Source organism: Phaeoacremonium minimum (genome assembly GCF_000392275.1).
Source record: "Phaeoacremonium minimum UCRPA7 unplaced genomic scaffold PA7_03_scaffold_480, whole genome shotgun sequence".
NCBI lineage: Eukaryota > Fungi > Ascomycota > Sordariomycetes > Togniniales > Togniniaceae > Phaeoacremonium > Phaeoacremonium minimum.
The window spans coordinates 56,344-127,771 of record NW_006921382.1 but is presented as its reverse complement, the minus strand read 5'-3'; the positions used below and the strand labels follow the sequence as shown (position 1 = coordinate 127,771).

Below are 71,428 nucleotides of genomic sequence, written 5' to 3'. Positions count from 1 at the left end.
CTGGCAGCCCGTGTTGGAGTATACTGGACCGGACTTTGGCTTTGATGCCACTCAAGTAGCAAGTGGCGATTGGCAGCCATCTCTGGACTCAAACATGCCTACCGAACCAGCCGGAATTTTGTTTAGCAATCCCGGCTTCGATGCGTATGTGCAATATTTTGGGAACAACCTGAACTTCTAGCTATGGTCGTACGTCATTCTCTGCACATTATAGGGTGATGTACATCTAGTATTGTCTATGGCTTCAATGCTCACGAGGATGTTCTACTTGAGAATTTGAGGAGTGATTATCTTCAGCAGTCCGCTTGGTTATTCGACTTAAAAAAAATCTGTCGTTCTATAACGACTCAAATGAAATGGGACATGATAGCACAATCTCTTGCAGCTTCGGACACTCGGCTATCACTGTTACAGCTTGGACTGAGCGATTGAGACACTGCAAAATGCATTGGCCGGTTGTTACGTGTTCAGCAGCATGGAAGACACCCGCCAAGCCTCCCCCGCAAATGCTAACCCCGGACCATGGCATGACCCCAATTCTCCGCATCATCCCCCAACCCCTATCGGCTCATCTTTTAACCTGGAGCCAAAGTTATCGTTGAACAAATTTGGATAACTAGGGCAGGGTCAGCCTCGTACAAGCTGTATTTCAGGCATTGGTCCCTCGTGTTTTGACGAGTTCTTATGTTCCAGACCCCCCAATAACACCAACGTCATGGCTCAAACTTCTTCATTGCATCCTGGTTCCGAACATGTCGAAATCAACGGAGCTGGCGACTCTGAGTTGGTTTACAGAGATCCAGAAAAAGATGTCGGAAAGCCTGTTGCTCAAGGCGACTATTCGGGAGCTGTGGCAAAGACCGATCCCGCCGAAATTGCCTTGGTCAGAAAGCTTGATCGCAGAATACTTCCAATGCTCTGCGTTATGTATTTCCTGAACTACGTAAGTGTAACCACGAACGATGGAGTGAGAACAATTATGAACACTTCCATAACGAAATATTTGCGAATAAGTTCGCTAATGCCAAGTAGCTCGATCGCAATGCCATCGCATCTGCAAGGCTGGATAACTTGGAGGAGGACCTGGGGTTGCATGGTAGCCAATATAATACCTGTATCTCGATCTTATTTGTCGGGTTAGTATTTCCAAATATATATGTTCCGCCAGATAGTGACTCTAACTTTTGCCAGATATCTCTTGATGCAATTGCCTTCTAACATGCTCATGGCATCAAATCGAGTCCGTCCATCAGTATATATGGGTATTTGCATGGCTCTGTGGGGAGTGGTCTCTGGCCTCACAGCAACAACCCATAATTATATTGGTCTCTTGCTTGTTAGGTTCTTCCTTGGCGTGGCTGAAGCCCCCTGTACGACACCCGACTTCTTAATAATACCGCTGAGTGAAACTAATGCCGTGTTGCTGCAGTCTATCCTGGGGCAATCTTTCTTCTCTCTATCTTTTACACTCGTAAAGAGGTGGCCACGCGTCTAGCAATACTATATTCGGCAAACATTTTGTCCACAGCATTCTCTGGACTGATAGCTGCTGCTACATTTGCTACGATTGATGGTGCTCATGGCATTGAAGGTTGGCGATGGTAAGTCACGCCTTTAGATACCGCATATCATTGTGGCTCTGTTAATAGTGTATTGCTAGGCTGTTCATTATCGAGGGCATCGTCACAGTCATTACTGCTCTTGTCGCAATCCCCATTCTACCGGACCACCCTCTCACAACGTCCTGGTTGACTGAGGAAGAACGCCGGCTGGCACACGCGCGTATTAGCCGCGATACAGTCGAGCAGTCAACCCGAACAAGTAGCATTGACAGCTTAAAAGCAGCTTTCGGAGATCCTCGGTTGTATCTCTTGGCTCTCATGCAGAACTTGCATCTCTCCGCAAATGGCTTCACGAATTTCTTCCCTACAGTGGTTGGCACACTTGGCTTCAACCATACTATGACTCTAGTTCTCACATGCCCGCCTTTCGTCGTATCAGCCATTGTTGGTCCACTTTACGGTATTAGCTCAGGCCGCTTCAACGAGAGGACCTGGCATATCACTTTCGGCATGGGGCTAGCCTTGACTGGTTTTGTGATCGCTGCGTCAACGCTCAACATTGCTGCTCGATACGTGGCGTGCTTTCTTTTTGCCGTTGGCGTATACGCGGTTAACTCGTGCATTCTTGGATGGGTGTCGGCCACTCTGGGTCAAACAATGCAGAAGAAGGCCATCTCGCTTAGCTTTGTTAACATGGTTGCCAATGCGTCGTACATCTATACGCCATACTTGTATCCCAAGGCCGACGGCCCCCGTTATTTGATGGCGATGGGAGCAGAGGCCGGGTTCGCGGGTGCATGTATTATGTGTGCGTGGGCACTTCGCTTGTGGTTGATGGCAACCAATCGCAAACTTCGCAGGGACTCGTCTGAAGGTGGCCTTGCATATGCATACTAAAATTGGTATCGAACCACGAGGGCTGGGGGCCCAACCATTTGATGGTCGGCACTGTCTCCCAACGTCAAAGAGATATCTTCAGGAGCAGCCTTTTTCGCCACAAGTTGGCTCTTTGTGGATTCCTGACCCTCGTTTTCCAAGGTGTTACGGATATAAAGGATTGAAAGCCATTTTTCGAGACGGTCATTACCAAATATACTGCTTCTTGAAGTCATCTGATAACGTGAACGTGTTCTTTTTATTGTCATCCAACTGGTCAGAGCTGATCCGGGAAGACATGTGCTGGGTGTTCGAAGATGGCTCTTCCATTTGATGAGGAAACAACAATGCTTCCCATTCAGGCATGGAAGCGCTGGTATCCTCTATCAATGTCCCTTCCGTTGACGCTTCGTCGTGGGATGTGACATGTGTTGGCAGGGCAGCAGCATTTTGATTTGATGGCCGTGATACTATGGGCGGCACTGGAAACGTGTCTTGCTCTCGGTTGGTACTGATCTCTGCTGATGAGGCTGATTGATCTCGCATGACTTCTTCAGCCCACTGCCGGACCTCGTTTGCGGTCTCCAAGGGAAAGTCTCTCCAATGTGCGACCAGGCTTGCCTTTGACGCTTCTACAGGACCGGCAGACATATCTGAAAATATGGTTGATAGCCTTGGAGTATATCGGACAGACCTATCGTTGTTCTGAAATGCTGACTCGATAATGTTCTCATCTACTACAGAGAGAAGTCGCAGAAGAGCATTCTCCGTCACCGCAAGGCGCGATTCCAAAGTTTCTACGTAACCCTTTATGGGGCCGCTTCTTTGGTTAGCCAGACTCAATCTTTTCAATCCCAAGCTACTGAATTTGATACCGTTTCTGGGACTTTGGCCATATACACGGCCGATTGAGTCCTCGACACCGGGAGCACACTGGCCTGCCACGATGGGTTAGTGAATAGTATCATGCTATCAAATAGACGCAATCCTACTTCTTCTCATCGCACTGTAACAAATGTTAGATAAGCATTGGACAAAAAGTGGTGGAACAATATAGGACCAGTACCTTTTGCTTCCTCGAACGACAGCCGTCACACGCGGCTTTGCCACGCACAGATGCCATCAGTGGGAAGTCGGGAGACGTTTACCCGATTTTCAAAGCCTCGACAAAGTCAACAAGTGACGAACAACATAAGCATCAGGGCCTCCACCATATGAGGGCGTGTGACAATCTACCGATCGGACCAAGAGGTGTCGGATGTTTTATTTTGTAGGATCTAAGCTCAAGTGGTGTTGAAGAAAGCAATATCGGGTGATCTTTTAGGCGACACTAATCCAGGGCTAACCGCATCGAGGTATGGCCGAGGGCGGCCAAATCCGACAGAGGTAACCAATCAAAGCTTCCTAAGCTGCGAGGGAGGCACTTCCCGAGTTGACCTATCACCATCACCCTGCTTCCCCTCTGATCAGAAATCTCTCGACTGACGTTCGGGCTTGGCAAGACACCTACTGAATGAGACATTGTAATTATTCAAAGCCAGGTTTCGAAAATCGGCACACATTACTCTAGACACGATAAATTCATTATCGAAACAACTCCTTCGGGTTTCCACGATGTTCGAAGGATTCGAGCCTTTCACCTTCGAAACCCAACAAGAGCCGAAGGTTTCCATATATGGTTTATCGAGCGGCTCTTCCTCGTCGTCTCTTCCACCTCTTCTTCTGCTCCATGGCTTTCCACAGAGTCGCCACATCTGGCATCGCGTAGCACCTCAGCTAACGGACAAGTACACAGTCGTGGTATTTGATCTTCGAGGATATGGGGATTCTTCCAAGCCAGGAGATGTTTCTGCGTACGTAAAAAGCGCCATGGCCAGAGACTGCGTGTCGGTCATGGATCAACTCGGCTTCAAATCATTTTTCGTCTGTGCCCATGACCGCGGGGCGCGGGTTGCGCATAAATTGTGCGTCGACCATCCAGATCGTGTCCGGAAAGCCATTCTCCTGGACATATGTCCAACGCTGGCCATGTACTCGGCTACAAACTTTGATTTCGCAAAAGCCTACTTTCACTGGTTCTTCTTGATTCAGCAGGAACCTTTACCCGAAACAGTTCTCTCTTCAAATCCTCGAAAATTCGCACAGATGTTTATGGGTGGTCGCCAAAAGAATGGCGTACAAATATTCGAGCCAGAGTGCTTCGAATTCTACGTCAAGGGTCTCGAGGACCCTGTTACTGTACATGCGATGTGTCAAGATTATCGAGCTGCCGCAAGTCTAGACTTAGACGAAGCTAAAGATGACTTGGCTAATGGAAGATTAGTAAGAAGCCCACTGAGAATACTGTGGGGAGAGCATGGGGTCATCGAGAAGTGTTTCGACGCAATCAAAGAGTGGCGTGCTGTAACAGAAGAAGGAACTCTAGTTGAAGGCCACAGCCTAGATTCGGGCCATTATATTCCTGAACAGGTGCCAGATGAAGTAGTATCTAACATACTAGAATTTTTCGTGTAAATTCAAATCAATTCTATATCCATAAAGCTACACCTGGACTCGGCAACACTGGTTTGTCCATATATATGCTGTGACAACGCGAATACACAACCTCCTATCCTAATAATACAACATGACTATTCCTGAAATATTTGCATGACGTGTTTTAAGCGTCTTCTAGACAAACTCAGCGGATCATTATCGAAATTGAGCTATTGCCATTCACGTACTCCTATTGGGAAACGGCCCTCCACCTCCCAGTTTCCTCGTGAAACCCTTCCCCAATGTTTTCAACCACCCACGCATACCAACCACATTAGCTTGAAAACCACTATCGAGTTCAAAAATGTAGTCGCCATTTGCTGCCTGCAGAACAGCGCCTTCTCTCCTCTCCATTGCTAACCGCATTGCTCTGGCCGAGTCCTCTTGCTCTTCCATGACTGACAACATGAGCGGGTCAGGCCCTTGCGTTGTCACTCTCCACAGCTCTTCTAGCGACCCAACAATCCTGCTAGTGGTCTTCTGCATACTTGAAAGAGAATGGTGATAACCAGCCCCATTGAACATTCCTGGACTTGATAGCCCCGGCAAAGTTGACGTATTCTTTTGTGGAAGCCACTGAACGCCGCTTTCTCCCGCTCTTAAATCTGAAGGGCGCGTTATATACGGTGTCTGTTGCTCGGGTAAAGCACTTCTAGCTAACGGTTGAGTGGCGGAGCCGGCGGGATCGATTGCTGGCGCTGGGGCATATTCGTCGCTCCCACCAGGCATGTTGCTGGACGGCCCGCTCTGTGGTTGTTGGACCAAAGGAACAGTGCCGTTTGGAGGCATAAATACGAAAGGTAGATACCCAGATCTGTATGATACTGTTGTTGTCGCCTGATAGAAATTTGCTTGGAGATTCAAAGCTCGCTGTGCGTCCGATCTACGGGCAATCTCATTTGACATCCAGTCTTGTATGCTGGGTTGCGCTGACGCGCCAATACCCTTGATTTTTGGTGTCTGTGGTTGCTTAAGAGACTAAACAAATTCGAGCGTTTCATGATCGTTACCAAGTAGAGCAATGTCAAGCAGGGTTCCTGCAGGTCTCACGAGGCGTGTCGATGTGTGGCCTGTGTCTGGCTGAAGGATAAAGTCGGCGGACACCGTTGTATCTGCGCCGGCCGACACGAGCATCTGAGCACACTGAAGCTCCCCAGCAGCAACTGCGAGATGGAGTGGTCTCACCTCAGAGCCTACGTTAACATTCGCGCCAGAGGAGATCAAAATCTCGAGACAATTGGAGTGGCCGAAGAAGGCAGCGTAGTGACAGGGACTGAGACCGAGCAGCGGTATCTCAAGGTGAGGAATTGCACCTGCTTTAAATAGATAGTGGCAAGCTTCTGCCTGGCCTTCGCGACACGCTGCAGGGAGGGCGGTGAGGCCCAGGTCGTCGGTCAGGTTGATTTGAGCTCCGAGACTTGAAAGGAGTGAGATCGTGCTGGAAGAACCCGCGGCGGCAGCATGCCAAAGCGGAGTCCTGCCATACATATCTACATAGTCAACCTGCTGCACAAAATCGGATCTGAAAGTGTCGATGACCTCGTGAAACGCCACGTTACGATTATAAGTCTTATTTCGCTCGTCGGCGAGCTTGAAGAAAAGGGTAATAAGTTGATCAGCGCCACTGGCTGCAGCCCGGTGCAGAATGGTCTCTTCGATTGCGTTTCGTGAGAATAAGCAGGTGAATCCCTCGTCCGGTGAGAGATGAGAGCAAAAGACTTCGAGTCCGGAACTCTGAGCATTGAACGGAGCATATGCGGCCAGCAGGTGCAGTGGTGTCTCCAAGAGGCCCATTGTTCTGCGATCTATGAGTGTGCTTACAGTTGATCGCGATGTCGGGTGATCAAGGGTGCAGTGAATCATTGCAGACGGCTGGCTAAGGCCATAGCGCGATTCCTTTGCTCCACCATCGACCTGCGCCCTCGTTCTACGGAGGGTGAATATCCAAATGGGGAATAAGATGAATTGGGAAAGCCTCTTAATCGTGACCTAGCACATGTGCACTACCGGCCACCTGCGAATGACTTAAATGCTGTGACACTAAAGCTCGAGATCGATTGGTCCTAGACGCAGTAGGTCGTCTGTACCTGACTCACCACACCAGGCAAAGCGTGGCGTTCAGGGTCATTACCGGCGGCTCGGTTCATGCGAGACGATCCTCCGCTTTTCCGCATACATGTATTATGTATGTACTATCGCGTTAACCTTATTCTGTTTAGCGATCGGCTTGTTTGGATTGGATCTTCTCATATGTTAGAAGTTTGGAGAGTTCCTCTTCCCCATAACTGTTGAACTTGATGCCTTAATGTCCCTCCTGGCTTGAGCGTGAACGGAGCACCAGTAACCCACTCATGGCAGGGACTTTCCCCCGCAGCCCGGTTTACTAGGGACTTCCGTTATAGGGGTGGCGGTCTAAGCGAGCGCGGATTCTTAGTGGGGAGAAGGTCACATTATTCCCTAACGAGCGCTATTTGGCTTGTCGGCCACGCAATAACCATTTCCCTCAATGCATCCAAAGGATTTGTAGTCCCCGTACTAGTACCTACTGTACCTAACATTTACAACCTCATTGTTTCGATGGCCGTCGTTCACAGTAGAGGAAAGAGGATACAATGTTTACCACATTTGCCATCTCGTCATCCGCGCCAAAGCAGACTCGAGCTTGTGATGCTTGCCGCAGTCTCAAAATAAAGGCAAGGATGACTTCAGGCCAGGCAGCCACCCATGCTGACTAGGTCTTGGTCAGTGTCGAAATTCGCGACCGGCAACCGATTGCTCTTCCTGTGATCAGTGCCGCCGTGATCGTGTGAGATGCACATACGTGGATCAGCCTGCAAAACGCGGTCGACGGCGGAAGCAGTAAGGGAATGATGAAATGCCTTCTATTTCATGAGCATCGCTAATAATGGACTCTGCCACTATGTAGAAATCGCGACAGATCAGAGCCCGGGATGTTCGGGAATGTCCTTGATCTGCGATCCAAAACCAAGGCTAGCAGACCACGGCCTTCAGAAATCAGCGCTCCAAGACCGGCCACTGTATCAGGACAGCCAGACGAGCCGTCCTCTCATAGTCCACCTGCAACTACAATTGACAGTCAGGCTTTGCCAATGTTTCAGGGGGTGTCAGTTCTGAGCAATGTCCAAGTTCCCTCGGATCACGATTATGATTGTCACGATAGTACCATGTCTCGAGTCTTCCTAGGGGATACCTTTCTGGGCCCAGAGACACAAAGACCTCTCGATGTATGGGCTACTGTTCACGAATTTTTCGACACAATGTATCTCGTCTTCCCCGTCATTTCTTACGTCGAACTTTTGTCGAGCCTGATCATGGAGCCAAATTGGGTCACGTCGCCTCATTTACGCACACTGCTCTATGCAATGCGATTAGGAATTGTGGCTGCCAATTATCGCTTGAATTCGCAGAACGAGACGGAAGTCCAAGGCCTGGTATTCGAGGTCGAAGCCTCACGGTGTTCTTATGACTTTGCCGATCCTCCCACACTCGATGCTGTCGTCTGCTCTTTGATCTTGTTCGCAGCCTGCAACGTGTTGAGAACCCAAAACCGCGCCTTCTTGTACTTGAGCGAGGCTTCATTTCTGTTGGAGGCTTTCATTCCTGCCTCGGAAGCGGAAGAACAGAGAAGACTTCGACTCGAGAAAGTTCTATTCAATACAGAATCGGCTTCGTTCCCAATTTACGCAACAAAGGAGTTCAAACGCAGGGCACGCAGACCGACGACGAAATGGGAGAGTTATCCACCGCAACAGACCGTGCTTGGCAATAATGCCGTGTCCGACAAGCTTGCCGCACACTTACTGCGGCGCCTCACACAAGTACATCTAGCAGAGGATGTCAAACAGCTTAAAGATATCAGCATCGAATCAGAAGCTTTATTGAAGACGACTTTTGGCGCGGAAATCTTCGACCAGCATCGCTATGCTCGTATACAGTCCGTTGATGTAGTTGTGACTCGTCAATGGCGCCTCTCTTGCCAATTAGTTGCATGTCGTGGCAATAATCCCATGACAAGGGAGGCGGCGGGTCCGGATGTAGTATCATTGGGAGCGGTGGCCATGTCGTGGCTCTGTCTACTAAAAGAAGGTGACCTTCGCATAGTGGGCTTGGGCAAGCTAGTCGGGCTAGCTCTCAACATCTGTATGCTCGGAGGGAGGACGCGATTCCAAGATCATGTGCACGCCTTGGTTGGTCTCGTGATGGGGGAAGATCATGAAGGCGAGTATTCCTTGGCTATGGCTGACTTAGCACCTACCATGTGCTACCCTATCTCGCCACAACTTGGTTCGCAAGATGATCGTATCGCCAACAATGCCACCCAAGGCTTATACACAAATCTAGAAGCTAGGAATACAACATTCGAGTGCAGTCAATACATACTCGAGGGCGACAAGGCGACACAACCTACTAGTCCTGAATATACGGATCCGGATCACATAGCTGGTTGGGACGCTGATTGGGCAGGCAGCATGCCCTGGAGTTGGTCTATAGAGGGGCTCGACAGCACGGATGTGCAGAACGAAGTGTGACAATTGTAATACACTATGAATCAAGACCACCTACACGTGATTTTATCTGCCATTGAATTCTACGTTGAAATAGTGTTGATTTGCAGGATCGTACACATCCCTCACAAAATGGTTGAGATTCCAAACGCTTCTGCGAACATATTAATCTGACCAACAAGCCAGGTTTTGTGCACCTCTGAGTTTGTTGGCAAGTTGAACATGTGCGGAACCCCTGGGAGTATCTCTTCCACAACCTGCACCCCTGACTGACGCAAAAGTTCCGCGTAAGCCTGCCCCTGGGATCTCAAGAAGTCACACGCAGCAACTGTTATAGACGTCGTTGGATGATTCGAAAAGTCGGTTGCTAATAACGGCGAGAGAAGCGGTTCGTGAGAAGGGTCGATTTTCCCGCCTGTATACAGGTCTAGATGCACTCCCCATCAGTATATTCTCTTTAACCATGCGATGGTCCTGGATCTGTAACTCACCGTAGAGTGCGTTGAACTCTTGAAGATTTGCGTCTGTTGGCTCCGGTGCTCCTTCGAACAAGAGTTCAGTGCGGCTCGGGGGAAATGACCTAGTTTTCTTGAAGATTTCGAACGCCTTTGGAGATGCAGTGACAGGCACAATCAAGCTGGCAAAACAGAGGTTTGAACGATCATACGTTGGCTGTTGTTGGGAATACCTGAGAGCAAGAGCTGCTGCAATATTTGCTCCGGCAGAAGCGCCCCATAAAGCAATACGGCCACTATCAATGTTGTATCTCGCTGCGTTCTCGAGGACCTAACCGTACGTGTCAGACTACAACACATTTAGGTGAGCAACCGAGATGTTACCCAATCTATCGCGCTGCTGCCGTCATCCAGAGCTGCCGGGAATGGGTATTCGGGCGCGAGCCTGTAGTCGACACCGAATACAACCGCGTCTAGTTCTGATGCGAACATACTGCTCATAACTTTCTTTGATTAGTCAAAGGAAAGGGGGCAATAACTACGTGAACGATTCACCATCATCAGCAGATGGATCTCCATGAATCCACCCTCCTCCATGGAACATCAGGATAACAGGTCGTGTAGCTATTGGTTTGGCTGTTGGCTCGTATAGCCAGAGGTTAAAGTCACCACTGCCGTTTGAACAGTGGATGGGAAATATTTCCTTTCGAACATCTTGCTTCGGCCGCCGACGCTGAATCTCAAAGTTGTTCCTATACTCAGGTAGAGGGCCGTCCACAAACACCTCCCTCACCCATTTTCGCATCCCCTCGACATCGGTCCCTGATGGAGTTGTGCTCAAGCTGATAGGAAGCTTCAAGATTTCCTGGATATTGAATCTCGATAATTAGATCAAATGAACTTTGTGATCCGATATGATTGTGTTGATTGGAATGATCTTCACCTGGAGATAGTTTAGATCAGGTTTTTGGAGCCCAATTTTGGCCTTTGGGTCCAAACCTAGCGCGACAGCAAGAGCTTCCGTATGGCCCTGTTCGCCAGCCAGTATCTTGGACTGGTCCGTCATAATTCTGAGTATCAGACTTTTGTCGCATTAGCAATCCTAGCCACCTGAATCACTCATATTGATGATGTTTTGAGATCACGAGGTTATAAAAGATCTTTTTAGCATGTTCAATTGAGTCGAATTCCAACAATCACTCGAGACAAATTCGGAGAACCAAGTCATGAGCGCCAAATGGAGATTTCCGTACTCGGTAATTCCCCATACAGCCTAGTTTCTGGATTAGTTGCGTGCTGCTAAACGGCGCCAAAGGTCAACTAATTATAATAGCGTAGCGAAGACGGCCAGGGAGACTTACCGCAGTCGATGTGACCTGCCTGGTGATTCTTTCCTGTCCCGCGCCGCTAGGTACGCTCAGTCATTGCCTGAACCAAGACGAACAATAAATGTCTGTTGCAGCTCATAGCAGCAGGTGACAGACCATTTCAATAGCAGTTGCTAGCCGAATGGTTCCACTTAGACCGTGTGTGGAGGAACAATTCTGCCCATGGGGAAACGTTGGCCGACACACAGGATCGGTCCTTGCTCTTTGGTGGAATGATTGAAAAACCGCCAGAAATCCCCAAGTATTTTACGAAAATAATCACCAATCCCTATATACAGTACTTTGGCGATCTTTCAAAACTATTCTTCTGCCTCAAGATGACCTTGACCAAGACTGCTACTGACCCTGGTGCCGAAGCTGAGCATGTCCCTTCCGGGCTGCCAAATCCTGAAGCAGATGTTCACCACCCGACCGGATGGTTGTACTGGAGACTGATCATGTACAGTAAGAAAGCTACCCATTTTAATGTTCTCAAAGATTTATTGGTAGCTCTCGAGAGATTCTAACTACAGCATGTCAATTAGTGATTATCGTGGGATTATCACTAGGCCTCTACGGTTACGATAATGCCTTCGCAGCGCCCTTGGTGCAACTACCGTTGTTCATTGAGAAATACCAAGGCCCAGGCCTTACACTAACTGTGAGAAGCTCTTTGGCCAATTGAAATTGTACTTACTCGGTTCACAGGCTCGAAATCTCGACCTTCTTGTTACTGTGCCTTTGGTCGGGGCAGCGTTCGGGACCTTTGCTGCTGCTCCAATCATGGAACGATTCGGTCGAAAGGTAGCATTGATTGCTGCATATTCCTTACTCTGTGTACCGGGTTCATTCCTACAGCTATTTGCACCGAATCTAGCCGCAATGATTTGCGGTCGACTTTGGAATTGTAAGTCATGGCTATTAGATAAGTCTTTGTGTATTCGCATAGCGGCTAACAACACAACGTAGACATCGGCATTAGCATCCTCACTACAACCACTCCTCTATACTTAGCAGAATTTGTCCCAGCTCATGTCCGTGGCAGAGCCATTGGCTTCTGCGTTGCAGGCATAGCTGCGGTAGGGGTTCTTTCAACCGTCATTGTTTGGGCTTGCGAAAAGATCAACGACAAACGCCAGTACAGTAAGCAACTTCTAGAGCTCCCCTTAAACTATCACGTCACTTTCCGCATTCTAGAGACATAGATACCAGCAAAGACTGAACCTCTGGTCTCGCAACTTGTATATGCAGGCCTTCATTTTCCCTTTTGTTATTTTTAGTAAGGCAGTCACTGACACTAAATGTTGTAGTGATACCTTTGGCCGTTCAAGCAGCATGTCCAGTTGTTCTTGGTTTGCTCACACTTCTGGTCCCAGAGTCTCCGGCTTGGTATGTCAAGCTTGGTAAAGAAGATGCCGCACGTAATGTGTTGATGTCGTTACGGAATAACGAGGCCCATATCGTCGACGCGGAGTTACGCATGTTCCAACAAGCATTGACTACGGAAGCGGAAAGAACGCATAACATACACTTTTGGCATATTCTCAACCGAGAAAACCTGGAACGCACCCTTACAGCAGGCGCTTTACTAAGCACCGCTCAAGTTGGCGGCCAGATCCTGGTCGGAACGTACTCTACAGTCATTTTAGTACAGAGTGGAGTAGGCAACCCTTTTCAGATTACTATCATCATAACGTGTCTCCAGTTTCTCGGAACAATTGTTGGCCCACCACTTGTAGACAGAGTAGGTCGAAGACCTGTGGCACTTGTAGGGTTTACAATTCTTCTGTTTTTAAACTTGGCTGCTGGCTCTTTGGCTGCTGCAGGCCTCACCACTGAACGTCAGCGACTAGCTTTGGCCTCGGTGTTTATAGTATTTGCCTTCTTTAACGCCGTCTCTTTTCAGTCACTGTAAGTCATAGCACCACTCGATTCGTTGACTACTTCCAAGTCCTAGAGGCTAATATACACATTCAACAGTTCCCTAGTCCTTCCTACAGAAATTGCTGGACCTTCTCTGCGCGGACCTACAATGTCATGGTCCGTTTTCTGGTCTTATGTGACAGCTGTTATCACCACCTTCGCGGTACCTCAGCTCATGAACGCCGACGCGGCAAATCTTGGCGCAAAGACAGCTTTCATCTTTGCCGGATGTATCTTCGTCACGTTGATATGGGCGTACTTTTATATCCCAGAGACACGAGCGCGAACAGTAGCTGAGATTCAGGAAATGTATCAGATAGGGTTGCCGAAGAGAAAATGGCGGGACTACACATGCAATGTTGAACAGCAAAGCTCGGAAAGCCCTAAGCTCTCTGCATGATAACGTCAACCCAAGTAAGCATAGGCAATGTAGCTTTAGAAGGAAAAAAACAAGACATTCATAATAGCAGATATCAGCACAATATATAAAAGAATCTGGCCGTAAAGGATTTCAAGTGCGTAAGTGTGCTAGTTCTGCTGTAGGTCTGATCTGTGCAGTGGATGTGCAGTGGGCATGTTCGATTGGAAGCTAGGGTTATTTTGCGAAGACATTCAATCACCTTTGGTTTCGCTCCTTCTCAAGAGAGGATATGAACTCTAGAACACGATATTCCCATACGTCATTGCTCTTGTGGAGAACTACCCAAGGCATGTTATTTACTTGAGTTACTATGTTATTGTTGTAGATATTTACTGCAGGTAAGGAAGGCGCGACTATTAGCCCCAGTGCCGCTTGTCTATCATCCAAAGTGGCCTACATTCAAATTCGTTTTATTACCACTCATGACGCGATCCAGGCTATTCTAAACAGCCGTTTCAAGTCCTAAATTTTAAGCAGTTCAGAATGGTAGAAGTCATTAATATCAAGCCAAAACCGGCTGATAAAAGCCGTCAAATGAAAAGAGACTCGAGCCTTTCCAAGCTGTTATTCACACTGCATAGGACAGCTCTCACTCAGAATGATACCTTCCTGTTCTGGATTAGTGAACAGTGGACATGTCCTGAAGAGGTCGATTTCGCTTTGACAGGCCGCTCTAGCCCACAAGGATGCCTACCTGAACCCCACACTTATCAGACCATGATCATAGCTCTTCTTTTCATTTAGACTCCACCAATACTTACTACGCTTCAACCTGTCTAGTTTGGTTGAAAGAGTCCTTCATGTAAGATCAATGGAGCCTTCCGGTGTTCGCAAGGAGCTCTAACTTTGTAGTCCACGATGGCCGAGGGAGATCAAGCCCACCCAGGCTCCTCGGCTGCCGGAACTGAGCCATTTCCACCTGCTACCTCTACTATCCTTCCACCCCACCACTGGGCTGAAGTCGCACAGGTTCGTGAAGTTGAAAGTGCTCACGAGAATTAGAAAGCTTGTTACAATGAAGCGACATCATGGTTTCTAATCTCAAGTTAAGGCAGAGGACCGGGGCAATCCAGATGCTGATTCGACACTCTCCGACAATGCGTCCTCAACGATGTCGGTCACCTCCGGCATACGTGAGTATAGGACAATACACGGCAGAACCTACAACAGTGAGCAGGGCGATGCGCAGTATTGGTAGAAACCCCGTATCTTACTTATGTTTCAGCTGGACATCGCTCATGTTATTTTCAAGGGGATCTAACGACGAAACACAGCTTGAGTTGATGGACGTCACGTAAATTGGCCAACATCCCAATGTCAGAGAGCGTAAGAATCTGATCTCAACTGCAGCCACCACATTCTTACCCTTGGGCTTGGAAACAAACTCCATCTGGCGCCGTTGGAGAAAACTAGGATTCATGTAAGCTAGCTTCCCGAAATTTTACCCCGCCTGGGTCGGTGCTGACGCCTAAGATAGCAAGTCATCGATATTGGGTGTGGAACTGGTAGGGTTTCTTCAGTCCTATACAAAAAATGCTGTCCTAGGCACAGGGCTAATGTTTCCGGCTGACAGGTATCTGGGCAATGTACGCTGAGCAAAGCCCCCAAAAACCAACACTTCTTTCTAATAATTGTGGTGATTAGTGACTTTGCCGATGACTTTCCTGACGTACAGATCATCGGAACAGACATTTCTCCTATCCAGCCTTCCTGGGTGCCGCCGAATCTGAGATTGTGAGTTTTCTCTGAACATAGACAACGCTTCGGCGGTTTTTGAGCAGTCTAAGAATGGATTCCAGTGAAATCGAAGACTGCACTCGAGAGTGGACCTTCAAATCTGACTTCGCCGATTACATCCACTTGAGATGGCTGGTCGGCAGCATCAAAAATGGGAATGTCCTCTTCTCTGAGGCTTTCAGGGTTTGCAAACCCGGTGGATGGGTGGAAAGCCATGAGGCCTCCTCCATCATCAAGAGTGACGACAGTACAGTCGATGGGAATTCAGCTATGGGGCAGTGGGGAAAGTTCTTCATCGAAGGCAGCAAAAGGATAGGATCAAGCTTTACGGTGGTCGAGGACGGTACGCAGAGGAAGGCTTTAGAACAAGCTGGTTTTATCAACCTCCAGGAATTTGACTTCAAGGTGAAGTATAGTGGTATCTCAATTTCGAACTGTAACTGACAAAGGAGCTAGAATCCTATCGGTGACTGGTCGACAGACCCAATCGAGAAACAAATGGGTCCGTATACTAAATTTGGGCTCGAGACAGATAGCGAAGGGTTTGTCTTGTTCATGGCTCATACTTTGGGCTGGTCAAGGGACGAGATCCAAGTCTATATCGCACAATTTAGACGGGAGCTACGTTCAGGGAACCATCATGGTTACTTCAGGCAGAAAGTTGTTTGGGGCCAAAAGCCTGATTCGGTCCCTAAATAAAATCTTTCAGCGTGCCGGGCCTAGGCGTCTAAGAATAAGGCGACTGCCAAAATCAAAATATAAAAGGGCAAGGCTTCCCTCAACGAGTAGTAGGCCATGGCTGACAAATACCCCGTCATTCTAAGTGAAGTAAATATATTGATACTGTGCCGACCGTAAGTGACAAAAATACGAGTCTTATATACAGAATGAATGTCCACTGATGTTAACAATGCTTTGGGGCACAAAGGACAACAACATATCTCCACTTCTGTGATATTTCTTAGCCCGTGCAAAAAGAGAGGCATCCAATTTACTACGCAGCGACATCCACAATGGTCTCAATGCGGCAACCGGTCTCCGTATATGTGCCCTGCAGCACCTCAATGAGCCACGCTCTCGCGCGAGGGTTACCTGCTGTTGACTCGTCGCCATGGCCGCCGACTTCATTGCGTTGATAAAATATGTCAACTGCTGGTAGCTCGCAATACCGGTCGATTAGCTTGTCTGTATCAGCAACAGCACTTAGTTCGTCGTGGACAGCCTTGTAAGCAAATACGGGCATTTGCGGTACACCATGGTAGCCCATTGTATTATCACTGGTGATGATTTTGTTGATGATGGGAGTCTCCAGATCAGCGAAACCATTGACAAAGTAATCGCTAATTCGCTCAAATGCAAAGGTGACGAGTGTCGATGTTGACTGTGCAAGTCCCATGAAGGTTGTCACATTATAAGGACCTGCTTTGTTGAGCACGCTGATAAGATAATCTCTTGCGTCAGGATATTGGGAAGTTACACCAATTAGCCAGCTTGGTGTGAGGCTAGCATAGAGAGTACCCTCGACCAGGTCTCGAATAGTTGAAATATTAGGTGTCAAGCCACCAATGGCGACGCCCGCAAATTGAAGTTCGGGTGCATACTGGACTTGTAGTTCAGCCGCAAATTCGCTAGCTACAGCGCCACCCGAATAACCCCAGAGGGCGTATCGCCAAGGCGGGCTGTTGGCGCTGCGCTTCCTCACGGTAGGAGAGGAAAGACCGAAGAACTCGGCGGCGCAGGCATCCGAAAGCACAGCACGAATACCGTCAAGCACAGCATGGCCTGACATGACTCCGGCGCTAAATGAGGCTAACGGACCTTCATAGTCCCCCGTTATAACATACCAACCACGGCTGAGTCCCCAAGAGATGTCTTCCACTGGCATACCAGCGTACATGGCGTACGAAGGGCTCAAATTTAGGTCAACCGCATCGTAGGGATACTGGTATGATAGGAGAGTTGGGTTTGAGGAGGTATTAGTGCCATTGTTGTAACTCGGAATGAATAGCGTTGTGATGGCATAGGTCGGCTTGTACTGGCTATCGGTGGTACGGTACATGATGTTGTAAGCTGCAGCGCTGCCGGTCACTACGCCTGTCAGGTTGCCCGGCGCCTGACGGACGCGTAAAATGGTACCTGGGGTGGTGTCTGCGAGATTCTCCGGCGTGGTGATATACCACGCATCCTCTTTGGGTGGACTTGGGTTCGCCTCATGGTGACTTGATATAGGACATGCGGCACTACACTTTTGACGCAGGCTCTTGGGAGAATCGATCCTAGAGTTGATCGAAGTCGTTTGGACGGAATTGACGATTACACCTAACACGAGGGCTAGGCGAACAAGAGGAGCCATGTTGGATTATTCTGTTTGGCTGAACTATCGAATCCTGTTGAAATACTGTGGGAAATGTTTTAAAGATCTATCAGTCACTGCATAGAGATTGTTGAGGGCAAAAATGAATGGCAGTGTTGGCTGTGTCGTCTCTTTGTACCGTGAAGAACGAGACTCAGGATCGCAGTAGCGAGATTTCATTGCGCTGTGGCAGGCATAGCTAATTCAGCTACTTCCCCTTGCTTTGTTCTTTAATTACGCATTTGTGGACATAATTGGGGCTGGAATTTGAAACCTCAAAGCAAGAGTTTCGTGACGACTGCCTTGTCGAAAACCAATCCCCTAGTTTGGTACTAGAAGGAGCCCGGCCCACGACGCTAACAAGCCCAAGCACCTCGTAACGGAGTCAATCTCGCACCGAATGAGCCGGAGCTGTTGGAAGGCCGCATCAGTATTAAAAGACACAGTCAATCCACTTGTATGCCGAGGTTTATTATTCTTAAGCGGGGTTAACTCAGGTCATCTGCATGAAGATTCATCTCATTTTGGTAATGGATAGTTTGAAATCGGTAGCCCACCGTTAGCGCAGGTCCGACTTGGCTCAACCTCTTTGGGGTATTTCCAAATCGGGTTATGCTCCATCAAGCACCCTTCCAACTGTCTCATGATATCACCTACGCTATCTTGGTCTAGAATCGGTAGTCATGATTGAATACACATTCTTGCTAGGATTCTGTGGGGTAATAACTGGAGTAGAGTGATTCTGGGGTCTATTAACAACTGCAGTCCAAGTCTTATATCATCACTGGGAAATTGACTTTGTTACACACTGGTTGTATGCGGCGCAATGGAATGTTACCTTTCTGAGTCTAATTAGGTCTTTCTTGGTGTCAACGCATACTATGAAACTGTATTTCCGCACCGCCGTGACAACCTTGGTGGTTGCTCACGCTCCGAAGCTTGCAATCGCGATCACTGTTCTTGATCTTTCAGAGCAGAAATGGCTGCTCGAGAACCCTTTGATGAATATCTCAGTGCCTGGCAAAATTCCTTCTTATGTGCACTTGGACCTTGACGCCTCGCAGGTCATTGGCGATCCGTATGTAATCCATTTTTAACAGTCATTGAAATTTAGGTACTCGCAATTGTGGCCGCTAAATTTTTGGATTTTATCATTTAGATATTATGGGCTCAATGATTTTAACCTGCGATGGGTGGCTTGGGCTAATTGGACGTATACAACTAAGGTTTCCGACTTGTGAGTTCAATTTCTTTTTCATGATCATTATTTCCGCATTTGGTAACAGCAACTGGGGAATCAAAGGCAGGCATTGGGGTCTTGGGGTGGTACAGTGAATACCTCGACGTGGCTTCTCTTTGATGGCCTCGATACTTTTGCCGACGTCTTTTTTTGCGATGAGTATGTTTCCAGTACCGAAAACCAGTTCCGTCAATATCATTTCGATATCTCAGAAATTATCACAAAATGTAACTCCACAACAACCCCTGAGTTACGCGTGGACTTCACTAGTGCCGTGGCTATGGCCGAATATCTGAGCTCTCTGCCCGACCAAGAGACTTGGCCGTGGTACGTTGAGGGTCGCCATGAGTTCACTCATCGTATGTATATTCGCAAGGAACAGTCTGATTTTGGCTGGGATTGGGGACCAGGCTTCGCACCCACAGGCATTTGGCAGAACGCCTGGATCTTACAACTAAACAATACACACGCCTCCGAAGTTGCACTTAGAAACTCCGCGTTTGACATTTACCGTGAAGGCCAGCTGAATAACCTCCCTCCGGATCAAAGCGCAGATTGGATTCTCAATGCTAGCATCTACTCTCTCAACACAATTCCCGATGGCACCACCATGACCTACCAAATTTCTAGGGGGTGCCAGGTTATCAGTAGCGGAAGCCTTATTAGCCTCACGAATAGTGGCGATGCCGTTACCGGTTTGGCAGTTCTAAAATCTGCAGATTATGAGCTCTGGTGGCCTGTTGGAATGGGCCAGCAGACTTTATATAACATTACCGTTGAGCTGGTGTCTCCAACAATGCAGAAGCTAGCAACTATTACTAAGAGAGCTGGGTTTCGAACAATTGTCCTGAATATGGAAGCAATCTCTGATGAAGACGTGAAACGAGGCATTGCGCCAGGCAATAATTGTACGCTTTTCTTTCTATCTACTCACTGTGAGCTATTACAATAAAGGCACTCTCGGCTAAACCATCCTAGGGCATTTTGAAATCAATGGCCACGAGTTCTATGCCAAGGGCAGTAACCTAATCCCACCTGACGCCTTCTGGCCCCGTGTCACTAGGAGCCGTGTCAAGCAGCTTTTTGACGCTGCTATTCGTGGCAACCAGAATATGCTACGCGTGTGGGCTAGTGGCGTATACGCGCCTGACTTCTTATATGAACTTGCCGATGAGATGGGTCTCTTACTTTGGTCTGAGTTTCAATTTGGCGATGCTCTTTATCCTGTCGCGCCGGACTTTCTCGAGAACGTGTGGCAAGAGGCCGTTTATCAGGTCCGCCGTATAAATCACCACCCTTCTCTTGCACTATGGGCAGGTGGCAATGAGATCGAGAAGTTTTCGCTTCTTGTTGTCGAGATTACGGCACCTGACGAGATGGATCGCTACGTGGCTGAGTACGAGAAGATTTTCCTTCACACGCTATTACCCGCAGTGTACAGTAATAGCAGAAGTATAGCCTATATTGCGAGCAGCACAACTAATGGCTACCTAAGCCTCAATCACTCAGACTCGGAAACTCCGATGATACAACGGTATAACAATTTGACAATAGGTTCCATCTATGGCGATACAGATTATTGGTCGTATGAATTTGATCAAGCTTTCAATATATCAACATATCCCATTGGCAGATTTGCCAATGAATTCGGTTATCATTCACTGCCAAGTCTAGAGTCTTGGCGAGAGGTTGTGCCTGAGACAGAACTATACCTTGAGTCGCGGACTGTCATGCTGCGTAATCACCACTGGCCGGTCGGTGGTCTCAATACGAGCAACTATGACAATAGTAGCAAAGGAATGGCGGAGATAACTGGTGCTGCAGCCATGTACTATCCAGCTGTCGGTAAGACAGACTCCATTGCCAACTTTTCGGCATGGTGCCATGTTAGCCAGATCTTCCAGGCCGACTTCTACAAAAATCAAATTCAATATTACCGTGTCGGATCAGGCAAGCCTGAACGTCAACTAGGGTCTCTATATTGGCAACTTGAGGACATTTGGCAGGCACCTACATGGGCAGGTATTGAGTACGATGGCCGATGGAAAGCACTGCACAACGTAGCCAAGGATATCTACGAATCGGTAATCATTGCACCGATATATAATGTCTCATCCGGCCTCCTTCAGGTTTATGCTGTCAGCGACCTTTGGTCTCCTGTCAGTGGGCACGCAGTCTTGGAATGGGTTGACTGGTATGGTAACCGGATGGACGAGCCAGCCAGGACCACGGTCAACTTCACAATCGGCCCACTGAATACCACCATTTTGAGTACTGTTGATATTACAGATCTAGTGTCATCTCAAAGTGTCGATCCTGCCAAGGCGCTCTTCGTGGCCACTCTCACCGCGACCGGCAGACCGATAAATGCGGCTGCGCAAGCCACAAAGACATACACCCACTCTAGCTTTTTTACTCCAGTACCGCTCTCCAAGGCTGAACTTGTCGATCCTGGTATTTCTGTTTCGTATGATGAGGTTGCAGATGAGTTTGTGGTTACTGCATCAACAGGAACGAGCATGTGGACTTGGCTCAGCTTGCCACCTGCCGACGAGGGTACCATTGTAGCGTTCGATGACAACGCGTTCTTACTAATTAAAGGCGAGATAAAGAGAATTAAGTACACTGTCTTGCGTCAAGGTCGCGCCAACTGGCAGGAGCGAGTTCTAATTGAAAGCATTTGGAATAATACGTTAATAGACTAGGATAGTAACCTTAAGCTCTCGTTATTAGTAATCTTTACCCGATTCTATATAAAAGCCTGGCGTTCTCATAAATGGTTAATCAAAAGCTGACACCGCAGAGAGCTTAGTCGGTCTTTGAACGTCAAAGGTTTCCGCAAAAGAAACATGTGTGACTGGGGTGCTGAACCAGACAAATAGAGGAGGAGAGTTAACGGCTGTCATCCAATGTACCTTTAAAAGGAAAGTCTTTTTGCCTCCCAATTCAAGGACAAAGAGTTCTTTTTCTAAAAAAATGAGTGGAAGGAACTCTTAAATATCATATTGGACCCTTTCGAAGTATTGAGATCAACATATTTTCCTTGCGAAAGTGTTGACGCTTATTGCGAGTCAAAAGAAATGCACGACGTGATAGGAAGCTTCGAAACTATACTATTTTGCGGCACAGCGATTTACCTTTCAGTCAACATTACGATAGCCTATCTTGTGTTGCCAATGGCTTTAATGTTCGTAGTATAGCTATAATATAGGTCTCAAATTGGTTGCAACGACTAGATGACGAACTTTCTTAGCCATTCCAAAGCAATGGATGTATCCGAGCCCACCGGCCCTATAAGCATGTATGATGTTAAGCTTTCTCGATACGTATGCCTCCTTTTCTAGCCGGCCGAAACTCGACAATATCCTTGGTTACATCGCGCTTAAGGTCAACCCAAGAGAAGGCATTCTTGAAATTGCGTTGACACCGCGAAGTATGTCCTTCCTGAGACCTAAATTAAGCTCCTTAGATGTGTTATTAGGTTAGCTCACTCCTCCTAGTATGACCCCTCCATCCAGCGGGCGTGGAATGATATATGTATATTCCGAACCCTGGAGAAGAGATGCTTCTGTCAATTGGTCACATTTGACGAACATGGTCTGGCCGCGAACTGCAGTCACCGTGTTGTCCACTGCTAGGTCTTTAGCACCAAGTCCGGAAACGTTCACGAAGATGGTTGCACCGGTTAGGGGACCAAGCTCTTGTATCGAGTCTAGTGTCCTACAAATAAAAGTCACTGTTCGCTGCTTCAGTTCAGCTTGAGCCCAAGGGAGAAATTAGATTAGATTGGCAACAAAGCCATCGTACGTAAAGCCTATTTTCGAGCCTGAACGCAGTTTCGATTTATCTATAATGCGAAAGTTAGACACTACAGACTTGTACCATATTGTAATATCTCGGGTCGATTATCATAGTTTTCAGTGATTTTGACCTGCTAAATGCGTTGAGCTACACACCATACAAGGGGCATTTTGCACTAACCTTGATTCCTTTTGTCGGTGGTATCTCGAGTAATTTCCTGAAAGCTTTCAACGTCTCCTCTTGAAGAGCTGGCAGGCCGTAGTCGGTATGGGGTGCAGCTTGCAAGGAGTGCTCCGGTCCTAGAGGTCGCACAGCATGGTCAGCAGAAGTCTCGATGAGCACGTTGCTCAATCAATTGACCATGGGCTGGCCCATTTAGTCTTTTCGTCCCCCGGCAAATTTCGAGCGACTACCGTGACATCGTAATCAATTTCTAATAAAAGAAGGGCACAACAAAGGCCCACAATCCCAGCGCCGACAATACATACCTTAAGCCCTCGGGTGTTGTTGCAGCTAGGCTCCATCTTTCGTAGCCGCAATTACATTGAGAGCGAGCCAAGCTCATGGCTTCTTTTTTTTCCTACGTAAGACAAGAGGAGTGGTTGGCGATCAACGGGAATAAAATAACGCAGCCGAATGCAACATTTAGCATACAGGTCTGCTATCGCCATAGTATCAGGTTTACGGAGCCTTCATCCGAGATGTCGCCTATCTCCTTAGACACCGCCGACCTCCGATACGCTGACTCCTAGCCTTGTCCCGCCCCTTGCGTCGGAAGGCCCACCCGATACCAACCAGCGCGCCATTCAATTCATCAATGACCGGTCGTCCAAAATGACTACAGAAAAGGGCGACTTTGTTCCAGTGAAAGCCAAAATTCCGAAGTGATTGGCACCACCATGTCCCCCACGTCATCAATTCTACTCCAAGGCCCCGCCAGGATCGGACAAGCCTACGCGCTACGGCGCAGACAATTAAAGTACGTGTAGCAATAAGCTGTGAGCCATGAGCCGTCATGAGCCGTAGAGCTCTGCCGCCCTTCAGTTCGACGAAGGTTACCCGCTGACACCCAGTGAAAGTATTCCGAAGCTGAGTCCTTCGTTATCACAGATGTCTCGGAGCAAGACAAGGGGCTCGCAGTTTGGATTCCTGGATCAGCACCCTAATTTCAAGAAAGCGGAGAGCTCACGACCAGATTTCAACCACAATCTGCATCCTACAGCCGTCACTAAATCGCCTAATCCAGACTGGAGATTTGGCTCTGGCGTGAAGAATGGAGTCGACACTGAAATGGAGAAGAGCTTTGTGGATATTGATCCGTATGCCGAGGGGAGGCCCATGATGGCAAATTACCGTCTCCTAGTGTCCGGAGTCGTTCCTCGTCCAATTGGGTTTTTAAGCACAGTGTCTGGTGATGGGAAGTCAGAGAACCTCTCCCCTTTTAGCTACTTCCAGGTTATCGATCACGACCCACCTACCTTTATAATAGGGTTTTCGAGCCGACCTGGTCGACCCAAAGATACTTACAAAAATCTGTTAGAGACGGGCGAGTGTACAATCAACATTGTATCGGAAAACATGATAGAAGCAGTGAGCGCAACGTCGGTCGATGCTCCGTATGGAGTATCCGAGTGGGAGATATCAGGCCTGCAACGCGCACCTACGAAGACAGTCAAGCCCGCACGGGTGAAAGAATCCATATTCTCGGTCGAAGGCAAATTAATCGATACCATAGAGTTCGGAAGTCATGTGAAAGATGGTTTCAGTGCTCCATCGGTAGCCTTGATCAAAGCCACGAGGTTTTGGGTCCGGGCCGATGCAATCGACAAAGAGCTGAACAACATCGATCTAAACATCCTCCGCCCAATTGCGCAGCTAGGAGGCATCTCTTACGGAAGGGTCTCGGAGGTATTTGAATTGCCAAGGAAGACATGGAAGGAAGCAGTTCAAGAGGCTCCTTGGCTGGAAGAGCTCCCGAACGCAAAGCCATAGCATAAATCACAACGTCCATTGAGTCGCAATATCTTCAGGTCCTGGATTATATTCTTTTTTTAACGGCCACATTTGTACTTGAAAGGGATAGCAATATAGGATCACAGAGTCGGCTAGGTTCATCTTAAAAAGAGATGTAACTAACTTCTTGTTTTTCATGAATCATACCCATGCTCCCTTCCCGCCTTGATGCTCTATTTGTCCATGATGTGACTTGTTTAAGAAAGCATTGATTGTGTTTTTTCGGTGAATATGACGAGTTTCCAGCCTTTTAGAAACTACCCACTATGGAATGGCCAGATAGTCGCTTTTTCAATGTCCCATGCGCCGCCTACGGTGTAAACATGGCTCCGAAGGAGCTCTCTAACCTCGCCCTCATCCTTGGCTTTAACAAGCATTACACTACCATTCATGCTAGAGCTGCACCATCGGCGCGATGTTCTGCAAGGGTGATGCCGAAGAATGGCAGGCGACCATTATTGATCAGAGTCTGAACAGATTTGATATGCGCAGGCCGAGCGGCTATGCGTTTCGCAAGGCTGTTGGAGAAGTCAGGAATATGCACAAGATACTCGCGCAAGGGACCTGAGCTGCTAGCCATATTTCTTCTGGTCCTTATGGCCAAGGAACTGAGAAGCACAGTGGCCAATGTTTGGTGGTGGGTGAAATAGCGAGGAAGGCATCCGTCCAGTCTGACCATTGCAAAGGCGTTTCGAGTTCTGGGCCGCATGGTGGGCAATGCTGTGTCCCAAGTCACCGAGATAAATTAGTCTTGTCTTAGTCGTGATGCGACTTTATGGCAAACTTATAAGTCAAGTACCGGGTCAGCTCCCGATACTACGCCTGATGCGCCTGGATGATTAGTACTGACTGGTCGATAACCCGCGCAACGCTTGACACTGTGCATATACATTTATAAGCCTTTATTAACCAGAGGTCCCTATCGCAATGGGGCATTTAGTCAGAGCTTGGCTTCATGATTCGGTCGGAACAGGGCACCGATACCAGAGACCTATGATCGGCCTCTCTGATTGGGTGGCGTGCCTCTAAGGAGATAAGGCGAAGTGAGATCTGATTGATAAGTCTGGAGACTTGGGTGGTTCTAGAGCGGTGATAACTACGGAGGCCTATAGGTACGACTGGCTCTTTTCAATTTTTCCCACTTAACACTATCTACAAGCCACATACCCTCCGAGTAGGCCAGATCGCTCTAGTAGCTAGACAGTATGACTTAGACGTTAATTATAGTATTATTCTTCCCTTATTGTCCTTATTGTCCGGTCTACCGTGTCTTCCAGATCCAGCCTCGGGCAGACCACGTGTCGTCTTCAGCCTTTGTTCCCTCGGAAGTTATAGTATGGGATTTTACCTTTCTTGTTGTACTTAACCTCCGGCGAGTCCTGACGTGTCGTAAGAGAGCGCCAGGAGCACGAGTAGTTATCTCGAAACTATGTATCTAGCATTTGCCTTCAATCCAATCAGGATCTATAACTTGACTTGACTCTATATTTCATCAGTATTTCATCAGTGTAAAATAAGATGACTAAGAGTAGTGTGAGACGAAATACTATATAGCTAGGGAGCAAGGCGATTTAGAATTCATCGAAAGTAATGCATGGGAACCCAGCAGACGAGCGAGCCTAAGTCACAAGAGCAGGCCAAGAATGGCAGTGACCACTCCAGAGATCCTGTATATTGTCTTTTGTGTCTCGTCGGGCGGAACTACTTGAATGTAGCGTTAAAATAAGCTGGGACCTGTGGAGGCATCTCGCGATACGCCTCTAATCTACCTTCCACGATCAGGTCTTGCAGAGTCGCTTTTGCGTAGTCTTTCACCTCCCACACGTCTCCTCCGATCATATCTGCCTGCTGTCCTGTTCCCCAAATCTTGCGACAGTACCAGGCTAACGCGAAGGGACTTGAAGCACGCAGACAAGATTCAATCTCTGCGTCAACTTGTTCCAGGCTCTGTTTGATTGTCAACGGCGCTGTCCCGTGCTTTTTCTCTAATGCAGAAGCTATCTCGTTTCCAGTGGGCCTTAGTTCTGTGATTCCTATCGTCCGATTCTGTAACTCGGATATAGGCGTGCTAGCGAAAAGTGATGCATATGCCGCCCCAACGTACTGCCTTGTGCTGTCCGATAAGATATATTAGTGTTGACTCTCTAAGTCAAGCAGGAGATCCAGGCTTGATAGCAAGGTACGCGGTGGCTCACTTCCAGAGAAGATACACTACAGAAGAAAAGGGCCCTTGGTTTAAAGGACGTGAGGCAAATTACATACCATAAGTTCAACATTTTGTCCCTGCTGTCTCCTGTAAAGAGAACTCGGTTGCCAGCATAATCAACTCCCATGGCCCTATAATTTGACAATCTTGATTAGTACCCCTTACTCGATATTTATCGGGAAACAAAAATTTACAATGTATTCAGTGCGAACTCGGCAAAATTGCCTGGAAGAACCACCGTTGTCGGAATGTTTGCCCTTTTAGCCGCTCTCTCTACCTCGTCCTTAGACTCGTTTACAGGGATTCGAAGGCCCTGCTCGTCATAACGAGCAGCAAGATCAGATGGCACAAAAAGCTTGACATTCGCATGTGGGATCGCCTTGACTAGATTGTGCTGCCTCTTCACGCCTTCGTGTCCGACGAGAGCTCTGCTCAAGATATCGTAAGCATCAGCTGTGCCAAAACTATTTTAGCAAAAGAGTCAGGCTTACATGACGATATCAATATCGTGCAGAGCAGCGACCAACGCGCTTTGGTCTTCTACATCTACCTCTATCTGAGTAATGTTAGAAGGTAGATGCAACACATCTGAGCCAGCGCGATAGAACACTTTGATTGGTGCGCCGGAGCGCCGCAAGGGAATCAACAATCGCGGAACTGGCCCAGCCACGATGGCCGTAGACGGCAATTCGGTTGTATGGCATGGTATGGAATAGTCGAATATGGAAACTCTGCGGCTCGGTGTGAAAAGATGCGCCAACAGTACGAGCTCTAGAATTCCTCCTCGCACAAGTGTTTGTTTTATTTGGGACTAAAACTCCCCGAAGTACTTGGTTTATAGCTTTATTAAAGACATTATAAAGGCATTATAAAGTGATTGGTCATCGGATAGTGGGGTGCTCTGTATTGATTAGCGTAATGAGGCCTGTGCTAGTCCGTCCCCACGCGTCAACGAAGTCGCCTATGGTTAGAACATTTGATTTGTGATAAGACGAAGTGCCGACATCTCTTAAAGGCCTTTGATAGCATCATGATATTTGATAGTACAATGACGAGGCAGAAATAGCTGCTTGGATCTCAAAATAACGCTTTGTTGCACATTCTTGCAAAAGATGTTCGCTTCGACTTTTTTTCCACCAGACACTTCAATACGAGTGTCTTCCAAGTAGATAGATCCAGATTCAGATGAGACCTATTCGTCAACATAGTACGCCCAATATCAGGATCTACTATTGAAGGTGCAATACGTGGACCAAGCCATTTAAGGAAATTATTTTGATCAAACTAAACTTAGCAAAGAGATTCCATGAAAGGTTTTGCCTGCATGCCATCTGCTGTGAGCGTATGATGGCTGAAAGACAGCTCTTGCTCTAGGTCTCGGATCATGAGTAGACTATTCTGGCGTAAAGTCCACCTGTGATCAACATTTTGCCACTCGTCATGTAGGCACTGGCGTTGGAGAGGAGGAAGACAGAGGGGGCTTTGAGATCTGTCAGGTTGCCCATTCGTTTCATAGCAGGTTCGTTCTTAAATATCTCGTCTAGTGTAGGCCTCATCTTGGCCAGGTCGATCTTTATGTCTGTCTCAATATATCTAATGTTCTCATCAGTACTAGCTGAACCCACGTTTCAATATTTTGTTTCGCTATCTGACCTACCTAGGAGAAATAGAAACTCAGTCTAATCTACTGATCAGCAAACTTGACACTGAGTTACTTACAGGGAGAGAGCACGTCCCCTGTGCTCATACAATAATCGCTCGTATATTGGCCTCTACTTGCTAGATGTGCACTAACGGATGCTATCATGACAATAGATCCTGCACCGACAATTTCTTCTCTTCTAGGCTGATTTGCCATTTGTCGAGCTGCAAGTTGGAGAGAATAGTACGTGCCTAGATTATTGATCTCAAGGCACCTTTTCACCACTTAGCTACCCCCCGCGGGATTCTTCTACCCCCCGCCATCTGTAACCTCCGCATGCGCTTGGCTTGGCTAGATATTGGATATACTGCGGTACAGCAATGCATCAAGGTGCCGCCGTTTGGTAGCAGTGAGGGATCTTTAAGAACATATGCTACTTTGATTTCATAAAGAAAACTGGTTCAATGATTCCCAGGTTTAGGAATTAAGTTCATGTCACCAATAGTAGAGAGTGTGGCGGGGATGAATGGTCAGTCACCATGAGAAAGGCATAGTGCCCAAGCGCAAGCTGTCTGAGGTTTTGAGCTGTGCATCCCTTTCTTGACCATTGAAACTTAGAAAGGCCGAGAAGAGTTATTGTTGCAAAATTCAAGTAAGTTTTACTTCTCTAGCTTTGACCTAAGAATGGTAGGCGTCATTTGATAGCTTGCCAGTAGCGCATATTTCTGATGTTGAGACCTGATTCTCATGAACTTCGCCGCAGAAGATAACGTTGCCAATCCACGTCACTTTTTCATATTTGCCATACCCGGGAGTTCTTTGAGCCCTGCTACATGTCAGTGTCGAGATCTATAGCGTGGAATTTCCAGTCAGACTCACATCCATCGGTTTCCTCGCTGACCATGTTCTTGACGGAGCATTGGTTGGCCGTAGACATAGGCTGCTTAGTGATGGACCCACAGCCGTCATAGAAGCACTCGGACTTGTCCATGGCGCGCTGAAGTGCATCGCCCTTCCAACCGAACATGTAATCAGCATGAGTTCCAGCAGCCGTACCCTCGAAACTCCAGACGAAGGGGTTGGGGGCACCAGAAGGCCACATGCTGTTGAACTTGGACGTATCCCAGGTGGTCTCGTACGTCACTTGTGGCATGCGCACGGGGTGAGATGATGGACATGCAGGGGCAGCAACAAAGCCGTCTGAAGTGATGGTATTGTACATATGAGACTGGTGGTCAGGGCTGCGTCGCGATTGAGTCAGTACCTCAACTATAAGAATGGGATCAGTTATGATCATTGTTATAAATAACAAAGCACCTAACCGAACCAAGTCCAAATAAAAGTCAACTCACCTGTCAAGATTCTTGCCATCCCAACAACTAAAACTTGTCAACTGATGGTCTCATGGAATGTAAAGAAACACTACTAACGCAGGGAAATGGTGTGTCGTGAAGATACCACCAGAGCAAGCCTTTGGAGGAAAGTCTTTCAACTCCGGACCTCTGTTACCGCCTTGCAGGCATTGGTAACGCAGGCCAATGTGTTGGTTAGAAGCGGTTGCTGGGTTGCCAACTGTCATGCGGAAACCCTAAAAGAAGTTAGAATCTTAGAGAGTCTTGTAGCTAAGGTTAGGCGTACTGGCTGGAAAGACTTGACAGAATTTGCCTTCAAATTATCGGTAGTCAAGTCGTGTTGAGTATAGTAGACGGTGAGTCCACCTTGTGCACCATTTGAACCTCCCAAAAGGGGTTGAACTGGCAAGACTGGCACACGATGATAGGAGCCGTTGGTGGGGTGCTTGAAGTAAAGAACGGCAGTCCAATAGTTAGAAAAGTCCTCCGACATCTGGCAAGTTGTGCAGGTAGCCCTTGCACCGACATCTCCACTCATACTGGCGTTGAAAGCATTTCCACCGACGATATGGTGAACATGAGTGGACGGCACCTGCCCAGGTTGAACCACAGGGTCAAGGCGTTGAAAGGTCAGCGTTGAGCATGGAAAGCGAAGGCCTGCCTGTACAGGCGGGATAAGTGCGATAGCCGCAGAAAGCAACTTCATCTTGGCAGCGGAGCTGATAACAACAAGAACGACGAGGCTTACAAGAATAAGCGAGACGCGATGGAAATCTCACATCTGCTTGCTTGGCTCTTATAAATGTGGATCTGTCTTGCACTGCCTATATCGCTACCTCTAAGCTTTCCATCTACCGAGTGCAAGTAGATGAGTGAACTTTATTCCTCTAATATCAAACGCAAAAGATCGCCCTTGGGAGTGCAACCTCCCGCTGAATGAGTGGTATTCACCTTCCTCAGAGGTTCCTGATGGGGAGCCTATCCCCCGGTTTTCCAGTTTCGAGATACTGCATCCCAGACGGGTGACCTATCAAGATGCCGTTGTCACAGTAGACCTTAATTTCAGCACAAATTGCAATGTGCTTCTCAATCCTAACAGGCCTTAAAAGACAGCCTAAGAAACGTCACACTCTAACAACTGCCTTTCATGGGTTCAGTATGGGAAGCTTTACAGTATATCACGTGGTTCTATTGCTTGCGGGGTTAGTTAAACCAACGTGATATAGCATTCGGGATGTCATTAGCAACTATAGATGGGTACAAGAGCATGGTGATCCAGCACATTAGCCGGCCAGTGTGGACAATGATAGGTCTAAAATCACACACGCAATCAATTTGAGCCTGTTTTAAATGAGCTCTTTCGCTTTGATCGGCAATGATGAACGTTTGCTGCCCGAAAGGTGCAATTGCAGCAGAGTAGGGATCAAGGATTTGCCATCACTCTTTTGTAGAGAGAGCGGGACAGGAAAAAACGTGTTGTTGACCTCCCGCCATTGTCATCTGCCACTACCAGCACGTAACGAGTGCATTGCACTTTGATGTTTGCCTCACGTGTACGAAGACTCGCAGGGCGGGATGATTACTGGTGATGAAGTAGACCATTGACAATGCTACCTCGTCGAGTTCGACGCAAGGCGTGGCGACTCCTAAAGGCTTCATAATTTGAGACATTAACAAGGTCACTGCAAGAGGATTAGATGATTCCATGTTTATGGTCGAAAAGTAAAGTAGCTGCCAAACTCAGGTGTGAAAGTTTCGATGGCCCTCATTAACATGATCAAGACACCGCCCAGCTCAGTTCTATAGCCATCTCAGAGAGGAATAACAAAATTCATTTATCAAAATGAAATCAACTTTGAAAAGAGTCGAGTTTCGTCCAGGGGCAGTGGCATGTCAGATTAAAATTTGATGGACAAAAAGGTGTTTGACCCTCATCTTTTGCTTGTGCTGAGGACACCCATCTTGACACAATGTCACTCTGATCACATGACTACAGATAATCAACCAAAATTCTGAGCGTCTTTTGAAAAGTTTCAAAATTTTCGTACGGACAGAGAGTACAAATCCTGTTCATTTGGAGTCTCGCTCGTTATCACTACAGTCAGTCAATATGCGGTGTCCTAAGTACAATCATCCTCTTTCATTGTGTGCCCTTTCAGTATGACCTCATCTGTTCGAAATTCTTTGATATTTCCTCAGAGCCAAAGTACCGAAGTGTAAGCGGATCGATATCTGATCATGTGGGTCGGCCAGTAATTTTGCCGCTTTGGTACGACATGACATCAATCTGCTTTACACGGCGACAACACCTCAGCGTATAGAACATACATTCGATGATAACAAAATTTATTTCCAAAGACAGACCCAATTGCGTATCCTAAAGCGTACAAATTCTTAGCCGTACTCTACATTTCTCGTCGTCATTACGCCGATGCCGGGGAATGCCTGGAGGAGCGGATCATCGGCTGATTTTTCTACCGATGGTCTCCATTTCTCTGCATTACCGGTTTGCACCCGAAGACATATCAATTCCATCATTCCTGTATCTATCGACGGCTGGATAGAAATCGATTAGAGTTCATCAAAAGCTTTAAAAAAAACATGACGGTCAAGACGTTGAGAATCGCGGTTGTGCCCGGTGATGGTATCGGCACCGAGGTGATGCCATACGGTGTCCGGTGCCTGGAAGCAGTCGCCAAAGTTTACAACATCCCCATTGAATTTGAGTCTTTCGATTTCGCTAGCTGCGATTACTACCAGAAACATGGCGACATGTTACCGCAAGACTGGAAAGAAACTCTTGCCCAATTTGACGCCATCTATTTCGGCGCAGTCGGGATGCCGGATCTGATACCAGATGATGTGACTCTCTGGGGGAGTCTCATCAAGTTCAGAAGGGAGTTCGATCAGTACATCAATCTTAGGCCTTGCCGCCTAATGCCCGGCATCCCATGCCCACTGGCGGGGCGGAAGCCGGGCGACATTGACTTCTGGATCGTGCGGGAGAACACCGAAGGCGAATACAGCAGCATTGGCGGAAAAATCTTCGAAGGGACCGATCGAGAGACTGTTATCCAAGAAACAGTCATGACCAGGACGGGCATTGATCGTGTCCTCCGCTACGCCTTTGAGTTGGCCCGGAGCCGGCCCCGCAAGCGGTTGACAAGTGCGACTAAGAGCAATGGAATCAGCATCACAATGCCGTACTGGGATTCGCGTGTGCGCGAAATGGCAACGCAGTATCCTGACATCGACCTTGACAAATATCACATCGACATATTGACGGCTCACTTTGTTCAGCGACCCGACATCTTCGACGTCATTGTTGGCAGCAATCTCTTCGGAGACATCCTGTCCGACCTGGGCCCGGCGTGCACTGGTACAATCGGTATCGCGCCGTCCGCTAATATCAATCCCGAGGGTAAATTCCCCAGTTTGTTCGAACCTGTGCACGGCAGTGCGCCGGACATTGCTGGCAAGGGGGTCGCAAATCCGATTGGCATGATCTGGGCTGGTCAGATGCTGCTTCAGCACTTTGGATACACAAAAGCCGCAGATGCGCTGCTCGGTGCCATCGAAAGTGTCCTGGCGCGATCAGAGGTCACTGTTGTCACACCTGACATTGGCGGAAAGGGTACCACACAGTCGCTGGGAGAGGCAATTGAGAGCGAAATCCTCGCCGTGTCAAAGAAACAACAGAATGGAAGCGCGCATTGATTTTATCGATCATCTTGAATATAGATTATTTTTACTGGTCCGCAACATACCATTGTAATTGACCGACTTTTGTCCATGCTGTCGACTCCGTAGTAGACTTCATAGTAAAGTGCCATGATTACATATAGCAATATCAGTTGCCTAGCTTTCCTGGTAGGGTTGCCTAGATTTGGGGTAAACACTGTGCTGTGCCACTGAACATGTGCGGGGGGAGAAATGCCCAGAACGCGGCGCATTCGCCGCCTACCGATCATCCTACAAAGAAGCGCATCAACACTATCGCTTCAATCTCTCAAGAGGGTTGCTCTATTATTGGAAAAAGACTCGAAGAATATGACCGACTCACAAGCAGACAATGAAGACGACATATTGTTCCTGCAACTATATAGTCATCGCGGACAAGGAGGCTTTTGCGTCGAACAAGCTGCGACTCATCTTCTTCGACTGCGCGAGGAACATAGTCAGACATGGTCGCATTCCCGTTGAGGATGCTTGTATGGTGAGCGCCTATCAGATGCAAGGGCGAATCCTGGAGCAGTATTGGACAGATGATCGAGGCACATACTGCAAGCTCGGGGAGAAGTATTTGCCTGAGGGTGAGTTTGGAAATTTTCTGTATACTTTAAATGATTCAGGTTTGACGGAAGAGTTGTGGAGGGTGATGGGTTGGGGCAGGGAGTCAGATGAGAATTAGCGTTCTGGGCACAAATGTCCACTGAGATCCACAGAGATCCACAGGTCCTCAACGGAACACGTCGATATGATAAATGTTATCACTAATGATATCTCCGCAATGCAGGTATTGTAAGACACCCGCCTTGTCGACTCTGTATCTTGATATCGGGATACGACAGTAGTGGGTCGCAAACTCTAGATTGGTCTGTCCCCTTGTGGTTTACCAGTTTAGCAATCCAAGTGGGGGGCTGCTCCAGGATGGTGTCGATATCTTCTCGGCCTCCTTTTCTCATTGCTAATTCTCCTCCAAATGTTGACATCCTGCCAAATAGGGTGACACCATTCATCCTGTCATTGTCTAATTCCGTTGCAGGAGAGTGCAAGTTCGGAAGCCGATGAGTAATCCTCCCTTAGGCACATATTCGCAGTCGATGCTGATTTAGAGCAACTGTTTCTTTGCCCCAAAATTCGCACTTTTTCATATCAATATAGTTTTCTAAGATTTCGAAGCCTTAGCTGGATTTCATAGGTTCTCTTGCTAACTCTCTATACGCAAAATGAAAAAAGAATCAGTTAGTATGCCGCGTGTCCTCAAAGTGGCAGCAGCCCAGATGGGCCCAAACCATCTTGCCACAAAGCATGCTGATGTGGTGAGTCGCATGGTGGTACTGCTTAGATCAGCGGCAAAGCTGGGTGCACAACTCGTTGTATTTCCCGAGACTGCTCTCACCACATTCTTCCCTCGTTATAGGTTGGATAGTATTCCCAACGCGGATGGATACTTCGACAATCCGGACACCTTGCAAACTTCGCCAAATACACGGCCTCTTTTCGATGAGGCCAAGAAGCTCGGCGTGGACGTGTATCTCGGGTTTGCAGAGAGAACGTCCGAAGGTCGCGACTACAACACGTGCGTGTACTTCTCTGCAAGTCGGGGTGAAGTGATCGCCAAGTATCGAAAAGTTCATCTACCTGGTACCCTACAGCCGTTTGAGGATCCCAATGCCATCAATCAGCTCGAGAAGCTATGGTTCAAGCCTGGAGACTTAGGATTTCAAGCTTTTCGCGTGCCAGATCTGGTAGATGGGGTTGCTAAACAGGGGAGCGCGTCGGACTCGACTGATAGGGGAGATCCCATCATGGGAATGCTGATCTGTAACGACCGACGTTGGGCAGAAAGCTGGAGATGCTACGGTCTTCAAGGCGTCGAAGTTGTTCTTTGCGGCTATAACACTACTGCGTGGGCGCCGGACTTGTGCGGCATAAGGAAGCCCCAGACTTACGAAGAGTCGGAGACTGAGGCCATGTATCACCACAAGCTTGTCATGACAGCCAACTCGTACATGAATAGTTGTTTCTCTATCAGCGCGGCAAAGGCAGGTGTTGAAGATGGAAAGTTTGACCTCATACGTGGTAGCATGATAACTTCGCCGGAAGGTTATGTGATTGCAGAGGCAAAAACGAAGGACGATGAAATTGTCTTTGCGGCGATCGATCTTGATGATTGTCTTCCAGGCAAAGAAATGGTAAGCGATGGTAAGATTTGAACTTCTGTCATCATTTGCTAACACGAGTTTTCAGATGTTCAACTTTGCCAGACATCGTAGACCTGATCAGTATACGAGGATAATAACTCAGGCAGGGGTTACTGAGCCGGAGCTACTGTCATGATTGTAGCATAATTTGAGCATCGTATGCTTAGACCTGATCATTATATACATAGCAATGACGAAACAAAGATTTGTGTAGTCAACACCCCCATGACCTATAGTACTAGCATTCTCAGAAATTATACCGCATCCATCACTCAGAAGAATAGAACATGAGACCAGAGCTGGAGGATCCTGGCCATTCTCTCAATACCCTTTTTACCGTAAACATCGAATATAAATGCATGGCGATGAACTCGATGGGAAGAGAGGGCTCATTTGTGGAGGTGTTAAGCTAGGCCCCTTTAGTAAATTTTCAGTTCAGCCTGTGACGCTGATTGCGATATGATCCGGCTTCCACAGCGGGGAGTGCGGGTGAGTTCTTGGCGGATTAGGCAAAGGCGCAACTGGCCTACACAAATGTGTCAAAAGCGCGGCCAGGGTAGTCAGTACACCCATGCATCAAAAGTATAGAGAGGTACGTCAGGGTATACGGGGTGATAATATACAGCCAGCACAACTGTAAGTGGCTACACAACTGGAACCTAGCTTTCATGATATAGTTGAGTTAAGCTTAGATTAGCCCTCTTAGGTCTGCTTTAAGGTAGTCAACGTCTTAGTAAAGTCTTATCGTAAATTCAATAGTCAAAGTTTCGAGTCTTAAATAATAAAGGTCTAACTTTATAATAAGCTGAGCTATATAATAATTAGAGGGATATATTAAATCGCTAATTAAAGGTAAACCAGTTAGACGCTGACTTACCATAACCTACATAAGTAACAGCTATAACTAAAAATCCTAACACTATTATAATATTAAATTCTTTACTGGCTACACATTTGTGACTGTCATATATTTACAAGCACTATGATATTATGAGAACTTGAAGCTATAGTGTCTAAGGTGAAATATTGAATATCCAAGAGTGCTAATACTTTAAGAGAGGCAAAATACAAGTATGTTCACAATTATGCTAAATTTTATCTAAATTATATAAAGAGCTTTCGAGCCATCTCCTCCAATCCCATACAAATTTAATCATAATAGCATTCAAACCCCAGACTCAAATAAACAAGTTCCTTACAACTTAAATTACAAATAAGCAAACATTCGGTTCGATTACTATCTAGACATATCTCTAGGCCGAGCTATCAACGATGCCACCATATATGAAGAAGCGAGAAAATAGAGTGCCAAAGCGAAAATCAAAGTAAAGATTTGACTTAAGACGGGGGTTTTCATATAGTCAGAGAAGTCTGACACAATAGTTATATATATAAGTCTCAAAGCAAATCAGACGCTATAGAAGATAGTAGTAGCGTCATCCCTGAGCCTGGCGATATCTAGTCACCCAAAGGAAATCTTGCCAACTTGATCGAAGCAAGGGGAATCAGTTATCACCCTGATATACTATCTTCAGACAAGGGGGCTTTGCTTGGAATTGGAGACCAGTTTGTAGCAAAGTCCCAGAAATAGTCGTTGGAAAGCTTACATTTTCATGAAGTATCTGCTGAATATTTCCACCTCGCACACAATCAATACCTTATTTTCTACCAGAAATTGTATTCTACCGGAGACAATGAGGACGAAGAGGATCAATAGACGATCGAAAATATCTACGAGACTTATGGAATGAAGCCTGGGCTTGGGGATAGACCCTCCTACTCATCATCCAGCTAGTCAGCCTGGAAGGTTCTATCATCGGTGGCTTGTATGATGCGGTACCAGTTTGGTGCGCGCGCGCGACGAGAACTTTATAGTCTTATAAGTATAGCTTATACTGTTATGGCTATATGCTGTCAAACGAGTAATAAATTATTATTATGATTCTTGTTTTATGAATGCCTATCGTAGGGCTATGCTTGGTAGCTTAACTTTTAGCTGTGATATATATTATCATAGAGATTGACTATATTTATTTAGCAACTATTTCAGTCTACTAGTACTAGCTAACTATATATATATACTAACTATCTATAGACTTATATTACTTTAATAATATATATACTAATTATATGTTCGAATTATATACTGTAAAATCTTCTACGATCCGCCGACTACCTAGGTTATATTTAGCCTTAGGAGCTCTCAGTCTTGTTGCCTACACCTATAAGTAGATGCTGTTACAGTATCACATAACCACATATAGAAGGCTCTAATTATATAATCGAGAACTCCCCTGAATTGGAGGATAACTTTCCTCTTTTCTTCTCTGTTATATCTTATATCTAGAACAGAACTTAGCTTCAGCTATACATACATAAGGTCTCCGTCGATTCAGACGGAAAACCTCATAGCTACTTACCGTTTACCTAGGTCCCTTTAACACTACCTAACTAGGCACAATCGATGCTCCCCAAGGGTCTTTGGAAGAGGTCACCAACATCATCAACAAGCTGGTAATCACATTGTCCAGGCACAAAAGCGGCAGACTCTTCTTTCCGCCAAATTTTCATCATTTCCTCGCGGGCCTCAGCAAAGGACTGCTCGCTCCTGACATGATTGCTGTCATGACTGCCGCTGTCTACCGGACTGATGACGGCATCAAAGGCACGTAAAATCAAGCGCCCGACAGCGGCGACGTGGTCCACGCCCTCATAGCACGTGTCGTCGTATTCGAGACGCATTACAAGCGCGTCGTCACTTAGAGCCATGAACTCAATCATTAACTTGAACTTGGCGCCCTCACTCCAGACCAACTGCGGCTCTACTGTGCCGCCGTCCATCAAATCCAGTTGCCTCCAGGCCCCGCCCGCCGTCGGCCGCATATCGTGGTACGAGACGACGCAGTCGAAGAGTGGGTGGTCAGGCAGCACGTCTGTGCCGCTAATACCGAGGTGCTCGAGCAGTTTCCCCCAGGACATTGCGTTGGCGAGCGCCCGCTGCGACAGCGACTGCACTGCGGCGACATACTCGCTACGGGTGAGAGGCGCTCGGGGGAAGATGCCGTCCGTGTTTCTGTCGCCTGTGTGTGCATGTTGCTGAAATGCGATGCGCACCGGGAGTGGCTCAAGGAAGAGACCAACTGTGCGCATATCTGCCTCCGTTTGTCTGTTGAGGAAAGGTACCCCAAGTACTACATCTAGGGACTTGTTGCGTGAGCTTAGCGCCAAGGCTGTAGCGGCCAAGGCAAGCTGCTGTCCTGTTATGTGGTGGTCTTTCATATAAACAGCGATACGGTGCCATAATGAGGACATTATACGTGTCGTGAACGACTTCCCACGATAGCTTGACCGAGCAGACTTATTTCCAAGGTAGGCGGGTTGTGTGTGAGCAACGCCTTTAAGGTACTTCTCCCAAAAGGCCATGGAACAACTTGGTGTTATATTGTTCCACACCATTGTCTCATGATACTTTTGAACGATTGGTGGGAGTACTCCAGAGCAGTAAACTGTGCTTACTTCCTCCAGTAACAAGCTGAGTGTGGTATAGTCGCACACGATATGGCTCAAGACTGCCACAATTGTATCTCTGCAGATGAGCACTCGGACTGGCGGAGAAGAGTCGGGTGCAAAAGGGGTATTCAGCTCAGTCCATATGTCGATACGCTCCAGGTTTTGTACCCTTGGAGGCTGTAAGGTAAGGGTTCGCTCTAGCCCACGCTTGCGGTGATGAATATAGCGGCTGCGAAAGATTTTGTGGCGGAAGAGAACAGTGTTCCAAGCTGCTACAAGTTTCTGCCGATCAACAAGTCTCGAATCGTATTTGCATACGAAGCTCACATTGAATGAGGCAAGTCCATGTCCCCAAGTATATCTCTGCCACCAGTGCTGTTCTACTGGCGACAGACTATATACCTGTACCTTATCATATGTCTTTAATCGTATAGAGTCTGACTGCTGTAGCCGAAGACTGTCAATTTCTTGAGCCAGATCCCGAAGTGTTTCGAACTCCATGACTATTCGAAGGTTTATAGGGATATCAAATTCGTTCTTGAGTATAGCTACAAGATGTAACTGTCGTAATGAATGACCTCCTAGATCTGTAAAGGTTGAGCTAGGTTTGATCACGTCGGTACTGGTAGTGAGGCCTAAAATGCTCGCCCATATCACTGCGAGCCTCTTCTCTGTCGCAGTCTGTAGCTTATCTTCTGTCTCGAGACTTGTATCTCGAACTGTAGCTTCAATCACAGCTTTATAGTCAATTTTTCCTATCCCAGTCATTGGGAGCTTGTCCACCGGCACGATGTATCGGGGGACAGCATATACTGGAAGGGCCGCTACAATTCTAGGCCGAAGACGTGCCACATCTCGCTCGCTAGTCTGCATCATGCACACCAAATCAGTCTTGTCTTTACACGCCACAGCAACAGCCTGGACGTCGCTACAGCACTGCAGTATACGTGTCTCCAGGTCATCCAAATCCAGGCGGAAGCCCCGCAGTTTGACCAAGCGGTCGGCTCTGCCCAGGAAGACGATCTCACCATCTTGGTTCCAGTAGCCGTGGTCGCCAGTCCGGTACATGTACTCGCCTAGACCCTTGCAGATAGTGTCTGGGAAGAAGCACTTGCGCGTGAGTTCCGGCTGTCCTATGTACCCCCGTGCTACTTGCACGCCGGCCAGCCAGATCTCGCCTATTCTACCCACCGGGGCGAGCTGGCGATGATGGTTGAGGATGTATACCCGCGTAGACGGATTCGGCTTTCCAATCGTCACGGAGTGGCCTGGCAGGAGGCGAGCAATTGTCGCACCACAGGTTGCCTCGGTTGGCCTGTTGAACAATCCATGTCAACGAGTGGCGCCACACGTTTTGTCAGTGTAGAATGAGCACTGAGTTACACGTACCCATACATATTGTAGACTGTTTTGCTAGATGCCCACGTGTCACACACTCGCTGCGGAACTGCCTCACCCACGAGGTATACCTGCATACAGGTAAGCTTGGGGGGAAAGACCTTGGTCTGCGCTTTAGACTCACCGTGTTGAGCAAGGGGTAGTCCGCTGGTTTGAGATGCATGGCAATTGATGGAGTGAGAATGGCAGAATTGGCTTGTTGAAGATGGCCAAGAGGATCTCTGTCGTCGCGAAGTATTAGAGTGGCGCCATAGCAGAGACTCGAGAATATCTCGTGGATGCTGCCGTCGAACGCCGCAGACATGACTTGTGCAACGCGTTGGCCTGGCTGGGCAAACAGACGCACTTTCAGATCCCGTTGAAAAGCTACTAGGCCCTCGTGCGTACATACGACCCCCTTTGGCTTGCCTGTCGACCCCGAGGTGAAGCAGACGTAGGCATTCTCCCAGGGCCGCGGGTTGGTACGGTGAGGGAACGACCCTTTTTCAGTATGAGATGCCTGATGCTTCGCTTCTAGAACGGCAGCAACATCAATCACGGTTAAGCCCACTGGAAATCTTGTTCTCAGAGCCTCCTTGGAGGTCGCGAGAAAGTATTTGGCTTTGCACGATGCAAATATCGAGTCGCGGACTACCTGGGGATGATGTTTATCTATGGGACAATACGTGCCTCCCGCTCGTAGAACTGCCCAAATTGCTATGATCCAGTTCACAGAGCCATCCGTATGGACGGAAACGACTTCTTCAGGGGCTAGAAGGTCAGCTAACTCGCTGGCAAGGAGGCCTGATAATCTGTTTAGCTCGGAGTAGGTAATATTGCAGTTGGGAGCCTCCAGCGCAGTTCTGTCAGGATAATTGGACGCCGCTGCCTCGAAAAGCGTCACGAGGTCATCGGACGAGTGTGAACGAGTTGTCCAGCTAGATTCGCAGTTTCCAAAATGTCTCAAAATCGAGAGAGTCTCGGTTGTTGTCACGCCTGACATACATGTGTCAAGACACATGTCAATGTGTGTCAGCGACACGATCGCATCTCGGAAGCATTTTGCTACACCTCGCATGTGGCTTTCATGGAACTGAGTGGGCGAGAATTGCAACTTGACCTTTCCTCTAGCATTAACCACAATGCTCAGTGGGATATTTGTCGTTTGAATCGAGAAAGTCGGCCGGAGCGGCTTGGCAGCGACTGGGCCGAATACGTCGTCCTCTGGCTCCAGCTGCATCGCAAAAATCGACTCGAATGACCGCGAAAAGCCATTGTCCGGCGTTGTCCACGCAAACTGGCTGAGATCTTGCAAGCTATTGAACACATTCGCAAGAAGCTGTCGGGCGGACAGTTTTCTGGACAAGGTGACTTGAAACGGCAATGTGTTAAGTAAGGGGCCAATGGCATCAAACACTCCAGGCAGTGGCAAGCTTCGGCCGGAAACCACGGTACCAAAGACAACGTTATCGGAGTCTGTATACGTGGCGAGCGTGATTGCCCATGCGGCATGCAGTACGGCTGCTATCGTTACTTCGCAAGATCGTGCCGCTTGACCGATGACCTCCCAATGTTGTCTAAGGGACAAGACAAATTCTGCTACTTTCTTCCCTCCATATGGACTTGACTGTTGAGAAGGTGGAGGCAGCAAGAACTTGTCGCGTGCTTCGGCGACTCTCTCCTGTTGCCTCTGCCAAAAGGCGTCACCTTCGGCCTTTTGGTTTTTTTGTAGTTGTTCCAAGGACGCGGCCAGATCGAGAAATGAAGTACCAGGGCAGATCGGAAAACCAGATGCCGCTTGATGAACCTTATTCAAGACTTTCGTCGCTGACCAGCCGTCTATCAGGGCATGGTGAATAGACCAAATGATGGTGCTGGTATGGTGTTGGCGGGCTTGGTCGCAGAGACTTATGACTGTGAAGCGGTTGCTGAGATCGATAGCTCCGTCAGACATATCCTGCCACACAGCAAGAGGGTTATCGCCGCGAAGGGCCTCCTCATATATTGATCTTCTGTTGGTTTCAAGCTCTCTCCAGTGGAATTTTGGTATCATATAGCAGCCATCTGCTGGATTACGGTAAGGTGTGCGGAATATTTGTTCACCCTGTACGACTTGTTTCCATGCTGATTTCATGCGCGAGATCTGACTAGCACGATATGTCTCGTAGTAGTGTATGATATTTGTTCCGCGCTTTTGAAGACTGCCGTGAATGAGCGAAAGCTGAATTTCTGTCAACTTTCCCAGACCATCTGGTACATGCTGGGCATCGCATAATTCCTCGGAATCTTCATAAACAAGCCGCAGATTATCTCCAGCAGTCGCCAATGAACCCGAAGGCGTGCTGTCAAATTCAGCTGTTGTTGCTACCATGTGAAACTTGTCAGAGACATCAGAAGACACCGTTAAGTTCGATGTCTCATTGTCAGACAAGTCAAGTACGGAGTCAACAAGACCATCTTGATGGTTTGAGTCAAGCTGTAGAGCTGACAGAGTCTTCGAAGAGGAGGGCTGTGTGGACTCGGACCCTTGTGATGGCTGAGGTGCTAGACACTGACATGAATCCAGCACTTCTTCGATCGTCTCACTTCTCAGTATATCGTCTAAGGCCAAAGACACCTGACGTTCCCTACAACGTGCAGCAAATTGCAGGGCTGTGATAGAGTGACCACCAGAACCGATAAAGCTCTTTGCCTTATCTATCGCAGCCACAGGAAGATCCAACACTATGGCGAGCTCCTGGAGCGCTATCTGTCGTTCCATAATTATGTAGCACAGTGGTTTTCGCCAAAGACCTTTCTTGTCAAGAGTCATGGACCTGACCTCAACTTTATTATTCTATGGTAGGCCTAGTCACTAAGAAAATAAACTTGTGATGACAGCGATGTAGAAGGCTACCTGAGAGGAACGGCAAACCTTCAGCCTGCAACCTCAGTAATTTATCGCAAGTATGCTGCTCTTCACTAATTAGTTAACTACTGAGCAACCCATATGTCAAATGACCACAAGGGTACACTTCATTTTGCTCAGACAAGAAGCTCGCCGAGATTTCTGCAGATGCTCGATTTACCGGAGCTGCGGTGGTTCAGTGCGTAGCATTGAGCTCAGCTAGTATCCGCATCCACTCAACACTTGAGGCCGAATAGCTAAGCGGACCGCCAAACATGTCCGGGCTCGGAAAACAGTCTTCAAAGTAAGAAATTAGTCGAAGAAGCTAGCTAGTTTTTGGCTTTCAAGAAGTTGCTGGACATAGGAATAATGGCTTGGTTTTTTTGTGCCGAAAGGAAACCTCCTGCGGACTCAAATTCAGTACGGTCTCCTTCTTTTTTTTTTCTTTCTTTTTTTTTTAAAAAAGAAATTTCTTTTGCAAACACGGCATGGCGATCTGACGCGAAATCAATAACAGCATCCTGGACCAGTTCTGCATGACAACTGCTGTGAACTAGAAAGCCTTCTGGGATATCCGCATGAAACGAAGGCACCATTTCATGAATGTTAGTGTCTGAGTAGCTGAAAGACCCACGAGAGTGTACCATAATGGCGTCAGCCAACACCCCAATCGCCATTGTCGGCATGGCCTGTCGCTTTCCTGGGGATGCTACTACCCCGGAAAAGTTATGGGACTTGCTAGCCAGCGGCCGGAGTGCGTGGTCAAAGATACCTGAGTCCAGATTCACGAGTTTAGGGATACATCATCCGAATGGAGAGAGAGTTGGCTCTGTAAGTAACACAACTCTATTTCTGTTGACCAAACTAACAGGTTACTTCAAGTCTAATGTACAGGGCGGTCATTTTCTAGATCAAGATCCAGCCTCGTTCGATGCTCAGTTCTTCAACCTATCTGCAGAAGTGGCCAGTGTATGCCCTCGTTACCAGGCCACTCACGGTCCCTGACCATAGACTACTCTGACACTTCACACAGACCATGGACCCCCAGTTTAGGCTCACTTTAGAGGTTGTTTACGAAGCCATGGAAAGCGGTAAGCTTCGGAGTTAAGGTGCTCATCGGCGAGACAAGCTAATAGAAGGGCAGCTGGCATCACCATGGCCGATTTTGATGGCTCTGACACCTCTGTATATGCCGGGTGCATGCTTCGTGACTATCACGATACGTTAGCTAGGGACCCCGATTTGCTTCCGCGCTACTTCATGACCAGCAATGCCTCCACCATGGCATCCAACCGTGTCAGTCACTTTTATGGCTTGCATGGCCCTAGTATGACTGTGGACACTGGCTGCTCTACAACCCTCACTGCTCTTCATCTAGCATGTCAGAACTTGAAGTCGGGGGAATCAAGCACTTCCGTGGTTACTGGCGTGAATCTGATCTTGAATCCGGATTATTTTGTCACTATGTCGAGTATTGGGTGAGCAACATGATCTCCTGGGGTGTGATCACTGGGCATTAATGCAACACTAGATTCCTCTCTCCAGATGGCAAATCATATGCTTTCGATGACAGAGCAAACGGATATGGTCGAGGTGAGGGAGTAGCAGCCATCATTCTGAAGAGGCTTGACGATGCGGTTGCTGCAGGCGATCCAATCAGGGCTGTAATTCGGGCCACAGCATTGAATCAGGATGGGCGGACCACAACAATTACTACACCAAGCCAAAATGCCCAAAAGCAACTTATTGAGCATTGTTATTTGCAAGCCGGCATTAATCCACTGGAAACTGGTTACGTGGAAGCACATGGTACTGGCACATCGGTTGGTGATCCCATCGAGATAGGAGCAATCTCCGAAGCATTAGCTGGACCTTGTCGTACAAATTCGCCCTTGTTAGTCGGCTCGCTCAAGGCAGCAATTGGGCATACTGAAGCCGCAAGCGGTCTTGCAAGCGTCATAAAGGTCGCCGTGGGTCTTGAAAGGGGTCTGATTGCGCCTAACTGCGATTTTCAGAGCCCGAATGACAAACTGGATCTCACCGGACGGCATATAACGGTACGAGTTTCGGGACTTCTGGGCTGTCCTGGGATTTACTGACACTTCAGATTCCCCAAACTGTTCAGCCATGGCCGGTGATCGGCAGTGTTCGCCGGGCTTCAATTAACAATTTCGGTTTCGGAGGCGCGAATGCCCACGTAGTAATGGAAGAGTATTTGGCACACTCACAGTCTATGCCAAATGGCGCATCGGATGCCTCATTAACTCTCAGTGAAGCTGCCAAAGCATCTCTTATATCATCAAGCGAACGTCCTGTAATGTTCCATAAAGCCCAGAATACGGATGTCTCGAATGGAGACAATAGGGAAAGAGAGTTCATTGCTAGCACTAATGGACATGACGATGCACCATCCGAACTATTGACGAATGGAACAATTGCAAACGGACCGACAACAAGCGCGATCAGTTCATGCCAATCCAAGGTAAAAGACGGTTACAACAAGGATCAGACGAGTCAAGTATTTGTCATATATGGCAAGAATGAAGATGGCTGCAAACGGACGGTTGCGAATCTACGGGACTATGTGCTGTCATCAGACTTTGGCGGCTTTTCCCAACAGATACAAAACCTAGCTTACACTTTAGGAGAGCGGCGATCAACATTCCCCTGGATGATAACTGTATCTGCCAACAGGAGCATCAAAGATCTATCAGAGGCTCTGAATACCGAGAAGTCGGCTCCTGTGCGCCTCCCAGCTGCGACACCTCGCATAGGTTATGTGTTCAATGGGCAGGGAGCACAGTGGCCTGGAATGAGCAGGGAACTCATGAGCAATTACCCGGTATTCAGGGAGAGCATCGAGGCCTTGGATGGTTATATAAGAGACCTTGGTGCCCAATGGTCGCTAATAGGTAAGCACTGATTGGATTTGGGGTCTCGGGTGTGCTGACTGCTATGGTACAGACGAGCTCTCTCGAGATGACGAAACATCTAATATCCACAACCTTGTGTATAGTCTGCCGATGTGTAGTGCGATTCAAATTGCACTCGTGGACCTGCTCCGGTCCTGGGGAATAAGCCCCACCGCTGTTACTGGTCACTCGAGTGGTGAGGTAGCTGCCGCGTATGCTGCTGGCGCGCTAGACGCTCGCGCCGCTATCGCGATACCCTATCTTCGGGGTGCACTTTCTACCAAGACAGATAAGATCATTGGCAAGGGTGGAATGCTTGCTGTAGGCCTGGGACGGAAAGACGCTGGATCATACATGTCCCTAGTCACAGCAGGCAAGGTAACGGTGGCATGCGTCAACAGCCAGAATAGTGTTACTGCATCAGGCGACATTTCAGCGATCGAGGAATTGGAGCAGCTCCTAGCCGCTGACGGGGTTTTTTGCAGAAGATTGCGAATCAATGGTGCATTTCATTCTGACCACATGTCACCCATATCGGCAACTTACATGGCAGAACTCGAGCCTTTGCTGTATTCATGCGAGAAGCAGCATTCCGGTACAAGGGTGATCTTTTCATCTTCCATGACAGGCGATCGATTACAAGATCTGAGCGCACTCGCGAAGCCATCCTATTGGAATTCTAATATGCTTGGAGTCGTTGAATTCGAGTCCTCGTTTCGAAATATGTGCATCACCAACGAAGTAGGGGGACTTACCCCTACTTCGCAGGTCGATGCTGTCATCGAAGTTGGCCCACACGGATCACTCGGCGGACCCATACAAGATCTTCTGACATTGCCGGAATTTGAAGGGATTCCGATATCGTATCTGAACTGCCTTGTACGAAAGAAAAGCGCCGTATATACGATGCAGGCGCTCGCTTGCGATCTTCTTCGCAGAGGCTTCCCAGTTAATCTGAGAGCCGTCAATTTTCCAAGTGGGTTCAATGATGTCCAAGTACTCTGTGACTTGCCTCACTACCCTTGGAACCATTCCACTCGATTCTGGCTCGAGTCACGAGTGAATAAAGCCTGGCGGAATAGAAGCGACACCATTCACGACATCCTTGGCTCCTATCAATCAATTGCCAACTCATATTGTCCAACTTGGCGGAATATATTACGCACTTCCAACCTGCCCTGGCTTCGGGATCACATGGTAGGTCCAAACATTGTTTTCCCCGGCGCGGCATACATTTGCATGGCCATTGAAGGAGCGAAGTACCTTGGTCAGCGGAAAGCTTTTTCAGGGAACATCATTGGCTACTCGCTGAAAAGCATTCAGTTCATGAGTGCCTTAATCATTCCTGATGATTCGCAAGGGCGTGAAGTCCAACTCACAATGCGTCCATGCAACGAACGCTCCCTGGGCACTAGAGGATGGCAGGAGTTTTCTGTTTACTCCGTTTGTGAGAACAATCGTTGGACCCAACACTGCCAGGGTTTGATACAAGTCATCCAGAGCCAGCCAAGTCCTCACAGTTATAACTCCGCTACTCCAGTCAAACTCAATCTGGCGAAGCGGCGGTCGAACACTAAAGCGTACACGAAACAAGTTGACCCGGAAGACATTTGGACTGCAATGCGCTCTGTCGGCATCAATCACGGAGGCACATTCAGGAATTTGGATAAGGTCGTTGGCAACCGGTATGGAAGTGTCGCTACGTTCTCCATTGTAAATGTTTCGACCACCATGCCCACGAGACACGAGAGCGACTATACAATCCACCCGACAACTCTTGACTCCATAATCCAGAGCGCTTATACTGTTCTGCCGGGCTTGGGTTCGCATCTCACAACGCCCTTTTTGCCTCATTCAATCGAGCGTCTTGTCGTCGAAAGTCACATCAGCAGCTTAGCTGGCCATTCTTTTGAGACACACGTCGAAAGTCGAACACCACAGAATGTGCGTCGCTTCTCCACTGATTTGACAGTTTTCGACGCCTCTTCATCTTCAAATGCCGTGTTAGAGGTTCATGGCTTGACTTGTCAAAGTCTTAATGGTGGTAGTGGCGACCTAAGCCCCAACGGTAATAGTGACTCGCAATTGTACAGCACCTTCCGGTGGGGGTTAGATCTGTCTTTTCCCTTACCTGCTCACGCCTTAGATTACCTCAAGTATACTATTCAGGCTGAGGAGGTGAGTATGATGATGAAATTAAGACAGGCTGTGATATTCTATATTCAGGATGCCCTTACGGCTCTGACTGATGACGACCTCACGAAAATGGAGTGGCATCATGCCAAGCACTACCAGTGGATGAAGACGCAGATACACCTTGCCGCCGATAATAGACTCGCCAAAGACAGTTTGATCTGGCTAAATAAACCAACAACAGAGAGGCTCGAATTGCTGAAAGACGTAGCCGCCAGTAGCGTCAACGGCGAAATGCTGCAACGAGTAGGCCCTAGAATTCCAGAAATCCTCAAGGGGGAAACAACGACACTGGAGTTGATGCTTGAAGATGGATTACTCTATCGTTATTATAATAATGTTCTCAAGTTTGACCGGTCGACACACCAGATGGCACAATTGGTCAAGCTTCTAGCACACCAGAACCCCCGAGCTAACATCTTGGAAATCGGTGCTGGCACTGGTGGTGGCACCCAAGCTGTGCTCAATGCTCTTGGATGCGAGGACGCAGAGGGAGTTCAGTTCGATCATTATGACTTCACAGATGTTTCCCCGGGGTTCTTTGAGGCAGCTCGTAGGCGTTTCGAACCTTGGCAGCACCTTATGGCTTTCCGGAAGCTTGACATCGAGAATGATCCTTGTAAGCAAGGCTTTGAACAGCGGTCGTACGACATTATCATTGCGTGCTAGGTTCTTCACGCGACTAGAAATATGCAGAATACCATGACGAACGTTCGTCGCCTGCTGAAACTAGGTGGCAGGTTGGTTCTCATTGAGACGACTCAAGACTCATTGGATGTCTTTCTTTCCTTTGGCTTATTGCCGGGATGGTGGTTGAGTATGACATAATTCTCCCTTGCGCAGCATTATACGGCATATGGCTAACAATGTGCATCAAGGCGAGGAAGAAGAACGCAAGAGCTCTCCTTCGTTGACAACTTCCTCTTGGAACGGGTTACTCAACATGACAGGCTTTACTGGAATTGACCACGAGCTCAGGGATTGTGAAGACGAAGAGTTCTACAACTTTAGTGTCATCCTCACAACGGTAAATAGCGACCCACCTGTCTTTTCCTCCGATATATTGCTTGTCACTTTAGATCAATCACCTCCAATTACATGGCAACATGAGATTCAAGCATCTTTTACCATCTTGTGTGGATCTCCGCCCGCCATCGAGTCATTGAACTCTGCGCGTGTTCAAGGAAAATACTGCATCTTTCTTGGAGATCTTGAGCATACCAGCACTTTGATGAATCCGAACGAGAGTCGTTTTGCAGCCCTGAAGGCCATGCTTATTGACAGTGAAGGCGTATTGTGGGTTACTCGAGGTGGTGTCATGGAATCTGAGTATCCCGAAGCAGCTCTCAGTCACGGATTGCTTCGAACTTTGAAACACGAGTATCAACAGAAAAGGTACATCACCCTTGACGTTGACCCACAGCGGCTCCCATGGACGCCTGAGACAGCGGCGGCTATTGTTCAAGTCTTTTCCAAATCCTTCAGTGGCACCTCTACGTATTCGCATGACCGCGATATGGAGTATTGTGAGCGTCAAGGATTCATCCATATTCCTAGATTGTTCAGGAATCAAAGTTTGGTCGAGGCTTTCCACCGTGCGAGAGGCTCGTCGACAGAGACTAGCACGAGGGCTTTTTCTCAGACAGTAGCACCGGTACGGCTCCATATTGAGTCCCAGGGCCTTTTGGACACATTAACGTTCATTAAAGACTCTGAACTTTCCGAAGAGATCTTATCTGACTGCGTGGAACTGGAGCCTCGAGCTTTTGGGCTCAACTTTCGCGACATAATGGTGGCTATGGGCCAGATTGGCATTGACACTTTGAAAGCCTCGGAGTGTTCTGGGATCATTAGTAGACTTGGAAGAAATGCTGCCATGCAGGGTCTCAAAGTCGGCGACCGAGTGTGTGCATTAATTCAAGACCATTGGACAACGCGCCCTCAAACGCACTGGTCCGGTGTCGCAAAAATTTCTGATAATATAACATTTGAAACTGCGGCAGCTGTTCCCGTCGCATTCACCACTGCGTATATTTCCCTATTCGAAGTTGCCAAACTCCAAAAGGGGGAGTCAGTGTTGATCCACTCAGCTGCTGGTGGGCTAGGACAGGCTGCAATCAGGCTTTGTCAGAAAATAGGGGCAGACATATATGTCACTGTCGGCAGTCAGAAGAAACGAGACTTCATCATCGAAGAGTTCGCCATTGATGCGAGGAAAATATTTTCCAGTCGCGATGCGTCGTTCTCTTCTGCTATTATGGAAAGGACACATGGAAAGGGTGTCGACGTCGTGCTCAATGCTTTGGCGGGCTCGCTCTTGCAAGAGACCTTCAACGTGTTGGCAGATTTTGGACGATTTGTTGAATTGGGGAAGCGAGACTTTGAAGAGAACAGCCAGCTTGACATGGCAGCTTTCCGAAGAAATACGACATTCTTCTCTGTTGACCTGATATCCTGGGAATCTCGCAGGCAGGCAGCCGTAGGCCGAGCGATGAAAGAAGTCCTTCGACTTCTCGAGGGAGGATTCATCACTGCGCCGCAACCTGTCACGGTATATCCTATATCATCTGTTAAGGAAGCTTTCCGCTTCATGCAGACAGGACAGCACCTCGGGAAGATTGTCATTACTGTCAATGAGTCTGATTTGGTTCCGGTAAGACTGGCAAGCAGACATCATGTTTATGTGATGTTGTCAAACTAATAATTTGTAGGTCAAATTCGGGCCTGCTCGACCAGCCATTCATCGACATGGATCGTATGTCATTGCCGGCGGCATGGGAGGCATTGGAAGATCAATATGCGAATGGATCGTAGATCGCGGTGCTCAGCATATCATCGTCTTGTCTCGAAACGCGAAACTGGACAAATTTCTAATAGAGCTGAACGTCAACGTACGTGCTGTTCCATGCGATGTCTCGGACAAAGATAGTCTCGAGTCGGCTCTAGCCAGCTGCGCAGACATGCCTTCTGTGTGTGGCATCATACAGAGTGCGATGGTACTTCGGGTAAGAAATAGCATAATGAATGAAGATAGTGGAACATGCTAACATCTGCAGGATACGGTTTTTGAACAGATGACAGCAGAAGACTTCATCATGGCCACAAGGGCAAAGGTCATGGGAAGCTGGAATCTGCATCAACTCTGCCTCGATGTTGACTTCTTTATCATGCTATCCTCCGTGCTCGGCGTGACGGGGTCCCCAGCTCAGGCTAACTACACCGCCGCAGGAGCTTATCAAGATGCCCTTGCTCGCTTCCGAAAATCCAAAGGCCTCCCATCAACATGCATTGATCTTGGTGCTGTCCAGTCTGTGGGCTTTGTAGCAGGCAATCACCGCATCTCGGATAGGCTGGCGCAGAGCGGTGTGGGTAGGCTACAAGAAGGTGAAGTTCACAACATACTCGACAGCGTGATTGGCACTCACGGCGTGGATCAAGTTGTGACTGCTATCCAGTTTGACTCTATTGCTGAGTCCGGGGGCTCGGGCTGGTTGCAAGACAAACGCTTCGCTGCGATGCGTCCTCGAGATCGGTCAGCGTCTGAGCGCAGCAATGCCTCAACATCTTCGAAGACGAGCGTTAGCAAGCTTCAAAACCTCATTTCTGGCGACATGAACCAGTCTGAAGTGTCGCAAGTCATACTTGATGAACTGTCCAAGAAGATCATGGATATGTTTGGAACGCAAGAGGTCGACGTGTCCGGTGACTTGGCTATGCACGGAGTCGACTCGTTGGTTGCTATAGAGCTTCGGAACTGGATTGCCACGCAAGCGGGAATTGAGATCTCGGTTTTGGAGCTGATCCAGAGTCCATCGATAACACAAATCGCAGAACGCGTGACTAACCAACTTGGGTATACTTAAGGAAGGTGGCAGGTGGCAACATCAAGCAAACCAGAGCTCTCTGACACGAAGTCGCAAAACCGAAGCGACATATACAGACATAATCAATCAATGAGAGAAGGGAAAGATTGCTAAATATTTTGTCAAGTGTATTTTAGGACTTCTGACTTAGTTACAATGCCACTCTCAGTCATTATTTTCATGCATTCCCACTTCTTATAGTTGTTGTCCTATCCTTTAACTTTCTCAGCATGATTGTCAGTATCGTAGCAACGAGAAAAACTAGAGCTAGAGCCTTGTCTGTTAACACGGAGCATACCACGTGATCGCGTCTTGCTATTGAAAAACTCACGTAACCTTATTTTACCTAACTCCTATGATAAAGTTAGGCCGAACCTGATACAACATCACGACGTCGCCATAGCACGGCCAGTTAGTCAATGCCTTTTGGTACCCTAACGAGCATTGTGACGTAAAAGAGGTCTTCTGTTTCACGGAGCTCGTTCTTCGGGGAAAGCGATACGAACTGATGGCCACGGCTGTAAGCTCGGACTTCCCGATTGTCAGCGAGCTGGTGCTTCTCTCGGGCACAATCGCCGAACCACGAGTACATTCTTCCTAATGATGCACCTTCTAGCCGCAATAACGCAACTAAGCACGCTTGGCCTATGTTTTATGAGCTGGGACGGCGTTACGGCGGCGAACGGCTGAGCGAGCGATGCCGATCGATGTCGATGGATGATTCGATAGATCTCGACCCCAGCGAGGCCGCAAACTTCGAAGACATGGCCTCATGCCCAGCTATCTTCACAAAAAGTCTTATCAGAGACCTGGCCCCTTCAAGGCACTTATCTCTGCTCATCATCGTATCCAACTGCGTCGACTGACTCCTGTCAATAAGCAGTGTGATGATTTTATCATTGCCGCGCTCATCTGCACTTGCACAAGCTCATTGAAAATGGAGTAGAAAGACTGGACGAACGAAAACCCTACCAACCATGTACCAACCTGCCCTTGAGTAAGGGGATTTTGATCGAAGATCAAGTCCATACCAAAGCCTGTATTACAGATTTATTTCTACTTCTTGTAAACAACATAATTGCACATAATCTAGATGAAGTTGGTTCCAAAAGAATGCAAATACATCACAGCTATTGGATTACCAAATCATCAATTGAATCATTTCCACCTTGTGAAACTCACCAGGCTTTGTAACATCCACAGTATCAAGCCGTAGCCAGAAATCTTTATGGCTGATCTTGGAGGCCTGGCATACTGTATATAGGGTTCACAATCAACCCGAATAAGAAACTGCACGGCTCTCGTATAATTCTCCATAACATGCCAATATGCACCAAAGGTCTAACATCACTACCTCCAGGGACCACGAGGACTTGGAAGCCCAGTTGGAAGACGTGCCTACTACCCCCACCCAATCTTGCGTTGCCCAAAGAGGTACACCGGACGCAGCAAAATTCAATACGGGCACCGACATGTGGACCATCAATTGTCACCAAAATTTTGTCCGCGCACTAGACCAGTGGGTTGAAATAGTCCTAGCTCCAGGCCAAAGTCTCGCCTCCCCGCCAAGTCCTCTTCCACCTCATTAGTCGTTTGTTGCAGCCTTTATTCCCCATTGACCTGGCTCACAGGCGCTACCTACGGCTTTGTACCTTACTATATGCATTGTTTGTAGCCTGAGGCTGACGAGAAATTATCGAGGAGATAGGTACGTAACATACTAACGCCATTTCAAAGTTTTCTCAAGATAGACATCAATAAGGCAGACAGCATGCCTCAAGATGCCATTTGGTACCTGGCATATGGGTCGAACATGAAGTCTTCCACGATGAAGTGCCGGGGGATAGACGTACTAGACACGAAGACGGTCAAGGTCCCATCGTACGTCCTGACTTTTGATGTGTTTGGCCTTGCCTACTCGGAGCCTTCCATGGCGAGCATTGCACGCTACACCCGTGCTCCGCCGTCCGGCCGAGACGATGAGCCGCATGACGTGCCCGATGCCCACGGCATCGCGTATCGAATAACGCCGGCAGATCTGGCCCGGGTCATTGCGACAGAGGGGGGCGGCGTCGCATACAATGAGGTTGTAGTTGAAGGGGTCTGTCTGGATGGCGACGGATATGTACTCCTCATGCACACTCTGGTCGCGAAGTACCCACGTCGACCCAATGCCGCACCGAGTTACCGTTATTTGGTGCGTGAATAGCATTTCTGGCTTGACAATTGAATCGATAGAAGGCTGATCAAGGTGCGTTGGGGATTAGCGACTGCTCCAAGAAGGTGCGAAGGAACACAACTTACCAGCCAAATACCGAACGTATTTGCAAGATCTCCCATACTTCTCTCCGAGCAGCCAGCAATCGTTCCGCATCGGTGCGTTTCTATTTCTCGGCGTAGCAAGAAGAGTAGAGCAATTTCTCGCGAGAAGAGTCAAGAACTCCATAAAGACTGATGGTCATTGCCCTGAATGGTATGGTACTCTGGTATATATCGCCTACAATTCTATGTGGTGGTGGCATGATTACGTATTTGCCCCCATCTTTGGTCCCGGAAACGGAACACTACTTAGGTATGGCCATTTGAAGTTGGTAGATTGACTAAATGTTTAATTGGAAACTATGCAACTAATCACTCCTGAAAAAAAATACCATGGCTAGGTTTCGATGTTTTGTGTCAAAACGTGGAATCCTCCGTACCGCCTGTGTATAGTGCTTAACGACACTCCACGGAAGCGGGTATGTTGGGTTATGCTCGATCCTTTGAATAAGATCCTCTAGTATCATCCCCGAGATCATGAACGTGAAGCATAATAGACCAAAAAGTAGTACCAATAGCGTACCCCGAGGCAAAACAAGGAGGATGTGAAAGTGGCCAGAAAGAACAAATGAGAGGGTAGTGATGGTGCTGCGCCCTGCATGGGTAGACGGCGGCATTGATGCTAGAACTTGCTGTAGTGAATCACGCACTTAGTGACGACTTAGACTCGCTCATATAGTGCGCTCAGACATCCTTGAAATAGCGCCGTGACGTAAAATTGTCGGTATAGCTTCTGTACATAGAAGGCCATTGCTTGACCTCGCTTTTCCCTAGTCCGACGAAGACAACAGAGAAAGTGCAGTACTAGATTATCATCCTTCTAATCAAGAACCAAGCCATCAAAGTGTCTAGTAACCGGCTTATGAGGCCTTGCCTTTGTCGTGACTGGATGGGAGTTCAATGACATCCATAATCGTTCCTTCCCTTGCCTCAGCCTTCGGCTATCTTTGGCGTCTACGGCTTACTGATAATAAGATTCATGAACTGTTACTGAATCACTATGGTGGCGCAATATCAAATGAGAAAAGCGGGGTTTGACAGGATGTCATTACGCTTGGGTAGAGATTTGATCTCAGGGTCCGCTCCGATACCCCAAAAGCTCTAGAGAGCACCGATTGTAAAGACGATCCTCTTTAAGAGCCTGAGTCACCGAGATGAGGCTTTCTCTTACTCATCTCACGACGTATGTCTACATCGTCGAGCGGATGCAACCACAGGAAATTGAAACAGTGGTACACATTGACCTATACGCACACGACAAATCCCAGATACAGCATCAGCTATAGAGTGAAGGCCGATGTAGTCTGGATATTGATCCGGCTCAAATAGAGTGGAACGGGTGGGGCGGCTTGTCGAAAGATAGGCGCTGATCATATTGAGGTGGTGATGATGACTGATTGGAGAGCCGTGCACCCAGCGGCCCGCGCGCCATGGAGGAGATTTTGGGGTGATAGAAAGCACATATGGCTGAAAGGTGGCTTTGGATGACTTGTCGGCTGTGGCATATCTGGTGTGGTACATCGCATTCCCACTGTAAGTTATGGTCATAAACTGTGCCATCTGGAACGTGATGAGCTGATCAGATTGCGGGTTGGCTGCATCCAGGTCAGTTGGCAGGCAGCGGGTGGTGTTCGGCAACCGGCTGAGTCTCACGCGGTACCGATTCGGAATGCGAAGTGTCAGCCCAGTGAAACGGCGGCCGAACATCACCGCAGGCGACGATAAACAGAACAAAGCATCTTGACACTTGATTTTTCTTCTTCTGGATTTCTGACCCTGAATTCGGACATCTGGAAAGCGATAGTGTCAAATACACCAAATGATAGCAATCATCATGTCTGCCCAGGATTCAAGTAAGCAGGATATCGACTGCCTCATTATTGGTGGCGGACCGGCTGGATTGTCGGTGGCCACGGCTCTTGCTCGCCAGCTGTATCAGGCCGTTGTGTTTGATTCGGGTAGATACAGGAACGAAGCAGCGTCGCACATGCACAACGTTGCTACATGGGATCACCGCTCCCCATCCGAGTATCGCGAAACAGCTAGAAAGGATATCTTGGATCGGTACGACACTATACACTTTGAAAACACGGAGATAGTCAGCGTGGAGCGTATAGCGTCCGGCCACTTCGCAGCCAAAGACGCAACAGGAAGATCCTGGGTAGGAAAGAAACTCGTCCTGGCCACTGGCTCACGCGATGTCTTTCCCGACACTCCGGGATATGCCGATTGCTGGGCAACTGGAATGTGAGTCTCTCTGCGCATGGTTCCCGGCAGCCGAGGATACGGTAATGCTTCAATGTGGGTCAAAAGCCAAGACTAATTGTCTGTCATCCTGTTCACCAGATTCGGATGCCTCTTTTGCCACGGCTACGAAGATCGTGGGGCAAAGTCTGCAGGTGTTCTCGCAACTGGAGAGAACATCGCTCTGGGACCAACGATTGTTGTCGCGCGTATGGCCAAACGTCTTGCCGAGGATGTGGTTATCTACACGGACGGAGATGAAGCACTTGCCGACGAATATCGCCGAGTTCTTTCAAAATCACACATCATCGTCGACGCGCGTCCTATCGCAAGCTTGGAGAAAGAGAAGCTGGGAGCAAACGTTACAGTTCATTTCAAAGATCAAAGCAAGAAGACCGAAGGATTTTTAGTAAGTGCTGCACAGCAATAAGATAAGATTCATGTCTGAGCTGATCAAAACGGTTAGGTTCATCGGCCAAAGATGGAGCTCACGGGGCCGTTTGCTCGTCAATTGGGATTGGAACTGACCGCGACTGGAGATATCAAGGTAACAGAACCCATGTACTCAACCAGTGTTCCAGGAGTATTTGCCGCTGGAGACTGTGCTACGCAGATGAAAGCGGTCGTGCAAGCCATGGCCACAGGCGCATTTTGCGCGGGTGGCGTCAGCGCAGCACTCACCTCAGAGATGTATGGCTGAATGACCATCATATCACTAGTGAATCAACGTCGGTACGTCAGGCAGGTAATGCTGTAGCGACAGGGTTAGGATTACCTGATTGAAAAGCCAAAAGCTTCGGCCCGTAATCTCACTATAATCTCACTGCAATAGCTTAAGTTCACTATTAGTAAAATTTCAAGCTCTCCCTCTCGTCCAGACTACAATGAAGAAAATCATGACCTAGATCGATCATGACGACCAGTAAGAGTAACTATAGGTGGATAATAGGGCTGAACAGCTCATTTGACGCAAGACATTTCTCAGTGTCGGTAGCCTTACCACGAGACCCTTCAGAACGTCACTTTAGCTTGCTTCCTAGGTCAACCTTTGGCAAGCTCTTTGTCGTAACATGAGACCACGTTGCTTCAATGCTGACTGCCGATCAAGACGAAAAGGTGGCCCATTATTGAACCTAACTATGATGGCCTCTGCTTTCAGAATCTTCAATCTGCCAGGGCGCTTTTTTGTATTACCAACTACAGTTCAGTGAATCGTTGTGAATTTCACTTATTCTTCTTCTGTTCGGAGTCCGTACAACTTGGCCAATTCCGTTAAATTCACTGATATCGTTTGATCCACTTGGCCTGAGATGATCGGCGTATAGCATTTGTCAGAATTCCACTTGGAAGACTAGTAAGATGTTGTCATGGCTGAACCGTCATAAACGGTAATTATTGTGCATTAGCTACTCCCCAGCTGTTCCCAATTGATCAGAGCTCTTGAAGACAAGACTTCACATTGGTATCAGAACTCATCGACAAAGTGTACAAAGCTACTAGTCATGAATTTCATCTCCTTCGCACTCTACCTGCTTGCTTTCACGTCATTCATCTTTCTCCTCGCCCTCGTAGAAAAACATCTCGGTCCAAGCTGCCTACCTAAAGAGATTGTCGATACTCTTTCGTTTGTCATCGATGTACGCGTCCTAGAAGTAGCAGAGGGATTATGATTTGTCTGACTAATTTGGTAAACAGCATTACCTCCACTACACATTGCCAATCAGACACCGTGATGGGAGTCATTACTTGCCGAGTTGTCCATACCGCTGGCCAAATGGCCAGGGAGATGCGGCAAAATTCTTGAACGGGGTTGCTAACTCTGCCGAATGGAAAAAGAAATATGGCAACATTTACCGCATCTGGTCAGGCACGAAGCCCGAGATGTGACCTACCCCTTTCCTCTTGAGGTGCGTTCATGTTGCTAACAGTCCGGTAGTGTGCTCACACAGCCGCACCAGCTCTCGGTAGTCTTCCGAGACTCGAACAAGCACATAAAAGCTACCGCCAATAACTCTGGGGAGTACATGAACCGCTTGCTGGGGCACTGTGTGGGACTGATCAGCGGGAATGACTGGCGGCGCGTGAGATCAATCGCAGAGATACCTTTTGGGCACCAATCAACATCGAAAAGAGTTGCGCAATTCCAGCGGCATATCAACGAACACTTCCAGAGATTGCACGCCGCGGGTAATCTTGACAGGCAGTTGCTGCATCCCGCAGATGACATGAAGATGCTCCCATTCTGGGTGGTATGCGAGATATTCTATGGTCGGTTGCCCACGCCGTTACTTCAGGAGCTCAGTGATCTTGCCCCGCTGCGAGAGCGCATATTCCGATATGTCATCCAGGGTGGGATAATGCGCTTTTCCTTGTCCCAATGGCTTCCTACCCAAGCCAATGCCGAGCTACGAGAATTTCAAAGTCGGTGGAGTGCCTTCAACAATGCGGCCTGGGCCCACGCCCTGGAGCAAAGTCCATCTGCTCCTATTGTCCAGCTATACGAGGCCACAATGCGCGGGGACATGACAAAGGATGAATTGCTGCAGACGCTCGACGAGTCTATGTATGCGAACCTCGACGTCACCACTGGTGGTCTATCGTGGAATTTTGTCTTCTTAGCCGCTCACCCAGATGTCCAGAAGCGAGTGTGTTCCGAGGTACAAACCGCCGTGCAGGAAAATCGATTGCACTCTTATCTGCTGAGTGAGAGCACATATCTTGCAGCGTGTGTGCTCGAGTCCAGTCGACTGAAACCCCTCGCCGCCTTCAGTGTGCCTCAAGCGGCACCGTCCGATCGCGAAGTAGATGGTTACATTATTCCCAGAGGCACCAATTACGTTGTTGATGCCTATGCTCTGAATATCCAGAGCGATACGTGGGCCCCGGACAACGCTGCATATAGACCCGATAGGTTTCTGGGTCGTCGCAACACGGACCTGCGATACCGCTTTTGGCGGTTCGGGTTCGGCCCGCGGCAGTGCATGGGCAAGTATGTTGCAGATCTTATCATTCGGCAGACTATGGCACATCTGGTACTGAACTACGAGCTCGGCTGGCAGAAGAAGGAGGATTGGAGCCGCAACCAGGAGAGCTGGATAACGCACCCTGATTTTCTGCTACGGTGCGTAAAGAAGGCTGTGTAAATATGTGATATGCCTAGAGACTAGATCATGTGCCTGCGTATAGAGGCAATATCAACGACTTTTCAAGGTACATAACATCCCGAGATAAATACCATCTGCGTCACTACGAGGTGCATTCCCAATTGTGCGCCTCTCATCAATACATGTCTACGTCATCCCTTCCGCGCAAGTCTCTTATTGACATCAACATGGATTTGATGCGCTGCTTTAGGCCATCACACAGTCTCTGACGAGAGGTACTCTGTGATCTACGGTCAGTGCTCAAGACGGGCTTGTCGCGTATGATCTCAATCAACTGCAAGAATCGCCGCAGCTCGCCTGAGAAGACATGCTGCCATATGAGACTTGCTTCCTCCGGATCAGCTTGGAAGTTACCTAGGGTAAGACTGGGATATCTAGCGGGTGGTGACTTGCTTTGGCAACTGGTGTTGCCGGCTGATGTTGCTTCCTTCTCGCCATGCGAAACCCTGTCGATTTCAGGCATAAACGCCAGAACGCTGGATTCGAATAGCAGAGTAATCTGCTCCGCTGCAGTTAGAACAAGCATAGGCCCGGCTGTGCCTCGACAGAACCAGTCTAATTGGATCGAAATGGCCAGTTCTTCTGCGCAACTTTTGCTAATCTGCATGACTTCGTCGACTGAAGGAACGCGGTGATGAAGCTGTTCTTCCAGGCGTGTTATCATCCGGAGACATCCTTGCAGACTCTCTGCGCACTTTTCCGGTATGCTACTTTGATCCTGATGTCTTTCTTTTGGCGAGTATTGCGGAGATGACTGTTGAACTGCCGTCGATGTGTCGCCTCCCAGGGCTTCTATCTGGCTGTGATCTGTCTCCAAATCATCAAGGCCAAACAAAGACTCAGATTGGTCAATACACGACGAGATAAAGGCCTCCAGCTCGTCAGTAAGCGGCCCCTGCAGCAGCATCGAATCGTGTGAGAAGTCATGAGCCGAGAGTGCGGGTGATTGAGTGTTTGCTAGCTGGAGGGGGCTCTGCTCTGTCCAGTCCAGCAGCGGGGCAGCTTCTGATCGTGACAACCCTACAGAACTGGAGGATAGAGTAGGGACTGGGCCGACACCCTTCTGTTGTGGCTCGTGATCTTGATTGTGCTCAGATAGGTTGGATCTCGGCCGTCGGCGTCTCCTGACGGGAGAGCACTTGCCGACCATTGATATGCCGAAATGACACTTGAGCCCAAGATTGCGACATCGAACGCAACCGGTTTTCTCGCCACTACATTTGACCTATAACATTGGTCCTGTCAGTGTCCAGAGTTCTGAAGGGAAATGGTTAAACATCCGACCTTGGATGCGTGGCACTCAGTACAAGCAGAGCGTAATCTTGGAGCAGCCTGAGCCGCCATGACCACCAGCTGATCACGGCATCTAGGAACTCTCCATTGTTGCAATACTTGACTTTCTATTTAGATTTGGAGACCGTGTAGTAGCCGCGCGAAGCGCTTCTCATCAGTCGCCCTATAGGTGCATCCTAAATTTACCCTGTCGAGTCGACCATCAGTCTAAATTCAATTCAGTTACGCTACCACGAATCCTTCATTTTGGTTTCCAGACTACAGCTGCTTGGTTGCAGGACGTGAAATCCCTAAGCAGAACGTCGCAAAGCCATTTCCAAATAAAATGAACTCGCCTCGAGCCTTAGTCGGGTACTTGGCCCATCAAGGTTTCTCCCTGCCATCAAGGTGTCACCGGTCAGACTAGACTCCCATCCTCATCAACGCATACTATGGTACAAGTCACAAATCATGATTTGGCAGCTTCACCCCCACTTGATTATGCGGAATCCTTGAGCTCGAGCTTCCTTTCTCGTAGTCGGGGTGGACCGTCAAGCTCACGGGAAGCTTGGAGGAACGCCCAGAACCATGAAAGACATGACAGTCATTAATTAGCTCATACAAATCCTATCTTTAGAAGAAATATGCATCAGTTGGTATCTGTCTTGTGAATCCTTGTGCCAGAACAATAGCTGTTGATAAATAAGTAGATCTGGTAATGTCAAAACTATCACGTACCCCGTTACCTAGTTACGGCCTGCATTACACACTATGACATTGGCTGAAAACAAGGTACCTGGGTTAGTTGATTGAACTGGGTTAAGTCTCAGGCCTGGCCTTGTTAACATTACTTGTGAGTTGCGAGGCCACGCAAAAGCCATCTTTGCATTTTCAGCATGGGGGAAGGCCATCTGCAAAGTGCGCAACGACTGCTTAGCGAAACCCCTTTGATTGGTGAGTATCGCCAATCTCTCCTGCGACAGACAAGCACTTACCATGTGAGTCAAGACGGGCACAATGATTTCCCCTATATGTTGCGCGGTTGGTATGGCAATGATCTCAATAGCCCATCCTTCAACGTAACACAAATGAGTGTTGGGCAGACAGACCTGACGCGTCTACGAAAGGGATTGGTTGGGGGTCAATTCTGGTCTGCCTTCGTTCCCGAGTATGTGCTACCGCCAGCAACTTTTAGAATTTGAATCCATGAATATGCTAATGGCATGCCCTTGCTCACGGCCGACAGTACTAATATTCCGAATGGGACACCTGATTTGAAAGTTCTCTATGACACTCTACAGCAGATTGATATCATCCACCAACTTATTGAGGCCTCTCCTACAGTATTGGGGTTTGCAGACAGTGCTCGTTCGGTTCGAGATGTGTATAAATCTGGCCGTATTGCAAGTCTGATTGGCATAGAAGGACTGCATCAGATGTGTGGGAGTGCCAGCGTACTACGCCAGCTTTATCGTCTGGGTGTGCGATACATCACGCTCTGTCATGACCGTAACAACCAATATGTGGACTCTGCGGTATATTCTTTTGTCATCAAGAGACCTGACTGCAGCTTAGCATCACTGACGAATCTGCAGACAGATTTGTCTCCTCGGCATCTGGGCCTATCTCCGGCAGGGAAGGATGTTGTTCAAGAGATGCAACGTCTGGGGATGTGAGTTTTCTTTCTCGTATGTTTTCGGGCGGCGAAGAGCGCTTATCATATCATCCAGCATGGTAGACCTCTCACATACAAGTCATGAAGCCCAACGGCAGGTCTTGAGGATCGCAAAAGCACCAGTCATCTTCTCACATTCTTCTTGGTAAGACGTTACTTCTCTGTACGGATCAAGGACTCGTTGACACAATTCAAGCTTCGGGCTTCGTAAGCATAGTCGCAATGCCCCGGACGATGTTCTTGGGGCATTGCGGGACAATGGCGGCATAATCATGATTTGCTTCTTGCCTTCCCTGTGTGGGCTTGATGCCAATGAAATAACGGGCCGCGAAGCTCGTGAAGCATCAGTCGCCACAATAGCTGAGCATATCATATACGCCGGGACTATGATTGGGTATGAACATGTGGGGATTGGCTCTGACTTTGACGGAATGCTTCAAGGGCCAGTGGATTTAGATGATGTCTCGGCCTACCCAATGCTGGTAGCTGAGCTCCTTCTCCGAGGGGTATCAGAGCCAGATGTGCGGCTGATCCTCGGGGAGAATGTGCTCCGTGTACTTGGCGAAGTCGAGAGGTATGCTGCCGAACAGCGTCATATCGGAGCAAGACAGCTGTGTGACCACATTGGACCTGTGTGGACGGAGCCGCAAAGAAAGATGTTGACTGACAAGGGTGCCGAGCGGTCCGCTAAGCATCGGCAGCCGTAATTAAGCCGGGCTCCCGGCCCACTTCAGAATAACAAGGTGGTATCTCTACCTCACTCGAGTTTGGGCCTCGCTCAGGCTTAGTCCGGCTGGCACTGGCGGACCGAAAATACTCATCAGGGAAAGAGAAGGGATGATTCATTGCCGAAATGGCACTGCTGACGAGTTGGAAGCTGCATCTTGCTGATGCAGCAGAACCGAGTATGAAATCCTCCGTCGTCTGATGAACGGATCCGCCACATCTTGACATGCAAGCCACCTCTGGCTGGAGCTGTGCAGCAGTTAATGAGTTTCTAATGTAGATAGTTTAAGCTAATTAACTTAACATATGATTGCATTTGTCTCCCAGCCTGGTCTGGTCTTACCATTCTTACCACGAGTCGTTGTCAGTAAGTACAATGTTGCTTACCCACATAGTAGGCAGATAATCATTACCGAGTACCTAAATAGACAGAAACCTGGTGTATCCGCGTTGATTACTTGATTACCGCTGACACAGCAGTGGGGTTAGTTCCAAAGTTGTGCTGGCGTGTCGAGTGGTTGTCAAACTCAGGAACTCGGTGCCACAGCAATCAAGTAGTTGAGTTGAGTTGATCTTAGATCTTAGATCTAAGATCCGAGATTGAAACACTGCTCCAACGCAGCTAGCGGAAAAAAAAAAAAGAAACGAAGAAGAAACAGATAATGGCCTCACCACACGGAGAAGCTTTAGACGAGAAGTCGACTCTCGTCAACCACAGCGATGCCCCCAACGCCGCCACACGCTGGGTCTTGTGTAACTTGATCCAGCAACTGCGCTTCTCCAAAGAACAGCTATCCGCAAGCAGCATCAGTACTACTGTAGCCGAGAACCTGTACGGCACCAAGGAGGGTCAGCTCCCTCACAAAGAGCTTGTCGGGCTTGCGGCAGATGCTGTCGACTTGTTGCACGATATCCAGAGGAGACTGGAGCCAAGCCATTTGACTCTGGCAGACCACTTCTTCGGCTACATGAACGCCAAGTGCCTTGTCGCTGCCGTCGAGCTCGGCATTCCGGACGCATTGAAAAAGCAACCTCTCACCATTGATCAGCTAGCAGCCACTGTGCAAGCTCGCCCAGATAGGACTGCGCAAGTGATGCGCGCTCTGTATAACAATGGCATTTTCCAATATGACCACCAGTCGAATGTGTTCTCCAATAATGCGGCTTCCGAAATGCTGACGTCGGATCATTGGACTCAGTGGCGCAACTGGGTCGATCTCTACGGGAACGAGTTTTACGACATTGCTCGCGGCATTCCGGCCTCGCTCAAAGCAGACACGAAACGAAGTGCTGCGCAACACAACTATGATACGGACGATGACATGTTCACATACTTCCAGAAGCAAGGCTGGGTACCGCGGCTGCATCGCACACTTGGAGGAGGAGCAACTGCACAGGCACCTGGTATTCTTGCCGACTATCCCTGGCACGAGATCGCAGACCAGACTGTGATTGACATTGGAGGCGGAGGCGGAGCACTGATAGCCGCACTCCTGAGGAATCATGACACGATGCGCGGTGGCGTCTTTGACCTCATCAAGGTGATTGAACACATCCGGCCATTCTTCAATCCAGGGGGCATGTATGAGGATGTCTGCAATCGCGTCCCATCCGAGAACCTGATTGCTGGCAATTTTCTTGAGGAAGTGCCCGCATATCACGTCTACACGATGAAGTGGTGTCTTCATGACTGGAACGATGCGGACGCCATCAAAGTACTGTGTAATATTCGCCGAGCAATTCTCGGAGGGGAAAAGTCGCGCCTGATTGTTCTCGAGTCTGTGAGAGCAGACGGAGCGATGGGGAGGCTATCGCGATACGGAGACATCAACATGATGATGACAGCCAAGGGTCAAGAGCGCAGCGAGAAGGAGTGGCGATTTTTAGCGGAAAGTTCTGGCTGGGCCGTCTCCCAGATCTACCCATTGAGAAATGCATGGGTGAGCGCCATCGAATTTCGCCCGAGCCATTAGACACTATTAGAGTAATTCAATTTTGTTCCAATTGACTAGTCTGTCTATATCAAATTCGAGGCACTGTGATACATATAGTCTGCAGCTTTCAATTGCCTTTCGGCACATATCTGAATCTGAATATATCCATCTGAGACACGAATCCATGTTCGTGAAAGAATAAATCCATCTTATTTATCTATTCCAGATCACAACAGTCTATACTACTTTGGTATAGGTTGCCGCTTCCTAAATAGAATATCTGCTTCTGCATCTGGCAGTGTAGCAAGTCCATAGTGTATTTGTCCTGGCTTCTTCTCTCCAGGTTTAACCATCAGATCATAGTTCATGATCAAATAAGCCATCACGACTTTGATCTGAGCCGCTGCAAAGAACCTGCCTGGACACGCCCAGATCCCGTGGCCAAAATTGATGTTATCAACGCCGGTGCTGCTGTGTTGATACTTCATCTCGTTTCCCGGGTGCTGGCGAAGCTTGGAGAAGCGAAACGGATTGAATGTCTCCGGCGAGGGGTACAAAGCCGGGGACATGTTAATTGGATGTGCTCGCACCATAACAGTGTACCCGAAAGGAATGGTATGGCCGCTCAGAGTTCGAAATCCCCGAGAATTAGTTACTACGCGCGGTATGTTGACTAAAGATCAAGATGTCAGTCAATAATAATTCCTGGGCCCAATCTAGGTCTTTGAAGTCGTGCGGTGGTCCATACCAAGAGATGGAGGGTTAAGTCGTTGAGATTCTTTCGCAAAGCTGTCAAGCTTTCGGAGCTTGGGGAGGGCGACTTTGTCGATAACTCCTTTCGGCCCAACGACGCTTGTTATCTCTTGGCGCAACTCTTCAATACAGTCTGGGTTGGCTGCGAGGTCAAAGACAATATAAGACAATGCGTTAGAGAGATTGTAAATGGATGCAAACGTGGCGAGCAGCTGGTCTCTGGCAAGCTGCCGAGCGGTCGCCGGTTTGTTGTATCGAGACATGAACCAATCTATCATATCACCCCCAGGTGATTCTGAATGTGCTGACTTCTCGTTTCCATCCTCTGCCCTCTTTTTCTCGAGCAGAGGACCTAGCTTCTCTACATTGATTTGTTTTTGTCGTTTCAGAGACTGAACTTGTGGCAGTGACCAGGCCATGAGTGCTCTTTTATACCATGGGAGCATCTTGAGAGCCATCCAAGCTTTTGAAACGTCTTGCGTGTAGTTTGTCGTGGCTTCGACCCATTCGGGATCACGGCTGAGTGGAAGGCCGACAAAAGCCCGTCCAGACAAGAGGGAAGCGACTCGCGACATCGCAGCTCGAACTCGAATTGGTTTCCAATTTCCTTCACACTCGCCGATGCAAGTCTTCATTGCATAGCTGACCTCTGCTGTAAATGACTCCAAGACGACTGGAGTGTTGCGTGTCAGGATATGTCGCATAGCCGAGTCGAACTCATCAGCCTTAGTACCCATGTATGTGTATTCGCCGAGGAACACATTATAGTGATGACGTCTTTTGATTGTCAGCTCAGATAGATTGACGATCTAGTGCAGAATTACTTACTTGATAGAGAGTTCTGTTTCGGGTAACGATTTGATATGCTCTATTTCCTCGACCGGGAGTACAACAACCTCCATTCCCGCCATGGAAAGAACGAATGGAGATTGCGGACACTACGAACAATTAGAATCAATACATATAAAGCAAGCAAGTACTTACTTGTTTATGAGCTTCCTCTAGAGTCTTCACTACATTTTGTTCTGCGAGAAAGACAGGAAGATCGGCCCGTTGCTGTCGTCGAAATGATGCTCGAATGAGGAGAAAGACTGCGGTCAGAGCGGCCACAGTTCCAGAAATCCAAAGTGTTTCATTGCCATTGAATTTGATTCTATCTGTAGCTTCCCAAATACGAGACATGGCGCAAAGACCGTTCGGACACGGCCTTGGTGTTGCGGGTGGTAATCGCGAAGATGTGATTGGTTACAAAACGTGTTAGGTTAGTTATAGGGGTCTTGTCCTACTAATATAGCATGAAAATCATCGGAAGGGCACCGAAAGCGAATCGTCAATGTAATAAGCCATATGTTTGCACCTTAATGAACACGGAACCCACTCTCGAGCCACTCAAAGCCTGGATAAGGGGCCCGGTAATGTCCTAGCCCGATAGGCTATCAAGGTGCGCCCGCACCATGCATATCAATCAGGCACCAGACCTGAATCATGTAGTAGGCACATCCGGGGGGCCGTATGGTACTTCCTAGTCTAAACAGAATATTCGTGATCTTGCCTAAGCAGGATGGCCAAAGAATTTTGTTACAATGTCGCCTATACAGTGGCAGCCAACGAAAGTGCCAAGCTACAAGAGCGTCTCTCGCACGCAGAGTTGTTTCAGGGTATCAAAAGAGGTGGCAGATACCCAGGCGACTTTGGGGACTTTGTCAAGAGTTGCGAGGTCACCTCTGGCCATCGTCATCAATTCGTGCGAGAAATCGTGATTGGTGATGGCGCTGTGCATACTGCAGATGGAACCAAGATTATTCAGGATGTTTTCATTCAAGACGGTCTCTACGTATGTATATCTTCATCGCATTGCCCATATGTTGCAGCTGACTGGGATGTTTTGACTAGATCGAGGCTACAACGCGCGGGAGTGGAGCTAAGAGCACGCTAATCGTCTCATATGGAGCAGCAACAGAGCTTACTCAAGAGGAGGCGGAACCATTATTGACCGTATTCTACGAACTTAAGATGGGAGACGAGTCACCGGCGCCTGGCAGTGATCAAGCTCAGGCTATCATAACGAATTATCGGACTTTGGCAAAGAACATGTGTAATGATGCTGTCGTCCGCATTCGAAGGTGGAAGCTGGAAGGCAAATTGGCGAAATGGGCTGAAGATGAGAAGCAAGGGATTTGGTGAAATATGACCAATACAAGCCGCCTAGATTGAATTCACGTAACTACCCAACTTCATGTGGCAGCTAGAAACCTGCAAATCCGCTTTAAATTAATTGAATATGATTTGAATCTACTTTGAAATGAAACCCGCCAGATTTTGTCATTTCGAGCAGCATTATTCACTTCACATGTGGCTCTATGAAACAGTGATTGGGCGACTTTGACGAGTCGGTGCCCGAATAGCGTCGAGCAATGGAGCCTTTATATAAGTGGGTAATTAGGGAAATCATAAATGCTTTCGTACATTCGCCATTTAGAAGGGAGCAACTCTACACCAACCTTTCTTTTTTCCATGCAAAATGAAGGCCAACGGAGAGGTAGTGTTTGGAGACACCCAGTATGACGGTCGCGTGATCCTCTACATTCTGAAAGGTATGAAAAATCTCCCATGTCCATACTGCCATGTCTGGACCGATCACTCACAAAGCAGATAGCTGATCACACCAATTATATCAATTATATAAAACCACTGATTCTGGCCCAGGAGTTACAATTTCCACATTTGTTAGCTGTCATAGACACAAAGGATGAGTGGTTCTACCAAATACACCCCGAGCGTTATGTCCCGGCGCTCAAAGACGAAGATCCAGTGACCAAGGAAAAGATAATTGTGTTCGAAGGCACTGCTTGTTTACAATACTTGGCCGATCGTTTTGATCATTCGGGAGACTGGCAAGGGCGCACGGCACGTGAAAAAGCAGACGTATTTTCTTGGACGGCGTACCAAACAGCTGGCATCGGGTAAGAATATGTTCTACACTCTTCTTGGTGTAGCGCTCTCCCTCATCTATATGCTTCACATAGTGCAACAGCCAAATACTGGCTATACTTTCTTAAAGGCTATCCGAACCGCCAGAACCCAGAATTACTACCGAAGACAGTTGCAAAGTAATCCTTCCTTGAGCGCTCTCATTTCTCTGCTGACCTAGATATGGGAAGACTGCATTCCAATACAGTAAAACAATGGGATATTTTGGAACAACGCTTGTCGCTTCCTGGTCAAAGTTACATCGCTCTTCCCGATCGACCAACAATCGCCGACATCTCATATTTCCCTTTTGCGATGCCATGGATGTTTAGATTTCTCGAGGTCGACATAGACAGATATCCTCAGATCAAGGCATGGGGCGAACGACTCATGGTTCGGCCAGCTTTCGAGGCGGTAATGAAACGAGGCCCGAAGTACGGACACGAGCCCGGAAATGCAAGTTGTTCGTAGAAAGGGATCTCCCATCACATTGACATTCGTCTTTCACCTTATAAACATAACCCACGAGCATCCATTCATGTCTCTGAAAGCCTCAACTTTTTCTTTCGTGCACTTTGAGGCATCTCGTCACTGAGCTTGCGCTTAACAACCTTTAGACGCGTTTTGTGGACCTCGGGTTCCGTTGAAACGCTAAGATCTGCCACTTTTGTGATATCCTGTCCCCGCGCTCCTTGAAGGTCCGTAATTATTGGTTTTGATTGCAGGACCCTTTCCATCCGCGACAAGGCTTCAGTGAGAAGGGCAGGCGGAACAGTAATGGTGATCCGGACCCAGCCTGGCTCTCTTAGGTGGAAAGATCGACCAGGAAGAACGGACACGCCAGCATCGTTCAGTGATTTCACTAGATACTCCTCGTCCTGCCATGTTCTGGCTGCAGGGGCCAGACGCGCGAGTATGTATACTCCGTTCACTGCTGGAATGTAAGGCATGTGGTGCGCCTCCAACCATCCAGATACTTGATAATACGCCGTTGTCAAACAAACGGTATTCAGTTGCATAAGACGCGGTAAGTCTGACGAATTTAGTAAGCCAGCAGTGGCAATGGATGTGACAGCAGATATTTGTGTTGTAGTGATCATGCCAACGCTCAAACGTAATGATGGGTTATCCTGTGACACAATACAGCCCTGCTTTGGATCAGCCTGTCTCCGGATGTATTCTCAAGAGGAAGCCATACCATGCGTATCCCGCTACTTCCAAAGTCCTTGCTTGTGCCCCAGATGATGTGCACTCGAGCAAGGTCTACGCCGATTGACTGTAAATCAATGGATAAAAACGATTTGAACCCCTGAATATTTATATGAGCCTCACGACATCGGCTCATAGCATATATCTCGTCGACGATTAAATGAATGTTGTGATCCTGACAGAATTCAGCCATCGACTTGAGAACATCAGTAGAATAACATCGTCCTGTTGGATTATGAGGGTTTGTAAGAATCAGTGCTTTCAGACGTTTCTGCTTCTCTTTCAAGGTTGCAGCTGTTGCGGCAAGGGCCGAAACCATAGTCGGCCCAAGTTCATCCTGCGCTGGGTCATCAAGCCCTGTATTCAATAACTCCACGTCCGGCAAAAGCTTGAGATGTAAATCGAAGCCGCCTAACCCAGAGAGATATGAACAGCTGAAAAGAAGACTCAGGAGATTGGGGGTCTTCGTCACTTACTCCAATAA

General features: G+C 48.2%; 9 protein-coding genes across 9 annotated transcripts; 6 read left to right on the top strand and 3 right to left on the bottom strand.

Moving 5' to 3' along the window:
• Nucleotides 1–16,396: 16,396 nt before the first annotated feature.
• UCRPA7_6625 (putative lipase 1 precursor protein) lies at nucleotides 16,397–17,461 on the bottom strand (the record flags this gene model as incomplete). The annotated part of the gene is made up of 1 exon (XM_007919162.1): nucleotides 16,397–17,461. One exon carries the CDS (start codon nucleotides 17,459–17,461, stop codon nucleotides 16,397–16,399), a length of 1,065 nt encoding a protein of 354 aa, XP_007917353.1.
• Nucleotides 17,462–19,791: 2,330 nt separating this feature from the next.
• UCRPA7_6624 (putative beta-mannosidase protein) lies at nucleotides 19,792–21,700 on the top strand (the record flags this gene model as incomplete). Its single annotated transcript, XM_007919161.1, has 3 exons — nucleotides 19,792–19,903; nucleotides 19,974–20,435; nucleotides 20,550–21,700. 3 exons carry the CDS (start codon nucleotides 19,792–19,794, stop codon nucleotides 21,698–21,700), a joined length of 1,725 nt encoding a protein of 574 aa, XP_007917352.1.
• Nucleotides 21,701–29,442: 7,742 nt separating this feature from the next.
• On the bottom strand, nucleotides 29,443–29,879 carry UCRPA7_6623 (hypothetical protein; the record flags this gene model as incomplete). The annotated part of the gene is made up of 2 exons (XM_007919160.1): nucleotides 29,443–29,483; nucleotides 29,537–29,879. 2 exons carry the CDS (start codon nucleotides 29,877–29,879, stop codon nucleotides 29,443–29,445), a joined length of 384 nt encoding a protein of 127 aa, XP_007917351.1.
• Nucleotides 29,880–32,610: 2,731 nt separating this feature from the next.
• Nucleotides 32,611–33,726, top strand: UCRPA7_6622 (putative tartrate dehydrogenase protein; the record flags this gene model as incomplete). Its single annotated transcript, XM_007919159.1, has 1 exon — nucleotides 32,611–33,726. The coding sequence occupies one exon, from the start codon at nucleotides 32,611–32,613 to the stop codon at nucleotides 33,724–33,726; it is 1,116 nt and encodes a 371-aa protein (XP_007917350.1).
• Nucleotides 33,727–38,387: 4,661 nt separating this feature from the next.
• UCRPA7_6621 (putative nonribosomal peptide synthase -like protein) lies at nucleotides 38,388–39,086 on the bottom strand (the record flags this gene model as incomplete). The annotated part of the gene is made up of 1 exon (XM_007919158.1): nucleotides 38,388–39,086. One exon carries the CDS (start codon nucleotides 39,084–39,086, stop codon nucleotides 38,388–38,390), a length of 699 nt encoding a protein of 232 aa, XP_007917349.1.
• A 12,477-nt stretch (nucleotides 39,087–51,563) lies between these two features.
• On the top strand, nucleotides 51,564–52,678 carry UCRPA7_6620 (putative polyketide synthase protein; the record flags this gene model as incomplete). The annotated part of the gene is made up of 3 exons (XM_007919157.1): nucleotides 51,564–51,570; nucleotides 51,693–51,820; nucleotides 51,872–52,678. 3 exons carry the CDS (start codon nucleotides 51,564–51,566, stop codon nucleotides 52,676–52,678), a joined length of 942 nt encoding a protein of 313 aa, XP_007917348.1.
• Nucleotides 52,679–56,831: 4,153 nt separating this feature from the next.
• On the top strand, nucleotides 56,832–57,941 carry UCRPA7_6619 (putative thioredoxin reductase protein; the record flags this gene model as incomplete). Its single annotated transcript, XM_007919156.1, has 3 exons — nucleotides 56,832–57,244; nucleotides 57,344–57,650; nucleotides 57,708–57,941. 3 exons carry the CDS (start codon nucleotides 56,832–56,834, stop codon nucleotides 57,939–57,941), a joined length of 954 nt encoding a protein of 317 aa, XP_007917347.1.
• A 1,531-nt stretch (nucleotides 57,942–59,472) lies between these two features.
• Nucleotides 59,473–60,384, top strand: UCRPA7_6618 (putative cytochrome p450 oxidoreductase protein; the record flags this gene model as incomplete). The annotated part of the gene is made up of 1 exon (XM_007919155.1): nucleotides 59,473–60,384. One exon carries the CDS (start codon nucleotides 59,473–59,475, stop codon nucleotides 60,382–60,384), a length of 912 nt encoding a protein of 303 aa, XP_007917346.1.
• Nucleotides 60,385–64,740: 4,356 nt separating this feature from the next.
• UCRPA7_6617 (putative o-methyltransferase protein) lies at nucleotides 64,741–66,051 on the top strand (the record flags this gene model as incomplete). Its single annotated transcript, XM_007919154.1, has 1 exon — nucleotides 64,741–66,051. The coding sequence occupies one exon, from the start codon at nucleotides 64,741–64,743 to the stop codon at nucleotides 66,049–66,051; it is 1,311 nt and encodes a 436-aa protein (XP_007917345.1).
• Nucleotides 66,052–71,428: the final 5,377 nt, after the last annotated feature.